Below are 70467 nucleotides of genomic sequence, written 5' to 3'. Positions count from 1 at the left end.
CATCAGAGAAGTACAGAAATGAGAAATCAGATCTCTCTCTCTCTCTCTCTCTCTCTAACTATCTTTTCTCTGTATCACTTCTTACGGGTTTCCTGAGCTTGAATTTCCTATTTCGTCTGTCATTTAGGAATCAAGAAATTTTGACGGCATTAATGAAAAGAAGAGCTTTTAGAGTTATTTTCTCAGAACCATCAACTTGTGCATGAACACTTCATTCAACTTTCCGGACGTGCACCCAGAGATAACCCACAATGATAGAAAGGGACTAGTACACATATTCAAAATAAATAAAAGGGTGTGAAAACCATGCATAATAGAAACAATGTAGCGAGCACTATACATTCCGTTTATCCAATCAACCAATACCCTGCAACCTAAGGGAGGCATCAATAGAAGTGAAGAAATGAGTATCAAAGCCATGCATTGATCTACCAAGCGTTTGATATGTCCCTTCAAGTTTTCACCTGGACGTCCTGTAACATTATCCCTTATGATTTATTGACAGCCTCCACTAAGTCGCCAGCAAGCACCAAAATTGCGGAACTCGTCTTCCCAACAAAACTTGAGACATTCAAGATTCCAGTGCATCTCAGCACAGGGACTGGTATTCTAAAGTGTCCTCTGAGGTTGTTGGGATATCATCTAGATATTCTTACAGACGGAAGTAAGATTTCGTAGTCTAATTGTAATAAGGTGAGAAAATGGAGAAAACTAAAAAAGAATGCCCTCTTGGTTGTTCTTCTATATTGTATAATCAAACTTCATTTTTATTATTGCATTCATATTTGTGTAGATTAGGAATTAAATCTTTACTTGGAGGTCTTGCCTAAAAAGGGTCAAGACAGACCACTTTGGCAGGTAATTTCGGGCAAAACCGTCCTCCTTTCAGGTCTTATGCCTGAACACGAGGTTTTCAATCAATTAACAGGGTAGTCCAGTCATAAGCATGACAGATTGATGTGTGACTCACCTCTATCAAAATGACTCCGACCATGGTTGGTAATTTGATTGCCAATGGTTGTATTCAAATTAAAGGGGGAAAATCCTGTTTTCTAGGGTTCGGATTGAATATAAGTGAGTAAATAGGTAATCTTTCCCGAACTTCATAAAAGATTCAATGTGACGCTCACTCAATAGAGGCCTAGAATTTCAAACTTGCCGCTGAACACTTAGTAAGCAGTAAGTATAATGTTCCGTAAGTCCTCCCACAAATAACAATTGAATTTATCCAGCTAAACCTACATTGCTATTATTTCGTGATGCCCCGATAAAATAACACAACATATCAGACAACGATAAAAACTAGAACTAGGCTACTTATACCTGGAAAAAAGAATAAGAGCCAATATAAAGATGTGAAGTTGAAAAAACTACATGGAAATACCTTATTTCTCTCATTTGCTGAAACAGTTCCGTTGAGTAGATGTTATAATCATCTGCAAAGTAAACAATTCCATCCAGATGGTGAGTTTCAATATGAGCTAGTGCAACATTTCTTTGAAGAATGCTCCTATCACTTGTGTTGGTTAGATTTGTTTTACAAACAAGATGCCTGTACATGACTCCACCACTCCTCAATATATCAGCTGTTTCTTCAGATTGGGAAGTCATCTCAACAACAATCCACAACAAAGGAGGCGGGACCAATTTTAGTGTGTATGCCAAGCGACTCAAGTAGTATGCTTGAAGTGGCCTATTGTATGTTGTAGTCACAATGATTAGAAGCTTCTGAGACTCCAAATATGGTTTCACATTGAGTAATCGGCTAGTAGATATATTATGTGCTATCCCGTCTATTAGCCCCCGTTCCTTCAAAGTTAAGTCCAAAGTAGCATTAAACTTCACAGCCCCATTGGTTGACGGTGTTGCATTTATCTTCACGTCATCATATGGCTGAAAATTTCCAACAGAAGATACAACCTCAAAGGAGAAGGCTTGATGCTTGGGCATGAAATTCAGGGATAAGTTCATTGAAGCAAGTGGGGTCAATCCAATAGAAACCCCAATCATGAAACATATAAAGAAATGGAAAAGCACCTTCCTCCAAAGTTGGCCCTTTGACTTAGACCTTTCAAAAGCCCTCAAAGATCTTGGTGAAAAAACACCAAGAAGAAATGCACGAGAATCCAATGAGCTGACAGTAGGACTTGACAATCCATTGGATGGTGGGCAGTTCTGAGGACTCGATGAAGATTTAGACAATGGAGAACCTACTGAACAGGCTTCTCCAAGTGCTACAGTTCCAGCTCGAGGCACTGGAGACAGGGTTCTTCTAATGGATGCCATCAAAATAAATCCAAGTCAACGCTTAGTTCATAACTCCAAATGGATCCTTTTTGTAGGAAACCAAAATACAATTAAAGAAGAAAAGTCTCTATTTCGATGTGTTTGCCGAGAATTTCAGGGAAACCATGTTTCGCCCACCACGGTAACAATTAAAGCTGACATGAACATTATAAAAGTCGAACTCAGGGGAAAGCATGTCAGATTAAAAATGCAGTTTATGTAACACTTCCTCCATGTATCATAAGTCAGTCTCCTCAGAAGATTGTTCAGACAGAAATCCGTTCCAATATACTGTGCCCTCTGGATTAAATCGACTTATCTTACCACAATCCCAGACCTGTTGTCATAATGCGGCCACCTGGGCAGACCCCATACATTGATTATCTACACGATTATAATGATTCCCTGATCTAAAATGAAGGAGGAAACAGTGAAGATGCTCGAAAAGAAGCATTCCAGGCATAACAGAAGCCCAACGTTAAGATAGCTATGTCCAAGACAGCATTTTCATCACCATAACATTCACTAAACAAACTACCACACTCACCAAAACCACAGCCAAGCAGAGCAGAATGAAACCAACTTCGAGTGCGATTCTTCGAACTTGGCAGGCAGGTAATACTAGTCTGAGAAAACGCTCTACAGGCTGTATCACAAGCACCAAGCTCTCGGAGGCAGCGGTGAAGTTCTACGGCGACTAGGCTTTGCCGGAGGGACCCATGGCCAGCTTGACGAGCCCAGAGAAAACGCGATGGACGATTTTGAGATCTAAGTTAAAAACTTAAAAACTCGAACCCAGAAAGAAAAAAATAAAAAGGAAACAGACGGTGAAAGCTGACGGGACATTTTTATTCTTTCACCATCACAGCTCGCAAAAGAACCTGATAGGAGAAATAAATTTCCTTTTTCAATCACGTGATGGACGACCCAACGGATTTTGTGATTGCGCGGGAAGAGCACGGTGGGGGTATCGCCCCCAAGAGAGAGAGCAAAATTTATCTCCGACCCCAGCGGGTTAAGTCGCACCATTCACGTAACTTCATTTATAGTTAAATTTATTTTTCATGAAGCTAATGTTATACTTCCTTTTCGTTATCTTGGAAAACTGGGTTGATCGGCCATGTGAATTTCTTTATCTGGAGAAAATAAACCTTTTTTTTTTTAATTTCTTAAGAAGTCCATTGGAAGAACCAAGTGTGGGCATAGTAGCTCCCGTTCAGTCACTATATATTATTAACTAAACAGCTCCGTGTACGAAAAATCTAAAATGCAACTGGTGGTGTAATTAACTATCAAGGTTTGGAGGAATTCTCACCATTTCAATATGCGTGAGGAATTTTTTAAATGACTATTTTCAGAAATATTTTTTGCTCATTTTTTAACTCAAACAAAGACTGTCTTTAATTTAACAACTAAAAATTATTCTAACTGGATTGATCAAATAATAAAGAAAAAAGTCAATAACTAGAATTATATTTTTCTACAATATGTGCATTTAGGAAAAAGGAGTCAAAATATAAGTTATTTTTCCTGGGATTTTGGTTAAGTCTGAAACAACACAAAACAAGTTGAGAGATGATAAATGATTGGTTGAGACAGGACTGGATTATTAATTGACTATGCTGGCGTTACTGTGATTAATTATCAGAACTCCGATTATTAATTGTTCTTGTTACTTCTGTAGCAAGATTTTTTTTTTTTTAATATTTAAAAATGATTCATAACTCATAGATTGAATTAAAGATTGCATTCTAAGTAGCAAGAACTGGAACGAAAGCTCACAGAGCCTTGGGTTCGATCGCACGTCAAGGAATGCAAGAAGATTGCGGAAAATACACGGGTGCAGTGATGATATTTATGCAGCTTGTGAATTTGATCACAATATGAGAAATGCCACGTCACCTAGTAAGAAATTTTACAAGAAACTTCTCACCGTTTATTTTCACACCTCTGATCCGTGGTGGATGATGAAGAAAACAATGTTTCGCTGTCAACTCTCAAGGACTCCTAATATAAAAAGGAGTTGCAGATTAGATCATAAGAAATCAATTCATTTTGTATTCAATTTTATAATTTTTTTAAAAAAATATTCTTATTAATTATAAAAGGTTATTAATGGATAGTTTTAATAAACAAGATTAAATAGTTTATAGAAGTCAATACATATTTGTTATAGTTAATCAACTTAACTAAATTTTTTTAATCTCTTTTAATTATTTATATAATATTAATTAATAATTCATCTATTTCAATTTTTTGTAAAAAAAAAAGAGCCTATTTTATAAATTTTGAACTATATAAGTTATAACAGGCCAGGTACATACGGGAGATATTGAGAAAAGAGAAACAACAAAGGCGGGTAAAAGTAAAACAGCCAGCTGAGCGATCCATTGTACTGCTTGGGACAGAACAAGAGAAATCGGAGGAGAGGACAAACAAGGTCGTACTGTACATGGAGCGCTGGCCGCTCTTCCTTGGCAACCTGTTGCATAACATTACAACAGACGACGGTTGAGTCCACAGCCTCATTTCTTCCTCCTCCTCCTTCTTCCTCCCCACACACACACTTTCAGAAGCAGCAAAGTACACACACTGGAGAAAGAAATCATGAAAACCCATCATCATCCTCAGCCCAAGCTCAAAACTCAACTATTCTCCTGCGGCTTCTTTCGCCACTGCGCTCAAAGTGTCCTCAGCCCCACCGGCACCTCTCTCCCGCTCCCTCACACTCCTTCAACCCCACCGGCTCCTCCGCCGCCGCCTCCACCACCACCACCCCACCTTCATTCAAAACCAGAATGTGAATCCTCCACCACATCCTCCTCCTCTTCTTCCGCAACCTCTCAGAGCTTCACCCAATGGAGGTTCTCTCTTCCCACCTCCACCCCTACTCCGCCTCACCCTCACACCCACCGAACCCGACCGTCTCCCCCGCCCAACCCCATCCTCTGCCCAAACCTCCAAGAACTCTTCCACATCTCCGAGCTCCAACTCAGCTCCGGTTCCGACTCCGATCGCCTCTCCGCCCTCCACCTTCTTGAGCGTTCCCTAGTCCCTAACCCGCCCCAAGATCAGCCTCCATGCCCCCCGGAGTTGATGCGTGGGGTCATCTCCAATTTGAGAAATTCCACCGGGGCAAAACCGGCGACGAAGATACTGTTCGCGCTTTGCTTGTCTGAAGGGAACCGGCGCATCGCGGTGGAGGCTGGGGCGGTGGGTGCCGTGATTGAGTCAGCCCTGGAGCTGGACGGGCCACCGGCGGAGAGGGCATTGGCTGCGCTGGAGCTGATGTGTACGGTGGCGGAGGGGCAAGAGGAGGCTAGAGCCCACGCGCTCTCGGTGCCCGTGATGGTCACAATGATGGGCAAGATGGGGGCACGTGGGAAGGAGTATGCCATTGGCGTTCTGGCTGTTATTTACAGCGGCGTGGTGGGAGATCAGCAGACGGCACCGCCGGAAGAGTTGGCGCGTGCGGTGGAGCTTGCACTACAAGGTGAATGCAGCGCGAGGGGGAGGAGGAAGGCTGCCCAGCTGTTGAAGACACTGCATGATTACGGACAGCCTGAACACACTGAAGAAGAAAGATAGACTCTTTATCTGCGGCTTTAATATGGTCACCGGCGACTTCTCCGGCCAATATGGAGGGCGTTTAGAAATTCATTGGCAATGCTTCATACTAAGGGACCCTCTTGCTAAAAATCATTTTTGACCGCAGCTTAGGGTATATTACAATCTATCGAGTGTGTTAGCCCCAACTTAATTACCTTGTTTGCCTTCACTTTCCCTTGTGAATGTGCTTTACTCTTCCTACTATTGTTGATATGCATATTTTAATTTGTTGTTCGCAACCACAAGTGTGTCTCAGTTGATAATATCAAGAATCTGCAGTTGCTATGCCATTTCTGCGTATGATCGACGACCCTTGTATGTATCAACCGTCAGCATTTGGGTTAATGAAACCATCCATCTATAATGTATAATAGTGTAAATTTTGAAGGGGGGAAAAAAAAAACATGCATATTTATCATTAAAAAATAATGCGACTTATTTCTTTTGCAATCCAAGCCGAGCTGATTACTAATAGAAACAATCTTTTATCTTTACCATTAAAAATGCAGGGATACATGAACCACAACTGTAAGAGAACATTATTAACGGGAAGAATTTGTCACTTGGCAAAGTCGTTTGCCTATATATATGGAGCAGCATAATCGATTTGAGGCTGTCTTCTTGAAGTTGAGAATTTGAAAATTGAAACTGGAAGCTTATCTATTAATTAGGTCTGTCCCTGTAATACGAAGACCGTCTTTAATTATTCTTTTCTTTTGAAAGAGATGGAAAAGTCAGATCAAGAAGCCATATTGTATGCACGTACGTCGCTAGGTATCATGAAATAAAAAAAGGAACCATTTTTAGGTTGAAGAAGGTGTAATTTTTCCCTGTCGAGTGGAGATATGTTATATAATAGCTACCAACTTGCAGTAGCACTGAGCAGAGATTTAGCAGATAACTGTGATAACGTGGTTCTATAGGAACGGAAATCTACCCCTTGAACGAAAAAGAAACTGGATGAAAACAAGAAAGGCAAAGGTAGTCCGAACAAGTTACTTTATATTCATTCTGAAATTGAGGGTGTCAGTTTCACGTGTGGATGAGGATGAGTTTCAGATATTTCTGAAATTTGTGAGTGTGCTTGTCAGGATTCTGAGAATGGCGTTGCAATTTGCAGGGTACAGGGCTCCATTATTTGCTGTGCTGCAACTTTCAGACAACAGCTGGTGAGAATATCTATGTAGGAATGAAGAAAAACTTCTATAATCAAGTAAAAACCTATTTTCATCATAAAGCCTTACACTGTAAATGAGTCTCTATCGTTTGAAGTCGAGTACGTAGTCAACCAATTCCCATATCATTACCCATTCCATATATATATATATATATATATTATACATCCTAATAATAATATGTTCCTTCTCAGCTAGCTAGCTTTGGATCTAATTAGTGACCAAGTCTTGTATATATCTTTTATGAAAAATTTGATGTTAAAGAGACCGAGGCAAATGAGTACATGACAACGGAAGGTGATTTCATTAATTAGAACTAGGGAGTTAATGAGGGGGTGAACACAGATATATTTGAATTCAAAAGAAAGCATGTACACAGGGGCTTCAGGATGGTGGGGAAGTGCCTATCTGTATTGGGGACCACTTGCACAATCAAAAAGGCAGCGATAGTTCTCAAAAGTTTACACGATCTGGTGAAGAGAATCCTGATCCTAGATATTACATTATTACCTTCACACTCACTCACAGTCACAAAAAGTTAAAAACCCTATTACGAACGACGCGTTGGTTGGTTCTTTCCTGCATATACATATGTATCGAGTTTCAAAATATACTTATTCAGGATTACTGTATGACGTATATATATTTATACAGTTCATGTTATTAATTATTCAAATAATTTCGTTATCATCAACTCAATGAGAAAACGCAACCGATTCCATGGTTTATGATAAGGATTATGGGCTTCATTTACGTTATCGCTGTCTCATTGATATATATTAAACAAAACAAATCAAGTAATATATATATATATATATATATATAACTAATTGATATAGCTTTTTGAGAGAAGACAGTGAAATAATGTGTTTGATATCGACCCTAGTTTTTCTTTTCTACTTTCGATCGATATCTCCTTTATAACATAAAACTCTTTATGTATTTCTAGCCGTTAAAAGTTTGAGAATTCGAAATGAATATTTTATATCCTATAGCCAGTAGCCTATACAAAACCAGCCATTTGGGCGATGTTTTGGAAGTTGCTAACCAAATTACTAGTACGTCACAATCGACGCAGAAAACTTTTTGAGATCGGAAGTTTTCATACCCAGCAGTTTTGATTATTCGTAATTATAATTACTTGCGAGGGGTATGTTGAGTGAGAACCAAGGCTTTTGATTAATTAAAAGAAAGAATATATAATGGCCTTGCATGTGTGGGAAGCCAGCTAGAAGGTGGAGGCAAAAATAACGATACAGAGGCATCGATTATGGTAGCTGGATACTGCTCGTATACCTCTTCGGGTATCCTTCCCATACTTTTTTTTTTTTTGAGCAAAAGGGTATCCTTCCCATACTGATACTGCGGGGTTCACATCAAACTGTGTATAGCTGTATGCCACAGGTTCAAGTTAGTGTCATCCTCACTGAGAGAGAGAGAGAGAGAGAGAGAGAGAGATGAAGAAGAAGAAGAAGAAGAAGAAGAAGAAGAAAGGTGGCCCTATGGCTGGGGAGCTTCAGAATCTGAAGGGGAATATGCCTTGATTTTGAGGTCTGGGCAGGGATGCCGTATATATTGTAATTAACTAATCATATATTCATGCATTAATTAGTAAATTGATTGGGACTAATTGATCCGATGAATAGAATTTGAGGGGTGGACTAGAGTTTCTGTCGCTACACCAATTATTCCTTGTTTCAAAGTAAGCGCTTCACATGCGCACTGTTGTTATACGTATACCAATGGGCCATTCACATGCATGATTTTGACGAGTCAACAGACAGTAAATATTGCTTCCCAAAATAATAGCAAATCTCAATTAATTACAAAATCTGACGTGAATGAAATGATTTGATCCTTGTCTCCTTGTGCAACTATATATAGTAGTAGCTAGGGCCTACTATTCTGTCGTTCTTATTTACTTATTTTTGTTGATTTGTTCACTTGCCTGTAAACGATCTTTTTATTACTACTCCTTCCGCTATTTACACAGATCATAATTTAGAAGGTTTTCATGGTCTTGCATTATGTTTTTCCTAACAAATGTCCTTGTATTGAAAATTGCTTTGATGACTATTTGCCTGGGGAGAAAAGTCCATTTCCAGAATTCGGTGAATTTGATTAGGGGTAATCTTAAAAAGTAATGATGACTTTTTATAGAAAGAATTGAGAACATAAACTGCTTTCAATTGCTTTTCCTAGCTTATATATGTGTGACTCTCGCTATTGCTTTCGAGTTTTCCTTTTACTATTTGAGTGTTTAATTTGCCTTTGAGAATCAAAAAACGAATCGCTTATGGTTAATCGACGTATGTGTGGTTGGATCCAAGCCAACAATAATTAATCAATGCAACATCGAAGTATATCAAGGTTCAGCCAGTCAGAGACGTTCAACATAATCTCTGCGGGCTGGACGGCAGTGTTCAAACATCTGTGTAGCAGCAAAAGCATCTTGAGATCAATAAACATAGTTTAACATGTTTGTTTGAGTGGTCAAAATACTACGTCCGATCCTGAAAATAAGATCCAAATAATTAATTTAGAGAGATTAAAAAGGTTAAATAAACCGTGTATTATTAGATTTCAGTTAATAAGTTAGATAAATTAGTTTGAAAAAAAAACGATAAGTATGCATAATTTGAAGTAATTTATTTAGCTTTCTTAATATTTTCAAATTAATCAGTTAGGTCTTATATTAAGAATTATAAATAGTACTAAAAACGAGATATATAATTTTGGAAAAATCTGAGTGGTAAAAAACATGTTTAGCTAAAAAAAGATATTTTATGCATCTCGTTACCCGAGATGGGGCATACAACATGGAACATGCATCCACTAAAAATTTTCAATTATAAAATCTTTCATAATACATGTTTCATTGTGATATTGACGTATAATTTCTTTTTCCCCCTTTAACTCTTGTGAATGTGTCACGTACACACATACAACAATTCGTAATTTTTTTTTTTTTTTGGTTGTGTGAACAATCATCACATCATATAATTTACACATTCGAAACTCACTTGGTCCCATGTCAGAGTATAAAGTATATACAAATCAAAGTTGTTGCATTTAAAGTACACGAGAGAACATGGTATCCATATTATATAATTATATTGAGTCTTAGCACACGTAGTCTAGTCATATATTCGTAATTCATGAAAAATGCAAATTTAATTTATATACTTTACGTGATTGTTTTCACATATATATATATATATATATATTCGGCTTCTAATAAACCCTAACAGCCTCATAGCAGTTGACACTTGACTGATGATTAAATAAAAAAACTAAGATCAAATTCCTAACACAGGCAATATAATAGCCAGCCAACCTCTATCTCTTACTACTATGACTACATATAATCATCCCAAATTTGATGTAAGCAATTATTACGAGCAACAAAAGTATCGTCAGGGCATTATATATATATATATATATATATATATATTGTACGCATTATACCTTTTAATTATTAGGTGCAATATATATATATCGCGCCTCCAGACGGATTAACGGAGACAATTACATGAGAATATATATAGGTGTGTGTGTGTAGCTCATCCGTTAGCTAGAGCATTATGCTAACCCGTCTTTAAAATCAAAATATATATACCTCGCATCCTAGTTATTCTCACACACAGTAATCTCTCTTTTTTCTGCACGAAAGTGAAGGAACATGTCGCCGACAATTTGTGCACAACTGTTCATGTATTCTTAAGATTCTGAGTTTATAGTAGTCTCCTTGTGGCTTTCATTGTTGATGGAAGATCAGGTCATGGACCTGACAGCGATGCAAATAATTAAGAAGCACTATTCTTATCAAGATATAGGTACGCACACCACCACATACGAATATAAAAGTTGTGCAGATTTCGTTTAATCTTGAAAGGGTAATATATGGCTCTGTCTAATAAAACACGGGGATAGAAACTTCATGTGAAGAAGAAAAAGAAAAGAAAAGAAGTTGGTAGTGGCTTTGGAATCCGAAAGAGAAAATGGAAAAGAAAAAAGAAAAAAAAATGAAAACAGAATAACCTCCTTTGCATCGATTGACTACGCATTATTCTACCCAATGGCCATAACCACGAGGTCCATCCATCACCCCTTATCTGCGTGCTTCTATTCTTGCATCTCACCTAATCTAATATAAGAGTTAGTTGACTAATTAAAGTAAATTAAAAAAATTAATTGAGTTAATTATTTTTAATAAATATATATTGTTTTTTCTAAAATACTCTTACTGATTAAGTGTCATTTGATGAAATATTTAACATGTGCAACTACTACAAGGACTACCTTAGAAAAAATAGATAAATATGAAAAATAAAGTGGATTTGGGTCTTATATTTAAAATCAAATTGAAAGTCAAATTAACTCTTATATTAAGGACCGAAAGTAGTAGCTTCCTCTCTATTAGGAGGAGGAAAATATTTGTTCTTTGTTTTTTAAAAAAAAATATCTCGAGAAGAATCCGTGTGTCGTCCCCGTAACCCCTCTTAGTCTGTGTGTATTCAATTTGAAGATTACTTTATAATTCTATGAAACAACGTTAGACTCTTGATGAGTTCAGCAAATGAGATAACCAACATATTCAATAATCTTCTGATATTTTAAAGTTTTGTTGGATGCATGGTATAATTAAACAAAAGTTATCCTATTCAGGCATGCCAAATGTACAGCAAAAGCAATTATATGCTGGAGTATCGGGTCGAAGGGCCTATATCCACTATAAATTTTTTACGCCACTAAATGAAATTGAAGGGAAAGGCAATTTCCCTCACAGGAGAACAAGTAAATATGAGCAATCGCAGTGGCTGATTGAAGATCCCGGAACATGTCTCTCAGCAAATGAATTGAAGTTTGGGTTCGTCTCGTGTGCGAGGAAACAACGCCGAAGACAAAATAAGATCATGGTGCTAGGCTAATATAAGTCTCTTAAGCATGCGAATTAGTGCACCAAATAACTTAATATTATTGAAGTTGTAACAAGAGTTTATAAGGGAGACTTCATACTTCTATAAACAACATAAAAGTTAAAAAGACATGCTGGATAGCCACCGCCTATCAGGTTCTACGAACTTCATTGTCTCTCGTGTTCTTTCTATTTACTTGGCTTCAAGTTTTTCAGCTGTCTGCAACTATGCAAAGCAAGCATGTCGAGCCTGTTTCTGGACGTACTTGCCTCTTCAAATTTTAAGTCTTCACCCTTGATCATATACACATTCCTGGCATCCGGCACAGTAAAATCAGCTGGGTTTCTGTTGATGCTGCATGTGTTCGACCCAGAACTGTTTCTCACGGGCACTGAGGTTCCACAAGCATCATGGATTTTGAATTGACGTTGCAGTGAAGTTTCCTTTTCAAGATATGGCCAGTTAAGCTGCTGAGTATTTCCTCTATTATGCATGGCTGAGTTGGAGCTCTTCATCTTATCTTTCATTCCAGACTTGGAGGGAATTCGACCATTGAAACTAGTAACAACTTTCTCACCCTGTCCAACTGATGAGGATGCACCAAGCGTTGGAAAGCCAAAACAGCCATGTTGTTTATCTGGTAGGTAACTTTTATTAAAATGATCAGATGGTGGCCGTTTCAGGGAACCAACAAGGGAAGCCTTAGATGTCGTACCCATCTCCAACTTGGCATGGGAGTCACCGGGATATAAAGGCCTATTAAGCATTTGAGAATTGACACTTGTATTGAAGGGTGTACGACACTGCTTGCTTGCATCCATAAGGTTAAGTAAATGCATGGCTGGTATCGTCTCGTTGGAATACATGTGCCGGGATTCCCTTAGATTTTGAGGGGGCTCAATCCCAACATGTTTGCAAGAAAATGGGTATTCTGCATTCATCCCGCTCAAGGGTCCGGGAGCCCTTTCCCTATTAAGCTTTTCATAGTCAACAGGATTCAAATTTATACAGTTGATGTCAATATCCCTCTTCACGTTCTGCTTCTGCATATCCTTGGTGCTTGTAGAGTGGGAAATAACACCGTTTTCAAAAATATCATATCTTAGGGACACAGGATTCGGAGTCAAGGATTCCCAAACACGAGAAGCTTTATCATCCTGTTGTAAAATAGTCTGATGCAGGCTACATCCTCCCCGGGACTGTGATGTAGGATTAGAGGACCCACACTCTGCAGTAATCCTATTTAACCTATGATTTCGAGCACTACCAAGTTGGCTGGAACTTAGGGGTGAAAAATGGAATACACCTGATGGCTTCATCTGGGGCTGGGAAGCTTCAATCCCATAGAGGGAAGCTTGAGAGAGACTATTCAAATTCAATGGGTTGCCTTTGGATGAAGAAAAGCCATGAACAGTGTTTCTTTCACGGGACCTCACATTCTTTCCTCTCATGACCATAACATTTTCCCCGCGTCCCCTTGCTATTTCCTTCTGGTCATCTTTCAATAATCTCTGCTCCCCTTTCCCATTGATAGTATTGCCAACTTTTGATCTTCTCTTGGTATTGGACCTTTTCAACCGTTTCTCAATTTTTGTATCAGGAAGACCTCTCAAGTACTGAAACCTGGCCATGAAATCTACAATGTCCATGGGTACATCATCGTCATTATCGTCGTCATAGTCATCGTCATCATCTTCTGACTCCTGCTCAGAACCCGTGTCTGGTGTTCGATCATTGTATCTGCTAAACATACCTACTTGTGCTAGAGCTTCAGCAGTTTCTTCCACGTTTCTCGCACCAGCAATTTCCTGTAAAAAGAAAATTATTATCATGGGCAGTGGTTCATTACTAACAAGTAAATGGAAGAACATCACATGAGGAAATATTGCCACTACCGAGACAATACTAAGCAACTATAATGTGGCTTAATTCTAAATATAGCTTGTTTGCCAATGAATTAGCCTAATATACAATTTAGCTTCATATGTGGCCATCTCATTAAAATCAAAATGGATCAAGCTCACAATGGCAAATTTTTAAGAAAATGCACAGGCACATACCAGAATAAAATACTAAGCTCTGGCTCATGCTCAGCTCACACAACAAAAAACAATTGCCATAAAAATTTAAGGCAGGGGTGCAGCACTGATGGAATGACATGGAAACTATCAAAGTCAATTTTCATTACAATTCCATGATACTCTTGACACAAAAATGACAAAGGAAAAAAATCATGAAATGATAATAGCAATTAGTAGTCATGGAAATGAATCCTTGTTCAAACTGAGACGTATACTTATGCTTTAAAGGGGCTTCTCTTAGCTACTTACTTCAAAACGAGCTCTTTTTCCAGAAACATCATCTGTTATGCACTCGAAAGGAATGATTGGCTTTCCAACATTGGTTTCCCATTCTTTCCTAACAAACTGATGTGTTCTAGAGGTGCCTTCTTGAGAAGACAATGAGAAAGGTAGCCGATTTTCATTCTGATGGATACATATTTTGCTGTAATCCTGTGTTGCCAAATAACTCTTCAGAGAAAGATGCAGTCCCTCTTCCACACATTTTTCTTTCATTAAACCTTCAGCAGAATGATTTGGAATAGTTGCAGCCATATTTGGCGTTACTTTGGCTGTTTGATGTGCAAACGAATTTTCCACTAGCATGCCACCATTTCGGCAACAAGGAGAAGGCAGATTTTGATCAACTTGCAGCATCTTCCCTTTTCCTTTGGAAAATTTGGACTCATTTTCTGTTCTTGGAGCATGCAAAGGAAAATTACTCACCCCTTTCTCTGTGAATGCGGGAGCAGGAGCCAATTTGGAAGTAGTTTTAGAAGCATACCCGTCATTTGCAAAATCCATTTTGTCCTGATTTTGTTTTTCCTTCCCTTTCTGAGACTCAGATATGAAGTGATTGCTGAAAATTTGGATCTTTTTGTTCTTCTTAATCCCTGTCATATGGCTTCTTTCAGTTTCTGGCTTACACCCATTGTTCTTCACAACATCTGGGGTACTTACTCCTGCACATACATCTTCAGAACCATTATTCAAAACAGGGTCAATGGCTTCTGTGTTTTCCTTTAAGCTTTCAGGTTCAATCTCAACCATCTGCTCCTCATCCACAATAAACTTCCGTTTCCTACTCTGAGCCATTTTTGTCAAATCTCCTTGATCATTTGTCTTACCCTGGTGACTTGAAGAACCTTCAGATGGGGATTCTTGTACAGTGATTTGCTCAGTCTTTGTCTCACCATTTCCACTCAATAAGTCAGTTAGCAGGCGCACCTTTCGCGGTTTCTTACGAGGCAAACCAGTTGACTTTCCAAGATGTTGATCCTGAAATTCGTTTTTGACCAAATTATCAATGCTTCCTTGTTTAACTTCATGGCAAGCAACTGAATCTGGTGGAGGCAGTCCTGCTGTGTGATCAACTATTTTGTCTGCCTCAGTAAGTAAGGTGCCTTTCTCCGAATCTTCACAAGCTTTTTCCGTCTCTTTTGGGCATTGATTATCAGCAACGATAGGCTTTCCTCCATTGCAAGTCTCAGCAGAACTCTTATCCTTGCACTTGAGATTGCCCGGATCAAGCTTAACATCAAAAACTTCTTTGCCTTCCCCACCTGTCTCAAAAACGTGTATGAGTTGATGTCTTTGAAATAGTAAATTTTTTAATACATATATAAATATATAAAGTTGTCGCTTCAGATTAAAAGGATCATAAGAATGCTACTGCTTGACTGACTTCGTACTCTTCAACTGAACCTACCTTTGTTATTTGTTTGTTGTTCCTGTCTCATTCCTCCACAAAGTATTGGTGATGAAACACTAGATATCTGATGGTTAAGGCCCTCCAAGGAAATCTCATTGTCTGGGGAAGCAAAAACATGAAATATCAAACAAAGTATACTGGAAAAAGCGATCAAGATACTATATAGAAATGAGGTTTAGTATACTTATTCTGCAGTCTTCAACGTCAGCTTTCTTTTCTTTCTCGTTGCTAATGGCTACATGATCGTTTCCATTACTCAGGTTAGTTGAATTATTAAGATCAATTTCCTTTCCCTCAAAAGTGACAGCAATTGGAGCTTGCTGAGTATCAGAATTGAGAGCTGCAGTACAACAGTTGAGGTCTTTTCCATCATCTTTATGACTGCCTTCAGAAGCAAGCTCTTGCTGAAAGCTTCGACAACTTAATTTTGGTGCATCACATGGTGGAAGCAATGGTGATTGTTCAGACTCATTATGGTTGTCTTGTATTGCAAATGGCCAACACGATTTCCAGTCTTTTTGGCGAATTTCAGATACATATCCACTGCGTTAACAACACATAAAGATGATATGGGAACGAAACATTTTCTGAAAGAGAACCAAAAGTTATCTTTAAAAAATAAACAGTACCGACAGTTCATATTCAATATACATCCCTAATTCACTAGAACGAAATTTGTGCACAGATTTGCTGTAGTACATCTAGAGCTCATAAATTTAGGCATCATTCCATTTGATTCTTTATGATAGTCATCGCCACACAATCAATTCACTTCAGTTTTCGTTGCAACATGGACGTTGTAAATCATTAATTAATACATATATTGATAAAAGAAATATATCAAGATCGTCCGTTTAACAAGGATGATGCAATCCAACTCCAGGCATTAGCAATAAGATATGTATGATTAAACTAAATGAAGGCAGACAAAGACTACCTTATTGCCATGCTCCTAATTCAAACATATTAGACAAAGCTATACATGCAATCTAAGAAATTATTAAACGACCGTGATCTGACAAAATTATAATAATAAGGGATTACCGCATTGAGAAATGTTCACATTTTCCTGGATCACTAGTCTTGTCAAAGTAATCAGTAAGGTCTATATAGAGTGAATCAATCTTGACGTATGATCTCATGAACTCGATCACAGTATAGAATCGCCGTTTAAAGATGATTCTTGACTATGCTTTGCCCGTCTCCAGCTAGAAGCACAAGTGTTCCCCTCTTCACAAACAATTTTAGACATTAGAAATTTAAATTTTCAAATAGAAAAGTAGAGTCCACGAAAAATGAAGCTATCTATCGATGAATAGCAATGATCTATATGATCAAAGACCAAAAGCCAAGAGTATAGTTAAGCGGGATTCTCAGTAAACTTGAGTTTATGAAAAGCTGATAAGAAATGAAAAACGTAAGACAGGCTAATTAGACATTCTCAAGTAAAATAAAGCCAACTAAATCCCCATACCAAGTGATTGGGCACATAAAATGATAAACATCAGCGCCATGAGAGTACATAAACCCTAGCTTTCTCATCAATAGTACCAGTCATTCAGAAGCTCAAAGTTAGTAATCTATCGTTTAAATTATAATACTATAGACCAGGTCGCCAACCCACCCATTTAGGTTCACCCAAGGATAGATCCGGGTAACTAATAAGTCCAACCATATGCTAGGGTTTTCTAAATTCAACGGCAAAAATAATCTGCTTTCAACGCAAATATCATATCATTAGAATCAATAACAAAAAAGCCACCTTAGAAGTTGAATTTTAGATCACAAAACGATGCACACGGACCCCCAATCAAAACCTTAGGGTTCAGTGGCCTGCATAATTCACCTCTTGCCAACTTAGAAATCAGTTGATACCACGAGGACAACAATCCAGATGGCAGTCAAATTGTTAAAAAAGTTGGAAGGGCAGCAATAAAGCAAAACTCAGATAAAAGAAAGAACAAAAACAAAAGTAAAAGCCGAACTGGACCAACCATAAACAGTACACTGATCCCCAAACCAACATCCAAGAATAGTCCCGATCAACGCGAAACCAATCACCAACTACAAAGTCAGAGAGCAAGAAGGAAAAATTCGAAGAAGAAGGACTCACTTGAAGACCCAGCCCCACGATCCAATCCCGGGCAGTATCGATTCTCAACGCCTCTTGCAAGAAACGAAGCCGAAAGACGGAAATTTTGATGGACGCAGCATCAAGCTAGATCAGCAGTCGAATTTATCAGCTCGCCCAGTACAATTTTGGGTGCGACAGACACGAAAACCCTAGAGAGAGAAGGAGAGGGATTTTCGATAGTTTCGGGGGGAAGAGAACGAGGGGGAGAGAGAGTGAGATCTTTAATCCTGAAGGGAAGGCTATGTATTTGTTTGATGTATTAAAAAAACGCCGTATCGTGTCATAATCCATACACATAGAAATTGTTAATCTAGAGAGAGAATGTCAGAACAGCAAAAGTATGGCCCAATTAGGATCCGCCAAGTGTCAGGAATGTGCGGTTCTTATCACCAGCCATTTATAAATGCGATGGTGGACGCGAAAGAAACCCTAGATGGGAAGGGTTGGGGGAAAAGGCAGATACAGTCCCTCGCTCGTTGTTTTCACGCTCTCTGCCCTTTTAGCTTCTTCATTTAATAATGGGTTCCTGTCCTGTCAACCCAAAAGCCTAAAGGTGCTCATGCTCTTTGCACATTGAACGGTCCTCATTGGTGCGTGTTGTACACGGAATGACCCCGAGAGTGGGTGTGCCTCCTGAGCAATTTGAAACCCTAGGTCCCCTTATGGAAGGTAAAACGGAGGTGGAAGGAGGTACGTAACCCTAACATCTGCAACACATCCATTGGAAGAAGATAAGGTTGGCACTCTAATGTAAGAGTTTTGAAAAACTCCGCATTTTAGTATTTTTGGTATGTGATTACGTTGTGTATTTTGAGTTCATACCAAATGTACCTTTTTATTACGCATACATTGTGTGTGCACGTATAGTTTCCAGAATTGGGGATTTTTAAATTGGTAATAATTATATTGTATATTACTGTCTTGACCTGTAGAGAGATGTAACAGTTGAACCTGATCGTTACAGATGGAGCAGGAAATTCAGTGAATTTTCTGGGGGCAGGTGACATAATTATCTTCCTTCTTCACTATATCATGGTACAAAGGATTGAATTTAAAGTTTTCTATGAAGTATTCAAATGGGTGATCATTAATTCCATCATTGTACCCATGTTTTAAGCTAACGATCTAATTTAATCCACTTTAATGAGAACCAAACTTGAATATTTATCTCAATTTTCATGCCCATATTTTAATTATTTGGATATAGAAATTTGTGTATTTGTGGACCTATGCAAAATTAGTCAAAGATAGTTTTGATGATGGAAGGAGTTGTACGAATTAGTTTTGTTCTAGCATTGATATTCATTGAATGGTTTGGCATGTTTATGACAACTATAAAAATTAGAAGTACATTGTTTTATTAACAAACGAGTCAAAATTCAATGCTCTTGTTTTAGTTTTCCCTTCTGGATTTAGCCAATTATATTATTTAAATATAATAATATCAAATATGTATCTTCCACTCCAAGGACCGAACATTTCCGATACCAGAAAATGCTACCCATACGTCTAATCACTCCTCTTGATGCTTGTTTTGGGAATTATAGGGAGAAGAATATTTGCTAATGCAGGAAAAGAACCGAGTCATCAAATCACCATAATAAATTAAACACTTCCTTTTCAGTGATCAAGATAAAATAGTACGATGTGCAACAATTAACTTCCTCCGAAAGTTTCTTTACTATATACGAGGATGAGCAACATTTTGCTTCGAAAGCAGACAAAGGAATAAATCATTGTGGAGCAAGTTTCTTTATGGTGACATTGACACTTATACGGTCTATTTTATTACATATAAAAAATTTTATACAGGCACTTATAGAGAGAGAGAGAGATCTAGAGGGAGGGAGGGAGGGGGAGATATAGAGATAGAGATAACAACGATAATAATATTCAATTTCTTCTGCATAAAGTCTAAAACAGCCCAGAACAGAAATGCTTCACAAATTTGTGTGGACTTTCACCCAAAAATCATACGCGATAATTTCGCTGATTTGCTTTATGGGTACTTGATTTTCTTTACGGAGATTATCATTTGATATTTGTCCATTTCCTATAGATCGAAAGATAATTAGCGTTGATAATTTCTCCCCTATATATTTGCTTTTTTCTGTAGCAGTACAGCTTTTGAGATTTGGGTTGAATTTGTGACGAAAATGGCGCATATAAATCTATAGCAGTGGCACTAAGAGAGGGCCCTATGTATTCCATCATTATGCGTATGAATCCCTGTGTACTAAAAAGACTGCAGTAAAATTACAGTACTTGTCCGAACAACCTGCTCTCCAATAAAATGACCCATAATTAACCCCAAACGTTTCATTTTTTTAATGATTATTTATCGTGCAATTAATCGAAAGGCTTCGCTTCGACGAAACTTTAATGATTATTTGCGTACATACGTGTCAAATGATTCTGTTTCAAGTCCCCTTCGATAGATAGCTATCCACCATATAATAATTATAAGATCGGTCTATCACTTTTGTCGACATTTCACTAAACGAAAAGATTTAATAAATTTATATATACTTGTCCGAAACCTAGGTGAAAAGTAGGCCAATAATTAAATTCATGTGATGAATATTATAATTGTTGGCCTCTTGGAACCGTAACAGATACAATGAACATTTGATCTTTGAAATATAATTTGTATGTATTTGAACAGTTGCGTATGTCTAGCTCAAAATTCACCTCTGGGTTCCCTTTTAATATCGATTAGCGAATTAAGATATTACGCTCTGAGAAAGAAAGTATCATTCACTTTTTCGTGCAGCGTCTATGTTATGTACGTATGTTTACCAAGTTAAGCAATTGTGGAACAATCTTTCACTTTAATCTCTGTTGATTCGCTTAACAATTTTTCTGGAAACGAGTGAATCAAAGGCGAGAAAGTGTGAAGCAGTGATATAGAAGCAAGAGTTGTGTTGTTTACTCTTTTAGCACTTGATTTAAGATCTAGCTAGATTTCCCATGAATATATGGTCCTTTATAAAATTAGGGCTTCTTAATTTGTTCAAAACTGTGAAGTAATTTTTTATTTGTTTTTGGAGACGAAGAGGGTAAATTGTTTGGTTTACCGGACAGAGAGACAGGCTTTGTCCCCCACCCACATTTCTTTAAACCTTCCACTCAATGTCTTCTTTTTCTTCTTTTGGTTAGTACGAACTTTCTTTAAATTTACTAGTTCGGTTATATCTTTTTTTTATTTTTTAAATTATAGTCGGTCTCTGACTAACTTAATTAAGATATAAGCCATTATTTAATTACAAGGTTGCCAACCACTCCACTATTTGGCTGATAATAAAGTTGCGGAAGGCAAAACTTTCAAGTTTCAACTTAGTTACGAGCTCCGATCGGGCACACACATTCATATTATATTATTTTTATTTCTATCATTTTATATACTGTTCGTCGGATTTATAAATTGATTGTTGTGAGAGTTATAAATTCATATGGTTTAAATACTTATATTTTGTACCTGACATGTATGATGATAGTAAATTCAACCAATGAATGATACTTCTTGTTGCTTTTGTTGTCTTAACGTGTATGAGTTAATTAGATTATTTATTTTTATGTTTTTTTATTTTTATTATTTTTCTCAAGCTATTCTTACAGCAAGATTTTTGTATTAATGCATAAACTATATTGATAACACTCCAAAATGATTAAAATGAGGCCGGATATTGTAGTAAAATCAGCACACATTTATTACAAATAAGTTTGTGACTTATTTAATTAGCTCTTGTATATCATGTTTGAATATGGTAATCCAAAAGTAGACAAGGCGACCTGCAACTAGTAATTTTTTAGGGATGTCTGCAATTGGTCCCGTTCCATGGATCGATTATAGCGAAGAATGAGTAGGTATTGTCAATTATGGAACCTCGGTCATGTAAAGAATGACAAGGTATTTCCCAGCAACGATGTAAAGAACGTCGATCATGTCTCTGGTCAAATTTGAACGATGTTTCCCATGCGCGATCGAGAAGAGTAAGGATATATTATTTAGGATGATGAGGTTGATTAGATACGCATCAATATAATATAATCAAGTTGGTTATAACACATAACTGTGATCCTTAATTATGCAGTTTGTTTTTTGAGAAATCATGGAAATATCCTCTGATATATATATTTATATATTCCTCCGGTTCTAAATAATAAGACTCATTTTGTAGCGCGTAATATAAGACTCATTTTGTAGTGTGTAATATAAGACCCATTTTGTAGTGTAAATTAGATTACAAAATGGGTCTTATATTTAGGATCGGATGGAGTATATTCTTTCGTGAATGAATCATGAAGTAGAAAGACGCAGAAATTAAGATTCACTTAATTCATTAGTATCTGTAATCTGGGGGCGTTTGTAAGTTTAATTTCTGATGCTGTCCTGTTCTTCTCATTGTCTCATCTATGGGTGATTATTAATTTGTATGAGATTAATCACAATGATAACATCATATGAACTACTTAAGCATACAAAAATAATTAGCTGATGACATCATATAATTAAAGGACAAATAGAGACTAAAACACCTTTTTTTTTGTGGCGGCTGGATTTAATTCGCAACCTGTGTTGTTGTCCTCGCCGTCTCTTTCTATGGACGACACTGATCGTAGAAAGTGGACTTAATTATTATCATAGTTGGCAATACACCTGTTGACAACAGACAAGTCAATAGGTGTCAATTTTTCCCAGCTGTGTTTCAATTTAAGCTGTACGTCATTATTATATATAATTATATGAAATTTATTTATCTTCTTACATGGCATTAGTTTACAATTTTTGTAAATATGTTACGTACTAGGTTTAGTTAGCAAGAACTTCAACTCAATTGAACTTTTTGTTATTGGAGAGAGAAAAAGGTTCAAACCCAAGACCAGCTTCTCGTGTGGTTAAACCTCAACTCCATCTACAGTAAAAAGCGTAGCGCGGGGAAGACCAAAAGTGATTGATGAGCCAGAGGTTTGTGGAAGTGGAACAATGAGTTTCGTTGAACTCATTTAATTCATCATTTGAATCTATATAGAGTATTTTTTTATCGCAAAAATTAATAGTGTCTATATATATACAATACACAAATTAGCTCCTTGCAAATACACCGATATACCAGATTTACGCACTTACCTAAAAGAGTGCTAAAAATAGAATCTTACAATGGTGTGTATGAACAGGATAAGGTTTATAGCTCTTTTTTTTTTTTTTTTCTCTCCAAATCTTTGTAACTCAAACATGAGAGAAAATTATGTTATTGACAAACCAAAAACAATGTTAACGGACGAGCTGAGTTTCAGTTGAGCCCGGATCTAAAACTGAAAACTTTCTTTCCTTTTGGTCTGACCCCTCAGGATTCCCCACATCGGATTGCGACAATTTCTTGTAGCACGACCACGTGGACCCTTGCACGTGCTGCAACAGTTGCCCATAGACGTAAATCCTGCTCTTCTTCACCCGCCAATAACTCCCATAGAAGTTATCCATATCGCCCTCTGAATCCATCTTTGCTTGCCTAGGTACGTGAGAGCAGAATCGGATCCCCTTTATTGGATATTCAAGTTTCTAACTTTGCGAGTCAATAATTTTGAAACCCCAATATATCTTCGCCTCATTCTTTCTTAGTTATATGATCGAATTATTACAGGTCGTTAAATTGAATAATGTAAAGTAAATTGGCCAAGTTTGGTGGCGGCGGAACTTGGATTTGTTTTGGGTAAAGCATATTCAGAAGGTAAAAATTGTTAATCTTGAGGAAAACCCCATTATTCGCATGCTTTTTCTTTGATCCCTTTTTGTAGTAGCCAAACATGCCTCATTGACCCTAAAAATCACTTCTTTAGTTCCATGAATAACTCCGATGTTTTATGATGCTTTTCTTTCCAGAATGTCTCATTTACTAATAGCGAAATAAAGTGCATAAACACCCATATATTCAAGGATTTTATACTATTAAACTCTCCGGATCAGACTTATTAAATATTATCAAATGAAGTCGGACTTAATCAAATATTATCAAATGAAGTGAGATGCTATATTTTTGCGAGATCAGGAAACAGCATTAAGAAAAGTAATACTTCTCCGATCCTAAATATAATATCCATTTTGTAATAATCATAACGCACGGAACCAGATGATTGGACTGTTTCGCAGCCTAACGTGTAAAGCAGAGTTATTATGGATAGATATAGTCATATATATAGACATACAAATGATATCCGTACTGCCCAATATGCATGTGATCTAAGTTTGCCAGCGCTAGCTTGAGGCAGTCAAATATTATAACTTCACGCACGTACATGCGAGCTTTTGTCAAGCAAGGAAGTGAAGGTTATGGAGATGGGGCAGGATCACTCTGCAATTTGGATCAATGTGTATAACGACATTAGAAAAGAGTTATATATTTTCAGTGTCAACTTTATATATTATTTTAATCCATTTGAGAATCATGTATAGAAGTGAGCTTCTTGCCCATTTTCAATGTATCTCTGCTTACCAGGAGTTTGCCTCTTGCAGCTCTTTCTGCCAAATAATTTGATGGTTTGAAAAAGCCACCATACATCTTTTCCCACTTGGTTAGACTTTCATGAATGTACTTAGGTCCTATCATGTCGCCCCAGAAAATTATTCCTCCCCTGCGAACACAAAATAGACATAGGCTCGCTCACAACCTTATATAAATACATCAATATGGATATCGACTATTATCATTATATATAGTTGTTTCTCACAGGTGAGATGGAAACTTCATTCCTAGAACAGAAGCAACATCAAGGTCTGAAGCTTTAGCAACAACCCCTTCGTCTATGACACGGCATGCCTCATTCACCACAGGAAAGAAAACCATTTCCACAATTTCTTGGTCACTCAGCGTCATCACACACTGTCAATATCAATCATAGCCCACAAAACATGATGCGATCACTTTGTTATGTAAAATATCATCTCCTTTTGGGAAATGGAAACTGAATGGTGAAACACATGAAACAAAGAAAGATAAAAATGAAAGTTCACTTTATGTTAGAGGTTGAAGAACCTGTCCTTGGGGGATGATGTTCATCTTTCTTCTGGATTCCTCAACTATTGGCAGCACAGATAGGTCAGGAATCGGCGGGTTGCCCCTCTTCTCGTATAGATAATAACCTTTTCCATTGCTTTTGCCTTTGAAAGCATATGATACAACACAATAATTTCATTTCATCATTTAACTCCAAAGCTATCACTTATCAGAAAGACTTGATACGGTGATCAAACGGCGTTCTATCTATTATTAACTGCTTATATAAGTGATTATTTATGCATGTCATTATTATCAGGTTGACTGACAATATTAATACTTGAATTTGGGTGCTACAAGAAATCCATGACATGATATATTGTATGAGCACCTGTTCGGCCACTGCTGACTATAAGATCAAGTAGAGGAGATATGTATGTACGATCTGAGAAGGCTTTGTCAATCTCTTTGTTAGCAGCTAGGGCTATTCCATATCCAGTTATGTCATGAAACCTGCAAAAAAATAAATCAAAAAGAAGAGAGGGAAAGAGTCGATTCAAAGACAAATTCCTTCAAGTGGCTCTCTGAGTTGATTCAGTTATAATAATTGGAATGAGAATCACACATAGAAATTAAACATAACTGGAAAGGCCCCATTGGCATGCCAAATGTGGTGATTACTTTGTCAATCCTGAAGATATCAATCCCCAAATCTGCCAAGAAATAGGCGGCTTGCGTATATGGGAAGAAAGTGCGATTAACAGCAAAAGCAGGGCAGTTCTTGACAACCAAAGGTACTTTCTTCAGCTCCTTCCCAACTGTTATAAGATCAACAACCACTTGTGCGCTAGTTTTCTCGGTCGGTATGATTTCCAAGAGAGGCATGATATGAGCAGGACTAGGTTGTAAAGAGATAAAATGTCAGATTTATGGCCCTTTTACTTTCGCGCGCGCGTGTGTGTGTGAGAAAATGCTTCTGACCTGAAGAAGTGTGCTCCTACTATTCGATCCTGCGATTTGGTCTTATTTCCAATTATATTTAAATCAATGGAAGATGTGGTTGACGCCAAGATACAGTGATCAGGACAGTTCTTCTCGACTTCTTCAAATACTGATTGCTTTAGGGACACTTCCTCATAAACAGCCTACAAATAATCAATTTGCCATAGTCATGAAGCTAAACTACCTTAATAACCGCCGTATTTCCACTCCATCTTGACAGATGTATTAGCTGTTCTGTAAGTTAACGATGGCTTGCAAATCGCAACGCAACAATTTGATTTATGAGGAACCAGGTCAGATGAGAGAGGGGGATGATATACCTCAATAGTCATATCCAATTCTTTGAAATCCGAGTAATCCGACACGCCTTTAAGCATCGAAAGGGACTTCACTACCTCATCGTGTCCAAGCTTCCCTTTCCTTAATAGTCCTTCCAGATTTGCTAGCACACAACAATCCCCATTACTAATATAAAGTGACAAATGTAATAGTCGTTTTGTCTTTATGCAATCATTAGCACGGAATTTTGACATGCTTATAGCTGCAAGCAGAAAATATGTCTGTTGCAACTCGACTGATGGATTAATGAATGAAACACTAACCTTGTATTTTTGTTATAGCTTTTTGTAGATACTCGGTATTGATTTCTTTGAGTATAACATTGATGTTCGCTAAGATAAGAGCAGTGGCAATACAAGAACCCATCAATCCACCACCAATCACCCCAACCCTCTTCATTTTGCGTGGCGTCAGTCCCACGTCCGTAATGCCAGCTACCTGCATCGCGTTTATGCAAAATTAATAACTACTGTTATATATATAGATAGAACTTCATTTTTCAAATTAAAGATTATATCTTATCATATCAATTATATATTTTGAGAATACGAAAATAAAAGAATGAAGGTAGTAAATATAGGAGACTTTAGTTCGGAATTGGAACTTTTCAGCGTGGAATTCAATCACAAAAACAAGCTCAACCTCTGAGGTCGCCCGTTGAGCAAAATGTAAGTGAACAGATGCTTTCGCAGTATTTGAGAGCACCAGTTCTTCGAATAACTTCTGCTCCTGCAAAGTTCATGAACGCTCACGAGTCATATATTTATATTTTTAAACTACTACCTCCGATATATAAATCTAGTTTGTAGCGCAACACTGGAGGTAGTATTTTTCATTTGCCTTGTTAGCACACATCAATAATAAACCCGAAAGCTGAAAGCTCTGAAATTTGAATCCCATAACGGGAAAAAAACACTTGAAATGGAAATTGGGTGATACGTGTAAGTTATGTATACCTTTGAGAGACCACAATAACCTCCAGAAACAATACCATATCTGACGACGTCAAGGCAAGCCTTGTGATGGGGCATGGCAGTTTCTGTGTTGAAGAGGGCATGTAGATCAGACATTGAAGCAAGTCTATCAGTTTTGGAGAGTGAATTGGTGCGGCTTTTACGTCCCTCGACTATGTCCAAAGCCCACGCAAGCGAAACTCGTAGTAACTCTTGCGCTGACACAACTTCATCAATCAGCCCTATTTCCTTCCCCTCTTCCGACATTATACTCTCCGAGGACTGCATGCACAGCACAACATATACACATCTATGTCTCTACATGCGCACACACGCACGCACGGATATATATGGGTACGTGTATCAGATTTTAAGTGTGGAGAGTTCTTTGGTTCACAAGATCCCATCGTTGCCAGAAAGATTAGACACGAGAGGACCTATTTGTGAAAGCTATGTATCATATTTTTGAACTCCTCATTCGTAATCACATGCCAATATCTTTTTTTTTTTTTACAATAAGACTATAGTATGCGTTTAATATTTTAACTTTATATATACCATTTCTCAATTTAGTCTCTTAACTTTAAAAATTGTATTTTTAGTTTTTTAACCCTAAAATTGTTAAAAGGAATAATAACATTCAAATCTTAGATATTTATAGAACACTATCAGATATTAAAATATATTGAGTTTAATTTTTAAAACAATTATTATTGTTATAAAAAAACATATCATTTAAACCTAATGATTTTAGGATTAAATAACCAGAAATAAACTTTTTAAAATTAATAGATTAAATCGAAACATTATATATATAAAGTTAAAAGACCAAATATATATTTTAGCCTTTCAATAATATATATACGTCTCTCTCCTTTCTCGATTAAGCATTTCTTCAGGTCAATATAATGGAATTTGGCAGACTGAGTTTACGGGACGGTGTTTGTAAAAGGCTTCCTCCAAAGGAGCTACTTTAAGCTCGCTAGAAGGAAAGAGTTCCTTTAAAGCCACATCTATATTAATTTTAAGAAATTTAAAGACCCAATTTAGCTAGTCCTATTACTGTGAGGTGCTGGGCTCACTCTAAAGGGTTAATTAAGCCTGTGCCATAAATGAAGTTATTGACCAAATTAAATCTCTAGCCTCCAAATAAAGGGCATGTGGATTACCATCAACATGTTGACGGCTTTGGAAACTCCAACAAGCCTTGGAAGACGCTGTGTGCCTGAGCAAAATAAAATAAAATAAAATAAAGTGAGCTAATTAATTAATTAATTATGAATATCTGGCACATATACGTACAGTGGTCAGAAAGCTACAAGGATAAGGGTTTTATATAGGCAGGAGGTGCTACAGATACTACCTCCACATCCTGGAATGACCCCAAAAGTCAGCTCAGGCAAGCCAAGTTTTGCTTCCGGCGTAGCAAGACGTGCACTGCATGCCTGCTCATCACTTCCTTAATTAATTAGGATCTCAAAATATATTTAATATATATACACACATTAAAATTTATAATAGATTATACTACCTCCGGTTCTTAATATAAGAGCTAGTTTGACTAATTTGAGTAGATTAAGAAAATTAATTAAATTAGTTATTTGAAATAAATAGGTGTTGTTCTTCTTAAAATACTTTTGCTAATCATATGTAACACCTAGAACAATCGAAACCTTTAAAATGTGCAACTAGTATATGGATTACTTTAGAAAAATATATATATAAGAGATAAAGTAAATTGAGGTCTTATATTTAAAATCAAATTAAAACTACTAGCTTTTATATTAAGGACATGAAGTAGTACTATTTATAATATACGATCATGTAAGTAGTTTTTAAACAATATGCATAATTTTCTGTGTAGGTAACTACAACCATTACTTATGAGGAAAATAATTAAGATTCATTGAGACACAGTGTGCGTTTGGTTGTGCATATATGTGCTTAATTGCGGCTGAGCGTGTGTGTGGGTTCACACGCTCTTTTTGAATTTATGTCATATATGATTGGGAAAAAAAAATAAAAATGGTCCACTTTATTTGGTTATTGATTTATAACATAGAGAAATGGATCGAGAATGGTTTGGTTGAGAGGGGAAACGAAAACAGCTTACCATGGCCAACTCAAGACCACCTCCAAGGGCATATCCTTGTACGGCAGCGACTGAAGGCTTTTTGCCATCTGAAGTTACCATTCAAGGAAAATTTATGCATATATATTAAGGCCACTTTTAACGTACGTAATTAATTAATAAATAACATTTAGACCTTCAATAACATTAATCACGAGATCACGAGACATGTTTGTCACAACCGAGACGTCACCTGCAAGGCCACTTTAAAATTACAAGTGGGAAAAAAACATTATGCAATCATGCTGCGCAATATTGTTGTCAGATATATATTATAAATAGTTTTTACTTCTAATTTTTAATTACGTATATCCTTAAAATTCTGTATGCAATTTTGGGACTTGAAACAAATTCGTATAGAATATTACCAGTTTCCTGCATAGTCCGCATCACATTTATGTCCAAACCTCCAGAGAATTTCCCACCGTCACCTTTTAAGAAGAAATAATATATATGGATTGGAAGACCATCAGTTCAAATATGGTAAGATTATTGAACTGTTCATATGATTCAAAATTTTTACTTACGAACGATGCATGACAAAGGAACGCGGAAAGAAAAGGGTTTGCCTGCCTTTTCGAACTTAGATGCTAAAAGTGAAAGCATATTTCAGTGTTCCATTTTTCTGCCTCTATATATCATGTATCAGACTTATGTGTGTGGGATAACTGAACCTAATTAAACTAGCAATTAACTTGAGAAATCAGGAGAAGCAAGCGATGAAAATAATTAGTAATAGAAAAGTGAAGACATAGTTTTACCCATCAAGATAATGGCCTTCACATCATCTCTTTCCATTGCTTCCATGTATTTGTTCTTCAGTTCTGCAAGACCTGCAAGTCATCACAGAGACAGTAATTACCCATTAATTATTACACAGTATATCTCGATATATAGTCGTTTGGCTCGCTTCAATTCGTTTTCATTTAAACAGAGGAGGATTCATATATCATTTTGCTAATTGATCTTCTTAAACATATCTATATAGAACGCTGTTTTGTTTCACAAAGTTGATGAGTAAAGGAGAAGTAAAACTATATAGACAGTGCATTCTGGAACAACCTTATTACAACGTTTTTGAAAACGTAGGACTAGGTACCTGCATGACAACAAGAAGGAGAAAACTTATATGACGATTATAGACATACCTTGAAGAGTTAATGCATTAACGGGTGGATTACACATAGAAATAACAGCAACACCCTCACTCTCAACTTGCATCTTCACCATCATCATGATGCTCCTCGCCAGTCCTGTAGCTTTATGATTCAGAAATCAGAATGAAATGAGACTTAACTTGTTTGATTACTAGGGATTATGGAAGCTAGTTATCGCAACGTGTGTGTGTGTGTGTGTGTAAGCGATTTGGATCCGATACGACATAAAATTTATACACAAGTGGCCTTGTCCCTATTGTCGTTTGGAATTCCGTACAATGTTGGCCTTGCCCATGCATCTTTCTTTTACTCTTCATAGCAGATCATTATTAGCGTCCATTCATCAAATAATAAAACGATATAACAATAATTCATGTTGAGATGTTATAGCCCAAATATGACCAAACACTTTCTTTGAGACTTTTTAAACGTACGAGTTTAAACCCTTGTGAGAATCATGACCAAAAAAAAAAAAAAAGACCCCCTCCCCAAAGTACTGTTCATGCCTGTTTTCTGATAATTTGTTGAAGTCGGTAATCAGAACTCACTGATTGCCCTACAAACGTACAAGCTTCAGTCATGAATCTAATTAATGTTTTGTGTTTCTTTATTTATGTGACGAGATGTTAATAAGAGCAAAAGGAAAGAAAGAATCCCCTCTCCCCTGATCTCTTGGTTGTGAAACTTCTCTTGTGAAATGGTTGTGAAACTTCCGTTTCCTCACAAACTTTGCATAGCTTGGGCCATGGCTATTTTCTCCACCTGCATTGATCCTGACAGCCAAACTACTGCATTTATAACAACATAATTGTACCTCAACAAAAAGTCATTACATAATTTTCACTTCGTCGTCACCCTTTACTACTTATAACTTGGTCGGTTGTAGCTAGGGTCTGAATTACTGGGAAAGGGGTCTGAATTACTAGTATCATTCTTGGATGGACACATCACACACCTACTCTAATTAGAATCTAGTTGAATGGAGTCGTTGGGAATTATGTATAAGAGGGATACTTCAAGTTTTAAATTAAGATATGAAATGCATCCTGCAACATATATATATATATATATATATATATATATATCGTTATGCGTGTGGATCCTTTGCCCATCCATGCATAAACTGGTCAGTACTATGAAGAGGGGGAACTAATCGTCGTTGTTGTTAAAAGAAATAGGAAAAAAAAAACTCAGGGTATTAATGAAGTAGCTACATATATATTACCCAATATCCTTAATATAAGAACTATACAATTAATTTAAAGAAATTAAAAAAATTAATTAAGTTGTTTAGTTATAACAAATGTGTTACTTCCTTAAATTACCTTCTTTATGGGTATATTTTAGTAAAACATTATAAATTTGAGAAACAAAATAAATTAAGATATTATATTTAGAATCAAATTCAATCTCCAACTAATCTTTATACTCCTCTGGTTCTTAATATAACACCCATTTAACTAATTTGATTAGATTAAAAAGTTAGGTAAGTTAGTTAATTATAAGAAATGTGACACATTTTTCGTAAAATACATATAATCATCTTTCTTAATACCTCCTCTCTCTCTTTTACTTGATTATGGTTGAAGGAATATCATATGGGTAATTTAGAGAAAATTGATAAATATGAGAAATAGGTTTATATTTAGGATCAAAACCAACTCAATAATTGAGTCTTATATTAAGGACTGGATGAGTATATATGAAGCCCTTGAGAAAACACGTGTGGGCATTCTTGCGGGAAGCTCTGATTTGAAATAAGTAAACAGTGATAGTTTTATCTTCGATCTTAATTACAAAAGCTCGGGTCGGAGCTGGTACTATACATATTAATATTCGCTTGGCGGACGTCACGTGGGGGTGAAAGCTCGACAATTAACTAACCCAGTTACGTGTGAGAAGAGGGCTGCTAGAGTAAGCAAGCCCATTTCATTATCTAATAATGCATCCGCGGGGTCCATAATATTAATGATCATTCAATGGTTCGTTGGCCGCCCTACACACACACTCACTCGGCGAGAGATGGTATTTATTGCGATCACAAGGATAACTACATCAACTAACATATAATAATTACTCCTTCCATTTTTTATTATAAGAGACAAATAATCAAATTATGTTGATAAAAAAACAATTAAAATTAGTTAAGAACAATTAATGTATAAAAAATATAATTTTTTTTCAAAAATGCCCTCATTAATAAGGAGAGAGAGCATGAGAAAGAACAATTAAATTATTGAAAGAAAGAGAAGTGGGAGGGAGAAAGAGTGTGAGTTGGAGACAATAAATATGGGTAAAATAGAAAATCAATACAAAAAGTAGAGACAACTTTTAAGTGTCTCTTATATATAGGAACATGTCATAAGCATCAAATGTCTCTTATAATAATGAACAGAGGGAGTACCACTCTATTCTAGCTCTATTAGTATAAAGCGCTTTTAACGGACAATGATAATTAACTCATTAAATGTGTTTAAAATTAATAATTTTTTTCATTTTTGATGAGGTTTGGAATTTAGATCAAAACAGAAATATATTTCACTTAAATTAAAATTAAAGGTTTTGAATAAAATTTTCCTTCAGCGTTTTGAGCGAAGCATCATAAAAAATTATTTATTTACCCCAACAATATTCATGCATACTTATTTGCGCATATATATTGTATTTAAAATATCTTGTAAATAGTTTATATGGGGTAATAGCACACTTCTAATACTCAAATTCTACGCAAATTTTTAATATGACCTTTTAATTTTATATAATACTACCTCCGGTCCTTAATATAAAACCTTGTTTGACTTTTATTTTAGTCCTAAATATAAGACCTTAATCCACTTTCTCTCTCATATTTATACTTTTTTTTTTTTAAATGTTCCTTCTAATAATAGTAGTTCTAGCCAACATACTTGATTAGCAAGGATATTCTAGGAAAGAAAATATCTACTAAAAATAACTAACTTAACTTATTTATCTAATCTCTTCAAATTAGTTAACTGGCTCTTATATTTAGGACGAGAGGTAGTATTTTTTTTTAGTTATTAGTTTTGCAGTGCTAAAACCTTTAATTTCATTAATAAAACATCACTGACACAACAATTTTAAATACTAACAAAGAATTTTTAAGTGGTGATAAATAATTCTTTTTTTTTTTAAATTAACCTTAATATATCATTGCTTAAATTACCTAACCCGAACACTATTATTAATAGAAGATATTGACATTAAATGCATATAAAATATTTATATTGTTTAAATTAATCAAACGCATTAAGAATAAATCATATCTTATATTTTTTAAAAATATATTCAGTGCGTGTTTTGCACTTCCTCCTGATTATACCGCTTTGCTTGTAAGTCGGGCTCTTTTTGAAACTTGAAATTGCAGAAGTCATGTTTATACTTTATACAAGCTAACTTTTAGAAATTCAAATGTTAAGGTAAATATTTTCAACCGATACAGGATCTTAATCATTTTTTCTTTTTATATCCCCAACTAGCGCAGGCTTGGGGCACAGAATGCTTCCCATGCACACTGACAAATTCAGCTTGCTTCAACTCTTCAGGATTTATAGAATTACCTTTCTCACATATCATCGTATGCTTCAATTTAAACATTTTTTTTTATAATTCTAATTCAATGTAATGCAGTGATTCATAATTATGGAAATAGTCTCTCTTATGATAATAATCACTCTTTAAAATCTCAGTATTCCCGCATCTAAATGACTTCATTACTATTCTCTTACAAAAATCTATCTATAGTCGTTATTATTTGAGTCTATTTTGTTATGTACCACCTCAAATTCATTTCAATATTCCCTGTCATCTTCAACAACAAAACCAGAATATCGGTCCTGTTTGGTACGAAGTATTAAAAATATAGGATAAGGATTAGGATTAAAAAAATATTAAAAAGTTTTAGTACAAGTATTTTCTTGTTATATGGAATTAAACAATCTCATATACGTAGGATTGGAGAATGCTACCTCCTCCCGTGGTATTCCCCAAACCCATAAATATAGATTTGTTCGATCTCATATAAAAAGTAATAACTTAAACTAAACACTCTTTTAACTTTTTTAATCCCAATTCCCATCCTTGCTCTTCATTTTCAATACTTCATATCAAATGAGATGATGGTATTTGACCCGCCAAAAAAGACCAGACTATATTATTTTATTAGAAAATTCTCTTTCCTCCCTCCAGTAATTTCTAATCTCAAAATAATAGCTGGCCGAAATGAAAAAATCTCAACATAATATAAGAAGTGACAACATGCATAATGAAATTTCCTTAAAATTCTTCAGGAACTGGTCATGTGTGGAACGTATATGGAACATTAGAATAATTAAAAAAATTATTTGGAAGAAAGAAAGAGAAATAATCCGGCTTCCCTGTGCAGCAGGTGATCGTGAAACCTCGCATTCAGTTAACTAACCCGCAATAACATTGTCAATTCCGTACATAGTTAAATATCGCACTTGCATTTAGAATTGATTGTTGTAAACTGGAAAGATAGATCAACTACTCTCATTACGATAATCCAAACTCAATTAAAGAAATCCATTTTGTATTGGACCAATTTCATTTCTAGGAACATCTTATCAAAAATCAACAGAGTTAACTAAAAAGTTAGTTCCTCACAATATAGAAAATTAATATTCAATTTTTTTTAAAAAAATACTTATATTTAGTACTCGACAATATCTTGATTAAAAAAACTATTTGTGAGGATAAAAAAAATAAAAAACTATTCGAAAGGATAGCTATGAGAACAGAAAATAACCAGTTCCAGCTATCGCTATAAGAATCTTCTTGATAAATGACAGCACATGTCAATAAGAAAATACTAGAAACAATTAGAGCAGCAGAAGTTATAGCTTCGGAAGTGCAACCACCGTATCAAATAATAGACGACCAAAGTAAAATGCTTCAATCTAACTACTTTATCAATGCCTCTGCCATCTTCAAACAGCAAGTCATGCTGATTAATTTCTCGACGTCTCAGTTGCTGATTATGGCACACGCTCTTCACCCACATAAGCTCCCATGAAGGCAAAGGAAAAAATGTCTCAAAAACTAATCAGAACCGCAGGGTGCTGTAGCTAATTTTTCTTCTTTATTTTTTGTGTTTTCTCAAGAATGAATGTACATGATCAAAATGCCAGGCAAGCGATATAATAGGAGGCACTAACCAAAAAATATATATATAACACGAAGGTAAAGAATAAAGAAAGAAATTAAGAAAAAGAAGAAAAAAGGGGGGGAGTAGGAGAATGGGCAGACACAAACAAGTATCAGGTGAAAAATGCAAAAGCAATCCAAAGTTTTTACATGCTACCCGCTCGACCTGGCGTGGGCTTTGGCTTCACCTTTGCCATGTCAACAAGGTCCCCAAATAACTTATCCTCAGGCTTGGAAGGCTTGCCAGATGACGGATAAGATGACGTAGAAACCTGGTAGGACGAATTTCTCATACCACCATCGTCTCTAACAGATAGGCCATACATTTGCTGGTCAAGATATGGAACCTGTTGCTGGCCATAGCCATATCCTGTGTATTGGTTGCCATACATCTGTGGAGGATACATGGAAGCCAGGGGACTAGCTTGCAGATTTGGAACCATACCCATAAAGGGAACCACACCTCCCTGGATTTGCTGCGGATAAAAGCCAAACTGATTGCTCTGGCCACCGTGGGGGTTAATTGCTGGCATGTGGCCATTAGCATTTGGCGGCATATACATGCCAGCAACCTGGTCATTCCCCATCGCCTGAGGACTCTGAGGATGTGCAGAACTCTGTACATGGGTCATGATCACTTGAGTAACTTGCAGTGGCTGTGGATATTGGGAGCCAGCTAAAGAACTACCATTATCTGTTGGCTGAGCTTCCCATGGGGGTGGCGGCAATGATCCACTGCTTTGCGAACCTATTGACCACAAAGGAAAAATGTCAGTGATGCAAGTAGTAATGTCAAAAATTGGACAGCACAGATCCTATACTTTAGTATTCTCCACAATATATGCAATCAACGCAGCTTGGAAAATACACAGCAGAATAGGGAATGCCATCAAGCAATGATCAGGATTCATCATTGCATTGGCTAAAAACAAGTACGTAATAGCAAAGGATTGTGCCAAACAAGAATATATTTTAGTGCACAAAAATGAAGCATCAGGTTGACCATAAACTGGTGAAGGTGGCCGTTGCTGCTGCGCAACCTGACCATTCCATGGAGGACTGGCGCTTTGGGAATATGGTGACTGCTGGTAGTGAGAGGACCCCACATTTGCCACACTTCCATTAGGGTAAAATCCACCATGAGGAGATAAGGTTTGTTGCTGTTGAACTTGGGGAGCTAACGGACTAACAGGGCCGCTAACATTAGTTGACTGTACTGGGTGGGTATTAACAGGAGTTGGTACGTTATTGCTACTAGAAAACATGTCAAAAAGCACAAGGGCGTTCTGCTGTGACAAAGGACTGGTTGGCTGCTGATCTCCAACAGGCACAAGGGCAAGTGAAGTGTCTGCTTTCGGTGAGTTATAATCATCACCACTGAGCAAGTCGATACTGGGAGCAGCCTTTGCAGGGAGAACTGACCCATTTGATGAAGGGGGTGCAGGAAGCAATAACTGGTTCAATGTTTGTGACCCTGCTTCAGCACTAGAAGCAGACCTGCAAATGTGAAACATACAAACAAACTGTCAAATAAACAGAAGGCAACTAATAGCTCAGATTCTTGTCAAGTCAACTTGGAATGCATTTGAAATTAATCTTATTTCAGACCAAGGAAAAAAAACAAAGAAAGAAGAAACTAGTCTTATTTCACATTTGCATGGAGAAGGTTCAGGCTATTCATATCCCTAAATCAATATCAATATTAAGTCCATAGCCAAAAACTAAACCTACAACCTGATTCATCAAAGATGAGATCCAATCAACTGAATACAATTGTATAATGTCAACGCAGAACTGGTAGTTTATGCTAGTTGCATTAAACTCCCTAATGTCATATCTTACATAAACAGCTGTGACTTCTCTGGTAAAACTAAAAATCGGACTATCCAAATGAAATGGCAACTGACCAAAAAAAAAAAAACAACGGAAAAAAAGACTGGCAAAGAACCCCTGGTCACCCAAAATTATTGTAACAACTAGTACTAGTATTCAATTCACTATTGTCCCCAAGAATCTCTTCCTAGCAGCAAAAGGCAAATATATCCAGTAGAAAATTTTCTTTGAAAAATAATAAAAATATTTCTAGGACCCCCTTGACTCACTATACAAAGTTATTTGGGATGGTACAATAAACTGCTGCCTGAAATATCAAAATATAATGGATTACACGTATTCTTCTACGGTAAAAAAAATAATAAAAATGATACACATGCAGAGGAATGCAGTGATATGAAATGGAAATTAGTGCAGCATAATCATGGATAATGGATTACTTCACATCAGTTTGTTTGCTAGTATTTCCCGTGTCAACCAAAGGCCCGTCTAAATCAACTAGTGCTCCAGCAGGAGCAGCCTTTGATTTCTCTGGTTGATTTTGATTCGATTTCTGTGGTTGATTTTCAAAAGAAATTCCAGAAGCAATGGCTTCATGCTTGGCCAATAAACGCTGCAAATCATCATTCAGAGCTAGTCCTTGGCACAGCAGTGATTCGTCACTGAAATGAAAGAATAAATCATCATAATAGCTCTATTGATCTTTGAATAGAGATAAATACATATAACCATTTAAACATGTACAGTATATTACAAGAAAATGATTATGACCGTCATTATATCATAGTATCCCAAAAATATATATCTGGCCTTACAAAGTTGAGTTGACCAGTTGAACCACCCTCTGTTTATATGTTCGACATTGTTCCACCAAATCAACAATAACCTCCTGCCTAAGCCCCTGAAATAGAAACAATAATCATGAATAAAAAAGTCTCTTGAATCCTATTTTAAATGTTCATGGAGAAACACAGTCAGAGCATGTTTACCACTGGGTTCAAGAGGGCCAAATAAACTATAAAACATCTCATTCTGTTTACCAGCTAGACCTATGGTGGTTTTGAAAGGGGAAAAAAACAGAGTTTGGAAATTATAAGAAAATACCAATCTGGTTAGGCCAGATAAAAATCATATTTCGAATTTTTTATATTTTAATAAAGGATTTTCTCCTTTCTTTCTGCTTATCTTGGATCCTATCAGTCAACTTCTCAGACATTTTGTGCCATAACAGTGTTCATATATTAGCATATAACTAATAACAATAAGAATCTATATCTATGCCATCCCATTTTTTGTAAAAAAAAAAATTCAAATCCCTGTAACTAGACTAGCTGTGCCTGTCACACACATAAATAGGATTTTCAGTATTTATACCTATATGACTATGAGGGAAATGACACATCTAAATAAAGTCAGATATCTTTTGTAGATAATTAGGCAAATTTGAACAGTTCAAATCATTTAGGGAAGAAAAAGAAACCGCACAAATCCATAACAAAAACTGTAATCAAGCAATCTCTTCACTATTTTTTTTTTTTTTGGCCAACAATCTCTTCACTAGTATTTAAATGCACAAATAATAAAACCAACAGCACAGCGACAAAAACCTTGATCCCTGCTTAAAAAAATTATTGTCATCTATGTATTTCATCAATTTTCAGGCTCATATCAAGCAACTTACTTCTTTGTTACCCGGGTCTAAAGCATTCAGCATTTCTGCAAGTACATCCATAATACCACGTGCATTCTGAATTTCTGTCAAACTGCCAGTATAAACTTCTATTAAAAATGATAACAATAATCATAAGTGGTAACCAGTACGGAGCATTTTGATCTTCTTCCAGATAACAGTTATTAATGATAAAAATACCGAAGAAATACATAAAGTACCATGGACACTGTACAAGAAAGTATAAATAAAACCACATATATCCAAACCTATAGAAATTAATGCTCAATTTTTTAGATAATAGAAGCTCTAGAAATAAAAGGGATGCATCAAAGCTTAAATTCTCATTCATACCATATATGGAAGCCTCAAAATAAAACAGCCAATCGCCTTTTTTTTTTTTTTAAATTGTTTACTTTTCTATCCTTAAAACTTTGCTTTTGCCAGACCCAGAGACAGCTCAACTTTATTAAATTCCAGTAAAGGAATAAAAAGAATGAAACAACCATCACAAGCTTGAAGTAGTGTATAAAATGGCTAGGCCATCTCTGCTTCCCTAGAAAAGCTGCTATGGAGGATAAGTGTGAGAATGCTACTTAACTACAATAAATGCATGTACAGTAACAACTATTCCAACCCTCTTAGGTCATAGGCCATCAGGTTAAAATCTAAACATCGCATGAAAGTTAGAGATAATATGTATATAAATTAATGGATCATATCAAAGGAGCCAGACATGGTACCTTAGGGTTGGAAACTCAGGTTCTGCAGAAGACTCAGCTGTGTCCTGCCGAAAATCAGAATTGCGAAGATTTTGAGGGTATGATGCCAATGGCTGTGTTTGTGCGGGTGTAAATACAGGCACTGATTGCTCAGATCTTTGAGGGAATACTGCCCCTGCGCGCTGAAAGGACAAATGTAATCATTTTTCCAAGGTCAATTTGAACATCAATTGTAATCAGTGGCATTTTGAACACACTTGTAAACATTCAGATGAGAAAATTCTGTAGCGGAAAAAAAAATTATAATGAACTTTTTTCTTCCCTTCTAAGTAGATTTATAGTCAACATACCAGTAGTTCTTGGTATGCAGCATAATACTGAGGATATCTCGCCCTTGGTCCACCAAATGCCTCTTGCCAAGTATCTACGAGAATGAGTATCTTGTCTCTGACATGAATATCAGGCTTCAATTGACACCATATAACAGCATTAACATATTGTACTAATGATAAACCTGCTATAACTCAGAGCAGAACAGTAATGTCTTAAGACACATACCCTTTTTTTGGCTATTCTCACCATCTCATGAAGAACATCTCTCTCCGCAACATGCATGTGAACTATGTCCCCACAATTTTTTATGATCGTCTCCAGTAGCTAGAATATAGAAGACCAATACAAAACGAAATGAGCTTTTCTGATTGTTATAATTGTACATCCAGACAAGAGAGAATCCTTCCTATATGAAAAAACATCATTTAGACTGCTAAGCTACCCTCAAAGAACCATTGTTACAGAAGGCCTAGGTAAAATTTCATGTCAAAAGAATTTGCAACACGTATTTGGAAAACGATACGAAGATAACAAGATCTGCTGACTTTTACATCCTTCATCAGAGCAATGCTCAGGGATTTGCTACTTACAGTCATATGAAAAATGTTATTTAGTCAAAAAGTGAAATCTAATACAGAAATTGATGAAAAGATGCGTAATTTAAAAACACCTTGACCAATATTAAAATCTGAATGATATACGAACTGAGCTGATGCTTACTGTTAGTGCAAGAAGTTGAACTTTTGAATTCTTACTTCCAATCTTCTTCTTTATACCTTTAACGACATCCTTTGCTTGCCTGATAAATCATAGCCAAACTGAGTTCTCAAATTCTGGAAATATAAACCAGGAGAAAACTCAAAATCAAATATAACATTCTACTTAGATATCTATATCCCTAAAACAAAGCAACTGGCTGGGCTTCTGGACCGTTTGACAGTCAGTTTGCAGGGCTAACGACTACTGAGTGTTATTTCATTTATAAAACAATATAACTTGCAGAAATTGCCCACAGTCAAATTCAAGGCAACAGACATCATGATCACATATACATTTACATGTGTCATCTATCAAAGGTCCAAAATTTTTAAAACCTTGATAGAAAATGATATGAAGGCTTAACATGCAGAAGAGAGTCACTCTTCAATCAATTTAACCAGTACTGAATTCAAACTACACATTCAAAACATAGGCGCAAAATTGCATTTAAAAGGAAAGTAGTAGATTATTTCTTTGTACAAGTAGCCCTTCATTCCATACAAGGAAACTAGCAACTTATAGAGAGTACCGGGAAGAAGCATGATAGACAGCACGCATGTGCATGATCATGTTATCATGGACAAACTGCAGAACGCAGCGAAACCATAAAGGCATCAACCATCAGCGCATAGCTTAACTGATCAAGTTCATGAAATTTATGAAGTAATGAAAACTTATTATTAAACCCATCATAGAAGTATGTAACAACAGATGCAATCAATTCCAAAGAAAGGGAAGGGAAGTCTTTTGGTAACGCATGACACTTCTGGTTCAAATCCCAGATTTGATAAATTTTGTTGACCAATCACCATCATGGCAGCGCAGAAGTTAATTAGCAACAATAAAAAATAAGCAGAGAAGATAGCCCCACGCATTGGAACTAAATTCCGCTCTGAAGCTTAGCTCACGCGTCAATCCGAAATACCAGTACCAAAAAGAGATTTTGATCACAATTTTCTATTCGGTAATACAGCAAGTTTTCAGTCAAAATACCAAAGTCGTATTACAGAGGATGAGAAGACAACGGCTACCCATAAGCTCATGTATTTGGATTGAATAAGAAAGCGAAGGGAGTGAGGATTCGGTGTTGCGCTTACGTAGGGTCACGATTAAGCATGTCACAGATCTCGAGGTTCATAGCCCAATCAGGGCCGATGAGCCTGTCACTCGTGGCTCGTTCAACCATGGAATTCACCATCTCCCTTCACCAAAGATGCTCCCGATCAAGAGACGGATGCGCTACCGATGACCATAAACAACGATCGAAGACTATTCCGGCCGTATCACGGAATAAACCGGCCTGACACTTTCTCTCTCTAAAACAATATGCGTCCCTATCCCGTGATATTTGCTCGTTAGTTTCTTAATTTCAGTTGAGGAAATTTCTCAGCGGAACATAGGCAGAATTGGAAGTGAAGAAATTACCCTTCCTACCCAAACATGCCACGTGTCCGGCTTCTCGGCGTGCTTCTCCCTGATGCCGTTTCTTTTGCCGACCACTTTGATCTGACGGTGCTGACCAAGTTGAATCCTTGGGTTTACTGAAGCCACGTTTGCAGGCCTCAACTATAAGTGGCAACCTGGGCCTGATGATTTCCTACATCTAGTCAACTGATTTTTGCCAATTGCCACTTAAGAATTCAAAATCTCATGAGAGAAAGTGATGCATAATTTAGTATTTTTATAAATATAGTTAAATAATTAAAACTCTCTTGTATCACATTAAAAAAAAAAGTTATTAAGTTTGTCATTACTAATATATTTCTTGTTATTAGCTCTTTAATATTTGTCATGACTAATTTACAACTTATTAATAAATAACTTATAATTACCAATATATTTCTAATTATATGCTATTTAATACTTGTTATTACCGATTCATAATTTATTAAGAAAATTTGTAATGTAACGATATTTTTGTCATTTAACTACATTTATAAAATATTTGAGCACCACTTTCTTTCTTATTTTTTTGAAATGTTAGGTGCCGAATTAAAATATTGTAATTATAACCTTTTTTCTCTTTTTCCTAAAAAAAAATAAAAATTTGTAAGAGATAATTGTTGTATATTGAGGTTTGCAAAGGTCCTGAAAACAACATAAACACTACTATATATTAGCAAATTATTTTGACTTCTCTGATTCTCTTAGAGTTTACACAGACTGTATTTGATTTTTTTAAATATTTCCAGTAATTATATTTCGCTAATTCATGACATGAGTTATGTTAAAAATCTACTGCGGTTATCTGGTTTCTTCGGGAATTTATTTTCCACTTATAATGAGATATATAAAATAATAAACAGGATATTTTAAATGGTTAAGAGGCAATTTTAACCCCCATTTTATTTTTCAGGTATAATTTTATCCTCGACCTTTTTAGCGATGCAATTTTACCTTGATTTTTTTTTTTGAAACTGCACCAACAAGCAAAAGTAAAATTGCTTTTTAAAAAAAAATCAAGAAAAAAATAGCACCTAAAAAATAAGAATTATGAGTAGAATTGCACCACTAAGATTAAGGCGAAATTGTATCGTAAAATAAAATTGAGGTTAAAATTGCACCTTAACTCTGTTTTATACGAAGTATCGTGTATCGTGTGTTGCCTGGTTTAAAAATTAATAATAAAATATTATCATCCTTATTAACTAATTTATATTTTCATTGACTTGGTGTTTTAAAGTTGTGTGATGGAAATTTCAGCTTATATTTTGTAAAGAGCTAGTTGGCTAATTTTGAGTAATTAAGAAAATAAATTAAGTTAGTTATTTGTAACGAATAAGTATTTGTTTTTCCCAAAATAATCTTTACAATCAAGTTTTTATTAGAACTATCATTGTTAGAAGGACTTTTTAAAAATGGTAAATATGAGAGACAGATTGATTAGGTCTTATATTTAGGATCAAAATAAATCAAATAAGGTGTTATATTAAGGAGCGGAGTAGTAGTTTGGATGTGAATATATCTTTTCACTTGCCACGACTTATTTCGTAACCTGAGTAATTATTAGAAATTACATAGCGTGTATCATGATTCGAGTTGAAATTTCGACTTTGAGAAAAAAATCTGTTGTAACTTTGAGACACCCATGCAATTAATATTATAATATTACTAACTATACTCCTCCGTTTTAATATAGGACCCATTCCTGTGTTTATTTGGTCCTAAATATAAGACCCTTTTTTTATTTATCAATTTTCTCTAAATTACCCCTATAGATAGGTCCTCAACCAATAATCAAGGTAGAAGAAGGAGAGGGGATATTAAAAAAGATGATTATGATGTTTTTAGGAAAATATGTCACTTTTTATTATAATTAAACGGTATCTTGACCTAACTTCCTTGAATCTAAAAAATTAGTTAAATGGGTCTTATTTAAGGCCGGAGATATATCATAAAAAGCCTCATATAGACTCCTACTGCAGAATGACGCGGACAATATGAACCCGTGCGCAGTCATCATGAATTGTGGGGGATGCCAGCGTGAAGTCAAATGTTGTTTCATCTTCATGTGTTTTATCATCAAAATCTCAGTCATGGCTCAGGTGACAAGAGAACATCAGGGAGGGAGAGACGATAAGGTGTATTTATTTGTTTGTTTATTATATGGGGTTAAGAAGGCCGCTTTTAATTAATTGACATTGCAAAGCCAACGCAATTTGTCCAAAGAACAAGACCAACGCAATTGGATGCTGCCGTTCTGGAACCCAAAAAGGTAAGGAGAAAACAAATACTGACTCCTCCCGTCCAAGAGTTGGATAATCTGTTTGTAAAAATTTAAAAATAAATTAAATTAATTATTTTTAATAAATAATTGGTCTTAAAATACTTTTGTTTATTCATACCCATTGAAAATAGATTTTGATGAAAACACTCTGACATATACAAAGACTACTTTATTTAGAATAAATAAATAAATATAAAAATAAATTAAATTAATTTTTTATATTTATGATTAGATTAAATCTCTAAATAACTTTTTGAAACACCAAGTAACATAGCATGACATAACCAAAAAGCACTAGGATTCACCAGTATGGTATCGTCGTTTTGCTGTACACGCATGCCGCATGCCCATAGGTTGGTTTATAAGCTGGCTGCTTGGCTCATGTCGTTGTCAATGGCAAGGAGTTCAAATTTTTGTAATTTATAAATTCAGTTCTCATGTTACATAAAATTTATAAAAGCTTCCATTACTTTTTGCCGCGAAGAATATCATTTGCCCCAGTCTTTCTCGCTTTAATTTTTTATTTTATTTTAATGATTACAATGGACCTTGTGAGTGAATATAGGCATGTGTTACCACGACCTAGTTTGTAGGTTGTGCAAGTTTATTTTAATAAGGTGTTTTCTTTCGAAAACAAACTTGTCACCGACGATTATTACGTGTTAATATGATTCGCTGATTTATGTGGACAATAATCTTGTTTTGTGAGTGATTTCTTTTGACCATAGATGGATAGCCGGGTGAGTATCATGCATTATGTGTGAATTCATACAAGAGTTGAACTAATGGAAATATGGAATAGACATACTTAAGTCTATTAATAGTAGTTAATTGAATGATTAGATTTGATATTAAATATAAGATTTTTGTCTGCTCTGTTTTGTAAGTTCATAATATTTTTCTCTAAATATTCTTATTCATAGTAAGGGGTTTCTGCTAAGGGATAGTTCCATATATATGATCAAAAGAATAGTTTAGAAAAGTCAATGCGTATTTATCATAATTAATTAAATTGACTATTTTTTTAATTTTCTTTGATTAATCATTTAACTCCGGCTAGTATACACATCGACATGCTTAAAAAACATATTAAAGTCAACTTGTCTAGATTAGGTCATTAGATGAAATTTTAAGACGTTGTCCCCCAAGCTATGCTTGGAATATTTACATGCTTCACAATTAGAAATTATAATAATCAACATTCACTCTGTTTTTATTTATAAATTTTTATTAACTGATCCCTAATGCAAAAGCAAAACCATTTGCAAAGAGTAATAAAGCACGTTTACCTAAAATTGCGCCCATATCTTTATAATGGCCTTTTCATTACCTGTCTCACTAATGGGTCATACCAGCTAAGCAGTAGTTTTAGGAAGTTGTACAACTTTTTAACATGTTTATTTAATGTTAAAAAATTAGTAGTCTTATAAAAATGATGAGTAGAATTACTCATTAAGCAGTCTCTAAAATAAAATGGCCAAAAGTTTAACCTGGACATTATCAAAGAATCCGCACATTACTAACTAGGACATTAGAGAGTGATATAGCTTTTAGCAGGGATTCTCATTTTGCAAGCTAGTCGTCAATGAGCAATAACTTGTTTTGACTTTTGATGAAGTCGAAGCACATGAAGTGACTGTTTAGCATCAATTATTTTGGGCTTATAAGCAGTTTATAAACACTACAAGGATTGGAAAATTTAAAGTGTTTGGTTGGGCCTAAATAAAAAAAGAGCTTTTGTATTTTAAGCTGGAAAAACGTACGTTGCGCTCAAGCTTCATTTTCTGGCTTATTGATCACTTTAAGAGCTTATTTTACACATGGCATGACAGAGGAGTAAAAGACGTGGATAGAATTAAATTCAAAGTGACATGCTCCATTTGACGGAGGAGTAAAATAATTCTATCAAAAGCTCTATTTTTTGTTTAAACCCGCCTTTATAAAAGTGACTAGTTCTCTACTGTCACTTTCTTATATGAAGCTCTATTTTTTCATTTCTATGATGTTTTCAAATTTAATTCACTCAATCAATTTCATTTTTTCATATTAAATTAATTTAAATTTATTGTATTATGTCAATTCATTTTTTATCATGTTTCACTTTATATTTTAAATATTTTTTATGATTTTTTTAAAGTTTTTAATTTTCACTCACTCTATAAATTTCACTTCTCCATTATGTTATCTCAATTTATTTTTTTTCATCTTTCACTTTATATTTAAAATATTTTTTTCATGATTTTACTAAAATTTTAAAATTTAATTCACTTATTAATTTTGATTTATTCATATTAAATTATTTTAATTTCATTATATTATGTGAAATCATTTTTGTTATCATTTTTTATTATTTATTATAACTCATACCCATTTTAGTTATTTTACAACCAAACTTACTTTTACTCAACTATAATCCAAACAATTTTTTACCAATCTCACTTTTACAAACTAGTTTTTCTGAACTCCAATCAAAACACAATTCAACTTATCCAATTTAATTTTTACCTAATTTCACTTATCCATAAACTACTTTTTCACTAATCCAAATGGAGCCGAAAACGTGACAAAATGGCAGCGACAAATATATGCTGTGTACGGCGATGAAAATATCTAAACAGCACGAATAGGGGCTAGTGTACTATTGTCAAACAAGACATGGGCAGAACATTGTTCTGGAAGAAAATAAAACCGAACGATAGGAACATTTAATAGAGTATTATGTCATTACAAGCACAATCAAACCATGATCATTCACGTTTAGGAAAGTTTTAATGTTATTGAGTTTTACGGTTATTATCGAATTCTATTTTCTCTACATTTTTCTTCGTCACTTCGTCACGGAGAAGCATTTGCGCAAGCTTGGGAACCAAAAAACTGTTTCGTACATAATGGATCAGAGCGAAACTAAAATGTTATTCGATTTTATATTATTTGATCTTATTCTCCCAAGCCAGGGAAAAAAAAACTGGTGATATTTGCTTGTTTTTATTTTTGATTAAATATTTGCTTGTTTTACTCTTTTGCAGTATTGCTTCTTACTGGCATACCAAATTTCGAAAGCAACAGGCCAGCGTCGTATTGATGTTGTGCTATACCTATTCTCTTCACTCTCCTGGTTGCCGACTTCCCGCTGGGCTAAAATAAAACTGCTTTCTGGATTTTGCACTTCCTCGATGTGATTCCATGATTAAACCCCTACCCGCAATTGTAATTGTAATTGTCAATTAGAGTTCCTGTAAGCGTTAAAGAATCAAGTTCCAGACTTCCCTCCGAAATCCGAATCCTTCTTTTGAATTGATCTTCCAACCCGTCGATAACTGGAGTTCCATTTGGCACTTGCACATTTTAGGGTTTGGAAAAGGCTTCATGGATGAATTTTAGAAACCTGGAGTTCAACTCTAAACTTTGTGGCTATATTTCCTGTAACATGTCAACCCAACGCGATTCGCTGACAACCAATTATCATCGAGTTGATTTTTGAGTCCGAATTTCACTGAGCAGGGACTCTCTGCATCTCAATCCGATGGCGATCATCGGCGACGCGCTCCGCCAGGCTTTTATGCCTAAGCGCGAGTACGAGAGCCTCAGAGAAGAAGAAAAAGCATGGGGCAAGCTTCAGAGACCTTTAATGACGGCTTTTATTGTTGTCATTTGGCTTGCAATCATAGCATGCACGATTATCAGTTTGAATATTATGTTTCCAAGCAATGAAGGGAGGAGACCGTTCTGCTCTGATCGGAGGCTTCAGCCGATACCGATGGGTATGAAGGGTGGATCGGATTCCGATCTGTTTCCGGGCGCCGCCTTTTATTTGACGGATCAAGAGATTGCGGATTATTTCTGGATGGTTGTGTTCATTCCTTCCATGATCATCTTCTTGGTATCGGTTGTGTATCTCATTGCTGGTAAGGAATTATTTTAAAATTTGCTTTATTTTACTTCTGTCTGATTTATGTGAAAAGGGAGCAACATAAGAATTGATACGCCGCGTTTTTTATGGAGACCATCTTTCGTCAGTCACGAATTGCTTCCGAATTTAATAGTAAGGCATCTATAATTATAGTGGAGAGGATAGCATGTTTAGCAGCATGTTTGGGAGTATTTAGGAACTCACAATGGAGAACTTCTTATAAATAAATAATTTATGGAGCGGCTGCTGGATATTTCTTGTGAACAAGGAGGAAACAGTTGGCAACATCGTTGGAAGAATTACACAATAGGGCAGGGATTGGTTTTTTAGTGGAAGGACCTATCACTTGCCATCAATCTGAAATCTTTTTAGGGTAATAAAGGAATAGTCTCTTTTCTTCCGTGCTAAACTTTTTAGGAACAAAAAGCTGAAAAAATTAATTTGAAATATGTTTGATATCAGTGATAGAAAATAGCTATGAAAATTTGCAAGGCTTTTTAATCTGCTCTGGAGGATTATCAGAGTTTGATTGACCAGTGAATTTTCAAAAAGCTTTCTACATCTTACTATTTTGCACTGATTGATGGATTTCTAATATGAGAATCAGGATGGAGGGGTTTCTATTCCATGTGTGTATATTAATCTCTCAAGCAGAACTGTTGGATTCTTAGCCTACAACAACTGTACCGGTGGTTCATCGAAGTTGAGTCAGTCTACCAGGGTTATCTCCTTTTAAACTCTAAACAGAGCCAAACCACCTACATAGCTGTTCATATCTGTGATTCCAAGAGCTATGCTAGCGGCATCACCTTAAGAATTAGTCGGAGTAATGCTTACTGGTAGTTTCAAGAGAAGACTCTGAACTTCTTGTTGGAAATTAAGAATATTCTGGAATGCATTAGGAGCTATTTTAAAAGTTCTGCTAAATAATGCGGGTCTGTAGTGGTCACGCTCAGTCGCTCACAATTTTGCTGAGGTTTATTTTATTTCTGGAGCTTAGGTTTTTGCTTTTCTTCTAGTCACTTTTGTTATGATTTGAAATTACATATAAACGCTCAATTTGCAGAGTGACTCCTTTCCGTACAATTATGCCTGCATTTGTGATGTTGATTTTCCCCCCCTTTTTTTGATGTCCTGTTTTTGGTTGCAGCTTTCAGGAGAATGCTCTTTATTATCTGTTATTATTATTACTCAAAATTTGTTTTTAGATGTACGTTATAACCTTTTCAATAAAACACCTGTTCTTTGGTAATGTAATAATATTCAGTGGAGCTTTGTTTGTAAACTTTTGGCTGTTCAACTTCAAGGTGTAGTTTCATGGTTTCATTCTATCCTATTGAGCAAGATTTTTTTTGGGTCTTTTTTTGGGGTTGAAATAACTTTTGATCTACTACTTCCGACCCGGGGTCTTTTCATAATAATGGTGAACATCTTTTTATGTTTTTTTTTTCCTTTTAAATTTTGGTACCATATGGCAAAACATCTTTTTAGTTATGCCAGATGATTTGATTTTTCACATGATAATTATCTTGCAGGCATTGCCGTCGCTTATTCTGCTCCAGCTAGGCATGGATGCTTGAAGGTGGTTGAAAATAACTACTGTGCTTCAAGAAGAGGTATGCTCTTTTCTTCATCAGCTTATGATAAGAAGCCTACAGTTAAAGATCATGCCATGAGTGTGGTTCTCTTTGCAATATTGTGGCATCACTAATTATCTTTTGCTTAACGTTAGAGTACTGATTATTGTGGGATAATGGCGATGTGGACTGGGGGGGGGGTAAGAAAAATATCAGAACTAAATATTAAGTTATCTTAGATACGTTCTTTAAATAATAAGATTTAGCTTATTTTTCTTTTTTGTTGAGTGGTCCTCACGTTTAGGAGAAGTGGGTCGTGGTACTGGCGGACTCTGTCAGTAATTTTATTTATGTACTTTTCAGATAGTTATTCTCCTTTAAGTTATGGGTTAATGGGGGTCTTTTTAGTAGTTATTTTTCTGTCCATAAATATTGGGCTTCACAGCGTGAAGAAATCATTTGGAAATAAAATTAGTATTTGTTTTTTTGAGTGAAGATTCTCCTTAGGCTTTATTAGCTGTATGAGTTTTAAGATTCTTGTTCATATTGTGATGAAGATTTCCAATTCATTAGATTCTGATTTCGTGTTTTAATAAAAACTTTTCCTTCTTAGTTCTCTCTGTCTATCTATCTTGGATCCTATCAACATATGCATTGACCTGTGCTTTGTTTGGACAACCTACAGGAGGTGTTCGCTGCCTATCTATCTTGAATCTCATATTTGCTATCGTTTTTGGTCTTCTTGCATTGTTTCTTGGATCAAGCCTGCTGACATTTGTGAGCAACTGCTCTGTACCCCTGTTTTGGTGTTATGAAGTTTCGTCATGGGGATTGGTTATTCTATACGGTGGTACTGCCTTCTTCCTAAGGAGAAAGGCAGCCGTGATTCTTGATGAGGGAGACTTCAGTGGTAGAAATCTCGGGCTAGAAATGCTGGAAGCGAATCCCGCGGAGGTCACACCAGATGTTGAAAGGCGTGTTCATGAAGGTTTTAAAGCGTGGATGGGATCATCCCTTCTATCCTCTGATGACGAAGACGAACCTGACAATTACAACGAGGCACCTCGTGCTCATACCAATTTGAATGGGGGGCGACTCTGACAAATTCAGTGGTAGCAAGGAACTGTGCTTCGTGAGGGGTACCTAATGTAACTCGAACTGACACAAACAGTTGCTAATTAAGAGTAAAGATGGAATTTTTTGTTGTTAGAGCTGTAGATTAATATGTTGTTAGGGAATCAGAGTAATTTCCGAGCGGTTAACTTGTGAATGATCTGACTCTTGCTTCGGGTTTATGTTATGTAGTCAAGGGAGTGTATTTAACCAACTTTTTCCCTGATCTTTTCCATCCATGTTTACTTTTGCGCATGCCAGACAATCAAGTTGTGGCTTTTTATCCCATCCAACATTCTGAATGTCGTGTGGTTGATTCTTGGATTTTAAGAGGGATAATGCACCAGAATAACGTTGAAACTCTCTAGGCGAGGATGGCATGGACAATGGACAGCTATTTCTTTTTCCAAATTTATACGCTTAAGGGCTCTTACTGCAAGATCATGTTTTTCATGACGTTCCAACAATTCTTTAATTATGTTTAAAAAAATAATATTCTTTTTTAATCTCAACATTCCTGATTATCTTTTTAATATTTTGAAAATAAATTTTATTCCCTCATATTAACATATGAAATTATATATTTCATATGTTCATACATTGTATCTATTCTACATATTCATATATTTCAATGTAGATAATACTACCTCCGGTTCTTAATATAAGACTCCGTTTGACTTTTATGTTGGTCCTAAATATAAGACCCCAATCCATTTTGTCTCTTACATTTACTCAATTTTTTTTCAAGATAGTCCTTCTAATAATTATAGTTTTAGCCAATATACTTGATTAGTAAGGATATTTTAGGAAAGACAAAACTTATTTATTACAAATAACTAACTTAACTTCTTTTCTTAATTTTTTTAAATTAGTCAACTGGTTCTTATAAGTAGGACTGGAGGTAGTATAAAGTTTATAAGGATTTACCTAAAAGGGCTCTGTTTTTTTTTTGGGAGAAAATTAGAGATAAATCCTTCATTACAATTTTAATTAGCAAATGGTCCTTAAGATGATTGATTGTATAAAGAAGATTAGTTGTACACAAAAGAAGCTAAGTTGCATAAAAAGAATATGGTTTTCACAAAACATTATTTAGATATAAGGGATTAGTTTGCATATAAAGAAAATGACTTGTATATAAGAGAATTTCATTTGCATAAAGAGAAATTGAGTTGCACATCATACAAAAGAAGATTATTGCATAAAAAAAGATAAATTACACACAAAAGAAGTTAAGTTACACACAATAGAAGTTAAGTTGTACAAAATCTTCAGATCCCATTTGTCAATTAATTTTTTAATGGGGGATTTATTCTCAATTTTTTTTCCTTTCAAATTGTGTGTTTGTGCAGCATTGTGCATATACTACATAGGATGGAAGTGGTTCAGTGTGAGCTAAAGTAGGTAATAGTCCTAAGTATAGGATCAGTAATAAAAAGAATCCCCTACTCTGGAGAGGATCATCCAATTTTATACGGACTCGAATTCAAAACTTTCGGCCATAGTACGATCGAATTTTACGTTCAAACTACAGTAATCTGAGGAACTTCTTTATGCGCAAATAAAGCCGCAGGGCTATTCACATTGACATAACCCGGCACTCTGGATGGATTATGCATCTAAATAGGCCTCGTCAATTGTTAAGCCCAAAAAGAGATCCCGACCCGAGTTTAGCTTAATCGGATCGTCAATCGGATTACGGTGAACCCTAAACAGATTATCACAGCAGCGCAGACGGCTCCCTCGTCGTCACTACTCACCGGCGCTCTGGAGGCTGCAGTCCTTACATTTTAGCAACCATGACTGCCAATGAGTACGAAGATTCACGTGCCGGCTACGACGACCACCGCCAGCTGCCACCTTCACAATCTCAGGACATTGGATATGATCCGAACTTCGTACCCGACTCTGTGAAGTCATTCGTTGTTCACCTCTACCGTCACATCCGAGAGAAGAATGTGTACGAGATTCACCAGATGTACGAGAACTCCTTCCAGACCCTCTCGGAGCGTCTCTTCAAGGACACTCCCTGGCCCTCTGTCGACGCCGTCTCTATCTACGTCGACAATGACCATGTCTTCTGCCTCCTATACCGTGAGATGTGGTTTCGTCACCTCTACGCTAGGCTCACTCCAACTCTCAAGCAGAGGATAGATTCCTGGGACAATTATTGTAGCCTTTTTCAGGTTGTGTTGCATGGTGTTGTCAATATGCAGCTACCCAACCAATGGTTGTGGGACATGGTGGATGAGTTTGTGTACCAGTTTCAGAGCTTCTGTCAGTACAGAGCAAAGATGAAGAATAAAACCGAACATGAAATTGCGATCTTGAAGCAGTATGATCAGGTAGTTTTTCAAGTGGCTGAGTGTAGTTTTTCTATGGTGATTTCTTGGCTTGTTATTTGTGGGCAAGAGGAAAGTATCAGATAGGCAGATGACGAAAGCTCTTTTTTCTGGTTTTGATGAAAGTAACTATCCATTTGGTTTAAACTCAAAGAATAATCAATTCGGGTTATTTAAGATGCATGCTCTGTGTGTCTAGCTGTAGGGTTTGTTTCTTTTCACGTTATAAGCTGAATGTTATAATTCCATTTCAAAGGCTTGGAACGTGTATGGCCTTCTCAACTTCTTGCAAGCCCTTGTTGAGAAGTCTTCGATCACTCAAATTCTTGAGCGTGAGAAGGAAGGCCTAGAACAGTTTACGGCTACTGATGGGTATAGCTACGACGGAGGAAGTAATGTCTTGAAGGTTTTGGGGTATTTCAGCATGATTGCTCTACTGCGAGTTCATTGTCTTTTGGGAGATTATCAAACTGGTCTAAAGTGCCTCCTTCCTGTTGATATTAGTCAACAAGGAGTTTACACCAGTGTTATTGGAAGCCACATTGCCACCATCTATCATTATGGTTTTGCCAATCTTATGTTGCGGAGGTGAGATGCTCAATAGCCTTTTCAAACTTTGGTGTAGCTTAATATTTTCAGTATTTTTGATAGTAGAGCTCGGTGTCACATAATTCAGAAATCAGAATATATTGCTGTTTTCTTGTTCTTGTATTATAGTACTTTTTCAACTGTTTATATAGCCTAATGTGTAATCTTTTCTACAGATATGTGGAAGCAATTTATGAATTTAACAAAATTCTCTTGTACATCTACAAGACAAAGCAATATCATCAGAAATCTCCACAGTATGAGCAAATACTAAAGAAGAATGAGCAAATGTATGCCTTGCTGGCAATCTGCCTTTCACTCTGCCCGCAAAACCAGTTGGTTGATGAAACAGTGAGCTCTCAGTTACGGGAAAAGTACGGTGAAAAAATGATTAGAATGCAAAGATATGATGATGAGGCATTTGCTATCTATGATGAGCTCTTCTCATATGCTTGTCCCAAGTTCATTACCCCTTCAGCACCTAGTTTTGAGGAGCCTCTAGTAAATTACAACCAGGTACCACTTTTGTTCCATCTTGCCACTACAAAAGTATAGCATTTAAGTGTTCAGCACCAAGATATATCAAGTATGGAATTTGAAGTCATTGTTCTCCTTTGCCCTCCACGGTAGAATGGGTGAACCATGCACTTCCCTGTCTCTATCTTGAAGGGAAAATAAACCTGGGATAGTTATAAATGTCTATTTTCCACCTTGCCAAAAAGGGAAAAAATGAGAAAATAATAAATAGAAGGGAATTATTGAAAAATTCTTGGTGGTGCAGCTGTTTGACCATAATTAAGGGAATTTGACAAAGTTCTGTGCCTATTTCTCTTGCATTTATGTTGCTGGGGGGTATTTGGTTTTATTTTTCAAGATCTTCATTCTTTTATTGAAACATCTGTCCATATTGATCTCCATCATCTTATATAATATATATTTATGGAATGATTTGGTAGACGTTTATCTACCCTTTTTATTTTGGCTAAACGCTGGCTGGCTAGTTGAGACTCTTCTGGCATAATTGCTTAACTTCAAACATAATGGTTTGGACATTTACTCTGCTTCCTCATTTCATCTATGTTTTTTGTGGTAAATTGTTGGATGGTATGGCAGGATGCCTATAGACTTCAGTTGAAATTGTTCCTTTATGAAGTGAAGCAGCAACAATTGTTATCAGGTGTCCGGACTTTTTTGAAAGTGTATTCATCAATCTCTCTAGCGAAATTAGCAAGTTACATGGAAGTGGATGAAGCCACTTTAAGGTTAGAACGCCTCCCTTTTTATGAACATTCCCCCAACATGTTTTGTTTTTTGTAGATAATTTTGTGAATGAGATATTTGATCTGAGTTTATTGTGGTGTTTGACAGGTCAATTTTGTTGACGTACAAGCATAAGACGCATGCCGTTGATAGTGACAAGAAAATTGTATCTAATGCTGATATAGATTTCTACATTGATGACGTAAGCTTATTGAATTTTTCTTCTGTCATGTTTACTTTGTCTTTTAAGGGGGCTTTATATTTCAAATAATGCATATTCCAGCTAGCTAATTGCTTTTATGTTCTTGTTAAATTAATCGTCAAGCCCCCTAAACTGCTCATAACTGAGTGTCAGTTTTGATATCTTTTCTAATTTTCTTGTTTTAACTAGCTTGATGCTTTTTATCGATTTATGCATGATAATGAACTTGAATAAAGATGTTGGCGGAAGTTTATATTAGCCTTGCTACTATGTGAAAGTTAGACTTTCGAATTGAGCATGTTGCCATTTTCTTCTTGAATGGTTTTGCAAACTTGGAGTGACTGACGGTCATTTGCTGCAGGACTATATTCATGTTGTAGAGCCCAAGTTACCCAAGCGATATAGTGATTATTTCTTGCGGCAGATTGTCAAGGTATGCTGCTTATTCCTGCACAGCAATCTGTATACTCTGTTTATTCGAATCTCTCTTGATCATTTTGTTTGTTCCTGTTCGCAGCTTGAGGGGGTTATCAATGAGATGGACGATATAAAACTTGACTAAGTTGCGTTTTGTTCTATTCCAATGACTTGTTTTCCTGATTGATTCGTTCTCCTTTCTATTTGCTTTATAGATGGTTAGTCTGGAGTTGTTCGTCTTTTTGACGTAGAGGATTTAGTTAGCTTTTCCCTGTAACGCTGTTTTCCCCGCCTGATTTTATTTAGGAAGTAACATAAAATTCTTATTGTTTCTAGAAGGGATGAACTGATGAAGTATATAATCCTTCAAATGCACTGCCAGTGTTTATGCTCATGATTCATAACACCACCTAAGTGCATGATTTATTTACAGAAAGAACGTTGTTTTTCAATTTGATCATAAATAATCTTTTTAATTTAGCCCCCCAGATTTTGTTCTAATCAGAATGATTCCTTCAGGTAAAATCGCAGCCATTTTATAGACTTGTTGATTAATTTAATGAGAACTTACATGGCTGGTTGACTTATGATTTGGAGCTTTTGGAGAGTCATTTTAATCTAAAGCTGCATTGCTTGGGCACATAAGATTCTTTTTTCTGTTTTTGTGGGATCGGTTCACTCGATATTGTGAGATTTGCTTAAATTACTCTTCTTTATCAAATATCGATATCAATGTAAATATAAAATATATAATGAACTATATTATTCATTAATGATGAATAATGTAATGTCATTTATGTTTTTAGATTTGGTGAAAACTTGGAAGCTTACGGGCTAATGGCTGTGTGGGTTGCGGTTTATACCTGATGCCTGATAGTCAAATCCCCCGTACGGGATTAGAAAAGTTCTCGAGCAATTGTGCTCACTCCTCAGGTGTTTAATATGTTCAGGGCCGAATGGATAGGTGAGTTATTTTTCAACGGACTAAATAATTCATTTTAGAGTTAAGGTATATTTAGCACTCAAAATGTTTTTTTTCAGGTATATTCAGTGTTTTAAAGTATTTTTTAGCATACTCAGCATCATAAAATATTTTTTAAAATCTTAAAATATTTTTAGATGCATGCAGTACTAAGTTGGATATATTTAAAAAAATGTTTCAAAAATACTAGATTTATTATAAAATATTTTAAAATACTAGATATATTTGAAAAATATTTAGAGGGTTGGATGTGTTTTAGCCCTTCATTTTATCATAATTATAAATCTTTTTATCATTATCAATGGCTATAATTCATTAGGCACCCCCAAAAAAAAAAAAATCTGAACGGAGAAACCGGATTTCGACCTGACAGTGTTAACAGCTGAGCAATCTGATATGCTTGACACTTTTAAGTGATCCCAGCATCTTTTCAATTAAAGTCGTCTCTCTCTCTCTCTCTCTCTCTCTCTATATATATATATATATATATATATAATGGGGTAGAGGTTGTGTCTGTAAATTTTTGTAACCTACATTGGTGTTCAATACTTCTGAAGTTTTCATAGTATCGTTATGTTCCTATATATAAGTTATTTATAGAATAATTAATGATTTTTTTTAATTTCATTCCTTTTTTTTAAATAAGTGTGAAAAACATTATTAATTTAATGTATTTTTTGATTTGTAGGTTTAAAATATAAGTGACTTGTGAATAAAGATAGAGTAGCATGTAATATCTTTAAATTAAAGAATAATGTCCAATTTTACCCAGAAAGTTTCTGCTTATACCTATGGGTATTTGAAAAGAAGTACTTTTCCGATCCTTAATATAGAATTTATTTAACTAATTTAATTAGATTAAGAAAGTTAGGTAAGTTAGTTAATTATAAGAAATATGATATATTTTTTTTAAAATATTATAATCATCTTTCTTAATATCTTTTTTTTTTATTTGGTTATGGTTGGGAGAGATTCATAAGAATAATTTTAAAAAGTTAATAAATATAAAAAATAAATTTTATATTTAAAGTTAGAATTAAATTAATAATAATTAGGTTCTATTTCAACCACAAGATAATATAAAATATAGCAATGTCATCTCATATTAACACCTCAAAAAGTTGACTATAACATGACTGCCAGATGATTTGGCATGGGGGCAGGACAGTGTCTAGATGTGGCAATTGCTCTTGGCTAGGGAAGCTACATGTGGCGCCTATCTGACAGTTTAATTATAAAAAAAAAATCCCCTCATCTCCTTCGATCCCCCGCCCCAAAGGCAACGCACAGCCATGAAGAGGACCCCATTCCCGGATCCCGGGCCCTCCTGTCGATGTGGCTCTTTCCCTCATCCGTCCAAGCTCCTTGCCTTTGCTCCTGCGCGACCCCTCTACTGCAAAACACTGCGTGACAACGTGAGTTGTTCTCCCAATCCAGGTCGTGTTCCTTTACTCCTTCACTATCATCTCTGTTGAGCTGAAGAACGACGCCTCCCCTTGGTCTCTTGATTGTTAAAAAGCAAGACAGGGTGCGTGGGTGACGTTTGCCCGGTCCAGATCAAGGCCTCCCTCTCCTCCTTCACTGCCCTCCCTATCCTACTCTGAAACCCACCTCCACAATAGCGCCGACAAGCCGCTATAGTCGCCATGTGAGTGAGGTGTTCTCCCAGTCTAAATCACAACGAGGCCACACCACCTTGCTTAACGGTCGTTATCTGACCAAGGAATCTGTTTATGCCGCTATAGCTGCTAAACTTGACCCATCTTTCGGCATCACTGTCAGTTCAAAAAGGGTGCTTCTTTAATCTAACGATTTTGGTTGAGGAAAATATCGTCTTTGTAGTTTGACATGGATATTATTGGAATCTTTTGTGTTAAATTTTTTCCCTTTTCTGCGATTGTTTTGAATGCGTTTTTTTTCCCTCCCCTTTTTAGTTTTTATTGCTTCTGTTTGTCATGCCCAAGAAATATTGGATCTGATGTGAAAACTTGGTATTTGTTTCCATATCGATCAAATATGATGGTGGTGGAGGGGTCGCCGGAGAAAAAGAGGGCTTTGGAGTGGAACTGTGGAAGAGGAAAGGCAGAGAAGGCCACATCTGTAGAAGGAGAAGACGGAGTTGATTTTTTTTTTGGGGGGGGGGGAGAGAAAGTGACCTGAATGATGAGAGGTAGTTGGATGATGAGGTGGCTATGCTGAGTGTGCTATGTGAGTCAAACTAACAGTCATACTTAATTTTTTTTTAAATGGTTGGAATGACATTACGACGTTTTTAATACTTTCAAAGTGATGTTAACCTCAAAAAAAAAAAATTTTTTTGAATATTTAGTGTCCCTTCGCCAATATATAAAATTGGACATTATTCCTTAAACTAAATTGAAAGGTCCTAAGGAATTGTGGACCTAATGAACTTGAAAAGATTTTTTTTAAAAAAATTACACATTTGGAGAGGAGAATTAAACTTGCCTGCGTTTATGCAATGGCCGCTGTCAAGTTTTTTCTTGGACTGCGCGAAGCTTTTGACTGGCTTTTCGCTCACCGGATAGGCCTAAACGGATTCTTAAAGGAAAAGTCTACTGAGTACTGAGCATGTTTGAAAGGTGGTTAGATGAGGCTCGCCTTGTCGCAATCATCGAACTTAACAGTCAACTTGGAAACCAACCAAAATGAGAATATTCCTCATGCCCCCCGACGTTCGATGCTCCATGTGGAAACCATTCAGCGTATTTAAATTCGTGAGATTAACAGCTAAATCTCTTCATACCAAACACAAGTAGATTCCCAAATCATGCATTATAGCGAAACCAAAAGCGTTTCGCACATTTTCAATGCTTTTAGGAATGAGAAATTCGAGCTTTTGCTTCTGATAAAGTGATCGTCGTTGCCCCGCGACAGATCGTTTCTCAGCCCAGATATGTTAAATTGCGACAGACTTTTCTGGGTGAAATTGAGCAGGGTAGTATGCTCAATTGTAACGCTCTTCGGGGTTGGAATTATTCTCTATTGTCTTTGGTTTCAGAAAACATGGCAAGAAAAAACAGCTGGATTGCCTTTCTCAACCACACCACTGTAAGTTTCGTTTTTGTATTTCAGTCGTTTATCGAACACTGTTCCAAACCCCAACCTGGATGTTCCTGGTTTCACTGGCGTTTTTATGTGTTTTGGACATAATTAGGCGGCTGCTCCGAGTACTGATTTTACTTGGTTCTATCACTCTTATGATACTTGATTTATTTGCTGTCAAATGAGTCATTTTTACCAGTGAACAGCTGAAGTTCTGTTAAATCATAGAATGAAAGATTTCTCTCCAAATAGACCATTCATTTCCATGCTATTTTGGTGGGGTGATTCTTCTTAGCTGTGACAAATTGACGCTTCTGCTTCTGCTTCTGGTGAACAGGTTTATACATATATGTCTGGTCATAGGAATTGCTCTCTGCTTAGGCACGGCGAGTGGTTATGTCGTCGCTAACTGTTTCAGCGATTGCATGCTTTCGATAGTATCCTCTTCTTTGAACATTTTTCTGTTATTTTTCACAGAAATTTTACAGTTATAAATTTGGTTTGATCCTTCACAAATTTCAGTATATTGCGGTGGTCTGTCTTCTTCTTGTACTGGAGATTGTTGTGGTTATCGTCATATTCATCTCCACGGACTGGGTACCGGTAGGCTTTCACAAATTTGTCATGTTAACCTTCCATAGCATAATCATGGGCTTGAGGCTTCCGAGCGAAACCCAGCATACATACAAGATTCAGGCTTCAGAATATAACTAGTTAATTTTCATTTTTTGGGTCACTACTTGCTAATGATTTCCTATCAGAGAGGCTTGATTGAATTTCACGTTCTTCTATGGAACTTTTATTGTTATTAATAATAACTGAGCAAAGAAGATAAAGGCATATGAAGGCATAGCTTGGGAAGAGTCTCACAGTATTCTAAGAATGGATAACATGTTAGCCTGATGCTCTCCCCATTGTTGTTAGATGGACATAACTATAACCGGTCTCATTTAACTAATGGATATGTGCGTTCTTGCATATACCTGTTTTGTGGCAGAAAGTAAACGAGTGGATTAGCGGGAAATACTCAGAGTTTAGGACTTTTATCCTCTTCCACTTGTGCATGAGTCGCATTATTCTTCTGGTATCATTAATACCTCAGGTAATAATTTCTCGAACTCTAGCAGTTAATGTTGTTTTCTAGGATGCTAGGCTAGTTCATTCAAATGGTGATACAGACATTTAGCACTCCAAACCAAAAAAATAAAATAATAGAGATTGTCGAAGCTTTTGTTAGAAACTAAATCTGATTGTTGCCCGGGATTATGCAGATAGCTGCAATTGCATTGGCTATTAGTTTGCTGGCTCTGGGTACTCAAGCCGCGAGGTCTGGCCATGGCAGCCCTTCTGTAACACCTGATTTCCTTGACTCCTTTCTGGATTTGCGCAGCTCACCAGTACACGAGGACTCAACACATTAACTTTACCTCTCACATTGATGTCCAGGTCTGGGGCAGAAAAGAACCAGAAAGAGAAAAGAAAGTGAAGGAAACCATCAAACCAGAATAACTTTGTGATTGTGTCCTGAGTTGTTAAACTACATGCCAGACCAAATTGATCACAGTTGTGCCTGTATACTCTTGACATTGAGCATAAACCGAATGCGTCCTAAATTATCTGTACAAGAATATGTTGAGAAAGATGTCCACGTGGTCTCATTGCTGTTGGTGAGACAAATGCAAATTTTGGTGCCAAATGTGATTGGAGTGCTTCCCATTGGCTTAGAGGCTCACGTGTTGCTCATGTTTGGTAACAATTTTTTGATTCTGCTGCTACTGCATTGGTTTCCCAACGTTGAAAATCTGAACAATACGTAAAGAGAGATCATGGCTTAAAATTTATGATTTGAAAGGCGTGAGTTCCCATATTATATTTTATCATCAATATATCATATAAATTCTGTATCTAGCCACATTATTTATAATCCATAAATGAAACTCCTCATTTCTATACTGTGCATACACTGCAGTAATTCATATATTATTGACTTGTAAAGATAACAAAATAACCAAATTCCTCGTGTAACTTCGTCTCAACAGTGTCATGAAAGACCGTCGAGGATCTAAAAAATTATCAGTTTCAAGTAACTATTCATGACTTAAAATGCATTTATAAAAGTGTTAGCAAATTATTCTTCACGAAGTCCTTGTATCAATGTTAGATATGAATTCACCTAGTTATAAGATATGCACGTGCCATATAAATTAGACTAGCATTTATTGGGAAAGAATTATAGAGAAAATGGACTAATTGCCCATCATTAATAATAATTTGTTTGCTAAAGGTGACCCTCAAAATTGAGTGAAGGCATGCAAGCGCATAATCTTGAACCATAAAACGTTAATGTAATTTATATTTATACTCTAAATTATAGAAATTCCATAAAGTTTTGTATTGCAAGAGTTGTCATAAGTCATGACATAAATCTACTCACGTACAAATATTAACAGTATACCAAAAAATACACAGATATTATCTCCGATCTTTAATATAAGAGTTAGTAATAAGAGCTAGTTAACGAATTTGAATAGATTAAAAAAACAGTTAAGTTAGATATTTATAATAAATATGTGTTTGTTTTCTTAAAATATCCTTATTAATCAAGTGTATTAACTAGAATTACCATTATTATAAGGACTACTTTAAAAAAAATGAGAGACAGGGTGAATTGAGATGTTATATTTAACTAGCATTTACTCTCCTGCACAATGCACGGGATGTATACATTATAGTGACTTAGATTAAAGCATCAAATATCAATCAACAACAATCTTATAATAATTTGAGAGAATTACCAAGAAGCCAAGAAAAAAAAAACTACAAAAAGGTTTTAAAACAAATAAGAAATTGTTATGCACTGTTCTAAAATTTGTTATTATAAGATATTCTATTATTATTAAAACTTCTTAATAATTATGTTAATTAAAACTTTATAGCAATTCTTCCTTACAATTTTCCAATTTTTACCAGCAAGAAATGATTCAATTCAATGGAACATAAAAGAAAAGAAAAGATTATAAAAAGTAGTACATATAAGAATCACACAGACTAAACAAAAGAACAAACTCATGTATGCAAATTTCGAAAGACCTTTTTATACACAGTATTAGTTGTTCTAAATACAGGGACTTGTGTTTTAAATGCAGTATTTTCGATTAGCTTGATGTGTACCAATTTTGAAACACATCTCTATAAATAAAATTGTAGTTTTTCTTACATATGTTCATTCTCATTATCATGGAAAAAAATCTTCAATCCTTCAACACTTTTCATCCTTAAAATAGAAATATATAATTAGTCATTTGCAAAAACATATTTTAATAGATATAAACTCGCATGAAGTAATAATTACTCTTCACTTTTGTTATTTGTTAATAATCATTGCAAATAAGAGTGATCTTCTACAAAAAGAAAAACAAAACTCCTAATAACTGGTACACTTTCTTTCGAAAGGTTTTCTAAGATGACGTCTTATTAAAATATAAGATTATTGATAAATAGAATTAAAACATACTCTTCCAGTCCTTATTATAAGACCCATTTAACTAATTTGATTAGATTAAGAAAGTTAGGTAAGTTAGTTAATTATAAGAAATGTGACATTTTTTTCTAAAATACCATAATCATCTTTCTTAATACTTCCTCTTTCTCTTTTACTTGATTATAGTTGAGGGAGTATCTATAAGGGTAATTTAGAAAAAATTGATAAATATGAAAAATAAGTCTTATATTTAGGATCAAAATCAATTCAATAATTGGGTTCTATATTAAGGACCGAAAGAATATTTATTTTTTAAATAGACGTTCCACCAAATGATAACTCCGGTTAAGATGATATAGAATTGCCGCGTTCATTATTCTTTGCTACTAACTTCACAATTTTCTCTTCATTGGAATAATAATTTGGGAAAATTGCACTCAGGTCTCACAGAACACAATTAATATCAAAAAGGTCTCTCGAAATCGTGAAATGATTCTGAAGTCCCCAAGGACCTGTGTGTAATTAATTCTAATTGTGAAATTACCTACTTACCCCTGTTAATTTTATTGCAGCAATTCGTTTACAATCTTAACAGTGGCTGTTAACAACCCGAGAAGACGTGATTGACAATCTCGGCAGTGCTCATGACAACTCACTCTGTGGAATGCCAGGGGCGTTGTTGAGGTTGTTAACCACCTCTTCTCGGGTTGTTAACAGCCACTGTTGAGGTTGTAAATAGATTCTAATTTTATTGCAGCAATTCGTTTACAATCTCAACAGTGGCTGTTAACAACCCGAAAAGATGTGATTGACAACCTCGGCAATATTCATGACAACTCACTCTGTGGAATGCCAGGGGCATTGTTGAGGTTGTTAACCACCTCTTCTCGGATTGTTAACAGTCACTGTTGAGGTTGTAAATAGGTTCAAATTAACAGGGGTAAATAGATAATTTCACAATTAGAATTAATTACACACAAGTCCCTGGGACTTTAAAATCATTTTGTGATTTTGATGGACCTTTTTGATATTAATTGTGCTCTGTGGGACCTGAGTGTAATTTTCCCTAATAATTTTGTGCACGTACACGTTTTACTAACTGTGTTCAGAGAGTAAAAGGGTTAGATTAATATTTGATATATTTTTAAACAATGTCAAGCAGCATATTCATGAAATTCTGAGTTGGTTGCTGCGCATAAAGTGCGTCTTATGCATATTTCGGACAGTAAAAGCAACATGCAGAAATTAAGAACGGGATATGTGGAAGCTTGATAACCGACTGAAATTTGTGACCTCCTTATCACTTGTGACCAGTAATAGACAAAAATCATTTTACTGTTCACCCGGGGAACTCCGGATAAACATTTCATCTCAAAAGAAGGCATGATTACAGATTAGCTGAACCTTGAAGAAACTGAATCCGAAAAAGTATGTGTGAATAACATGCAATTATGGAATTGGTCTGTTGTAACAGTTGAATTCCCAACCAATAATAAGGATGTTCTGCAAAAAATCTACAATCTGATAGATATCTCTATTCTTAAAAAGTTAGGAACTGGAAAATGTTAGTTTTAGAAATCAGTATAACAAATAATCCAACAATTTTAGCAAGAAAAAATGGACTGGAAATACGGCCAATCTGCAAACCATATCACTGCACAAGTTTACAATACTTCAAGATGCTGGAAAACAGGATACATGTTGACATGTTCAGCTACCATCCTAGGTGATAAGAGTTGTGTGCTGGTTCTTTTCGCTTACGAATGACAGGTTACATTTTTTTAAAAGCTGCTCCTGCCTCCGCTTTTATGCAAATCATATCACTTAACATGTTGAGTGAAATTTCTTTCTGTGAACCAACTGTATGATAACAAGTGCACCAACAGTGTGAAAAGCTGCAGAATACATGCATGGTAGCTAATATTTTCTTAAAGGGGGGTTATGTGCTGGTTCTTTTCGCTTGTGAATGACAGGTTACATTTTTTAAAAAAGCTGCTCCTGCCTCGGCCTTTATGCAAATCATATCACTTCACATGTTGAGTGAAATTTCTTTCTGTGAACCAACTGTATGATAACAAGTGCACCAACAGTGTGAAAGCTGCAGAATACATGCATAGTAGCTAATATTTTCTTAAAGTGGGGTTAGGAAGCTGAAAATTACCAACTACTGCACACGTAACCAAGAATAAATTACCAAAAAATATAATCTTGATTTCATAATATACAAATATAAATCTGAATGAAACAAAAAATAATCACCAACTAACAGGATCCAAAAGGTAACCACATGTACGGTCATTTAAACAAAACTTTGAGCACATCATGCAGGTGGTAAAAGGTGATCTGCATATACAAGCATGAAAGTGCAACCACTATTATCAAGGTTAAACTATTATGAAGGAGCAAAAATCAAAGTTGAAACTTCGACGGAATCTTTCAGTTCCCATATTCAAAATCAAACCATTGCTGAAAGTACACTTTGGTAGCAACAACAACCACAGTCAGCATTCTTTCACCTAATCCAATGACCATAGCTGATCACCCTATTGCTCTTGCAGAGCGAAGAGTGACTTTCACATCCAGAACAAAGAAAAAATTTCACAGTATTAGAAAGAACAACAAAAAAAACATACGCATCCAGAGCAATATGCGCCTTTAAGTTAAAAAAGAAATAACATGTAAAGAGAAGGTACCCGCTCATACTCCTACTCAAATTCTTCTCTCAGGCTTTGGACGACAAACTCTATCATTTCACCTGTAAATGAAAAACCAACGATTGTGGAAGAAAAATTAAAAAAAAAGATAAATAAGAATATTAAATCATAGCCAATAGGACTCCCCGAATGAGTTGACTGCACACTATCCTGCTTCGAAGAAGAGGACCCGCTGAACCTATCGATGAATAAAGAGTAAATATATTAGTGAGAAGAACTCTTGAGAAAATAAATTAGCATTTCACGACAATATAAACAGAACACTTACAAAATATGAACTGATAATGGATTAGCATTTGTCCTCAAGAATCAAATGTTGTGTCTGACAGCTCTGCAAGAGATTGATTGGCCACAAATTTAAGAAACCATTCCATTAAATACAGCCAAACATTTGATACTCCATGCCTTTGGAAGAGAAAGAAAGAGAAAGAGCAGAGAACAAAGAATGATGAGGATACTGTTCGCCGACGACCTCTCCTGTGACTTGTTGTTTGTATTTGATCTATTCATATGGATGACTTGAATGTTCCCGAAGTCAGAAAAAAAAAAAAGAAGAGAGAGAATAATGAAGTATAAAATAGATTAAGTGATGGAAAATAATTAGAGGAAGAAGAATAGAGTAGAAAAAGGACGAATGAAATTGGAGAAAAAAGCATGAGAAAAACGAAGAGGAACACGGAGAAATCTTACCTTTAAACCACCAGTAGTGATATTGGAGGTGAGATTGATCAGAAAAAATGGAAAACTCATGACCAACAGCCAGCTCAATAGAGATGCAGAAACAGAAAAACAGAAAAAAAAAAAAAGAGGGATGCTTGGGGCAAGAAAAAAGAAAAATGGTAGACAAGAAAGGAAGGACAGAAGGGATGGTGAAAAAATAAGGGCGGAGGGAATTCCAAATTTGAAATTTGAATCTTCCATTACCATTCTCCCTGATTTCCAGCCGAGGATGTAAAGAGCATGCAGAAAGCCCAACATGCAATCCCTCATTTTGTGATGGGAGCCGTCCTGTTCATATGAACAGTACTTGTGAGAGGAGCCGGTTAGAAAATGAGATCAGCTCAGCTCCTTTTATGCTACAGGTATTAAAGTTATGTAGATCTTAACTCCATGAGAGGAGCCGTGCAGCATTTCCAAATGGCTCTGCTGCTACTGTTCATATGAATAGTAATATATAGCATGCATGTTTCAGTTATATAGATATCCAAAAAAATGTTAAACTATTTTTTATATTTTACATCAAGTACAGGAGGAAGTACGTGGCATCTGCTTTTCCTGCCTTTTTTCCCGAATAAACGGGGGAAGCAGTGGAGTTAACTGAGAGAGACCGCCAAGACAGCCGGTCACGACGTAGTTTCGCAGCATAGCGGAGTTGAAGATTCCATATTCATCAGTCAGCCCCTCTCAACCACTCCGTCCAATCGTCGACTGGCCGTTCTTGCCAAGCACCTACTTCCACTTTCAATGGCTTCTCCTCCCGCCGATTCTGTCTTCGCTCATGTTGCCGCTGCTCCTGAAGATCCTATCCTCGGGGTACTCTTTCTCCGTTTCCTTTTCTCATCATTTGGTTTTTGATCCTCTCTTTTCGATCTTCGCCTCTTTTACATGATCTTGTGCTTATACTTATTATGTTACCGAAGCCTTAGGTTCGTTCTATACAAGTACCTCGTATAATATACTTTTCGCGGCCTTTGTCTGACGAGCAAGCTCAGCCTCGCCGCATAATCGCTTCACATGGATTAATCATTTTACATGTTGTGCCGTACAAAGCGATCGTAGTTATCTTCTTCACCCTTTTTTTCTTTTTTGGGAGAATTAGAATAAAGGAGCTGCGGAGAAAAATATTTAGTAAAGAGGATCATAAAACTTAGAATTATTTTAAAAGACTATATGTTAAAATATAACTTTAGAAAGATTAAATTGTCTTTAACTAATCCTCCTTCTATGTTCTCTCTTATTACATCTCAATTATTTGATAGTTCACGAGTTTTCTTTTGTTTTAGCCTGCACCCCATTCCACACGGAATTAAAAAACCTTTGAAACTCACCCATGATAATAAAGGCTTTTATGCATTTTGCGACAAATTTTTATCATCTACTAGTGATTGCTTTTTGATATCTTCAACGCAAGTTTGTTTGTTTTACCCCATTAATATTGTTTTGACCTGTTAAGAAATAAGTAATAAGAATTAGTTTCTCCTTTTGTTTCTACAATTGCAAGTCATGTGTATATTTGTAATTAATTTTACAATCTGACCTTAGGATATTTGCATGTTTTGTAGACATTGATTAATGTATATAAGTTTTAGAAATCAATAGGAAGTGAATAATTTAAAAGCAAAGTCTGTGACGATAGATTTCGGATTACGAGTAACAAATGGGTCTGAATGTTACCTTTTGAAATGATTCTGAATGTCCTATTAATTTTCTTCAAATGCATAAACTATCAAATGAAAACAAAAGCAGAAGAATTGTTAAGAGAATCAGAGAAATAATAAAGAAGGGGACATGTCACATGGGTAATTTGGTATTTAAAATATATATTTTGACATTTAGTCCTCTAAAATAATTCTAATTTTTATGATCTTTTTACTAAATATTTTTCTCTATGGGTACTTTGTTCTAATTCTCCCTTCTTTTTTTTCCGTTTTTCCCGTTAGTTCTTCTGTTTTATCGGACGATGAAAACCTGAATATCTATCACTTGATCATAACTAATTTTTTTAACTTGTAGACTGTTTTCGATTAGTTATTGGAGTATTAATCATCCGAATGCCAAATCAGCAAGGCATCTGATGGTATAGTTCATGCTTTGATAATACAATAATGCACACACCCGCCTCTTTACGCGTTCAACGAATCCAGATCCTATGAAATTGAGAGTATATGAAGTGGGTAAAGTTGAATGCAAAGTACTGGTACATTGGCAATTTTTAGTCTGAATCAAGCAAGTCTTCTTGTGCATCTAGTTCAGGCAGCTTTATTCTGACTGCTTCGAAACTTTCTTCTAACATTTTATCGACCTCACTACTTTGATCGCGATGTTTTTTTTTTACGTAGGTAACTGTTGCTTACAACAAAGACCCAAGCCCATTAAAGCTGAATTTGGGTGTTGGCGCTTACCGTACAGAGGTGAGCCCGTGAGTGTTACTCAGTCACGGTTGTGGTTGTCGATTATATGCAACAGAATGACCAAATGTCTGAAAATGTAACCTAGAATCTTATACTTGGCACATGTTCTTGTTTTTGCAACAAATACAGGAAGGAAAACCTCTTCTTTTGAATGTTGTCAGAAAAGCGGAACAACAAATCTTGAATGACGGGTAAGTAGGTGGCTAACTTTCTTTGTCTTCAGTTTGAAATGAAAGTTATGATAAATTCCCACTCACCATTATTTTCAGGTCTTACAACAAGGAATACCTTCCGACTGCCGAGTTCAATAAATTGAGTGCTAAGCTTATTTTTGGTGCTGACAGGTCAGAAATCTAATACCTTTTGTATGAAGTGATTGTTAGATTCGATAGATTTGTTGCTTAGTAAATGCCTTAGTGGGTCCTTGCTTGCTTTTGTGTCATAGCCCTGCTATTCAAGAGAACAGGGTAACTACTGTTCAAGGCTTGTCCGGTACTGGATCATTAAGAGTTGGAGGTGAATTTTTAGCCAGACATTATCATCAAGTAAGATGCATAACCATTGACTTCACTCTGTATTTTACTATTTTTTCCTTTGAATTATTATTATATGATGGCAGTTAACCAATTTTTGGCTTCCCTTGGCTTTGCAGCGGACTATATACTTGCCTCAGCCTACTTGGGGTAACCACCCTAAAGTTTTTACCCTGGCAGGGTTATCTGTCAAAAATTATCGCTACTATGCTCCAGCGACACGAGGGCTTGATTTTCAAGGTCATAATTGATATCTTTACCTTCAACTTCGTATCCATGTTTGTATGCTTCATAATTAGTAAATACTAGGTTTTTACTTCCTTGAGAGTGTATACCATGATGCTCATTTCTGATAATAACAGGACTCTTAGAAGACCTTGGTTCTGCTCCTTCGGGATCTATTGTCTTGTTACATGCATGTGCACATAACCCAACTGGTGTTGATCCAACCCCGGC

General features: G+C 35.8%; 8 protein-coding genes across 15 annotated transcripts in view; 4 read left to right on the top strand and 4 right to left on the bottom strand.

Moving 5' to 3' along the window:
* LOC114737473 (probable beta-1,4-xylosyltransferase IRX9H) overlaps window positions 1–3213 on the bottom strand; it is a 5421-nt gene extending 2208 nt beyond the window's left edge. The window contains exon 1 of the mRNA XM_028925401.1: window positions 1385–3213. Within this exon, the coding sequence (XP_028781234.1) occupies window positions 1385–2286 (902 nt within the window). The 5' untranslated portion in view covers window positions 2287–3213. The remainder of the gene's footprint in view (window positions 1–1384) is intronic.
* A 1627-nt stretch (window positions 3214–4840) lies between these two features.
* Window positions 4841–6103, top strand: LOC114737462 (histone-lysine N-methyltransferase SETD1A). The gene has a single exon (XM_028925383.1). It carries the CDS (start codon window positions 4894–4896, stop codon window positions 5872–5874), a length of 981 nt encoding a protein of 326 aa, XP_028781216.1. The 5' UTR covers window positions 4841–4893; the 3' UTR covers window positions 5875–6103.
* A 5904-nt stretch (window positions 6104–12007) lies between these two features.
* On the bottom strand, window positions 12008–18071 carry LOC114737516 (protein EMBRYONIC FLOWER 1). The gene is made up of 6 exons (XM_028925456.1): window positions 17874–18071; window positions 16805–16990; window positions 15945–16303; window positions 15758–15859; window positions 14320–15611; window positions 12008–13797 (listed from the first exon to the last, which is right to left on the bottom strand). The coding sequence occupies exons 2-6, from the start codon at window positions 16900–16902 to the stop codon at window positions 12178–12180; spliced, it is 3471 nt and encodes a 1156-aa protein (XP_028781289.1). The 5' UTR covers window positions 16903–16990; window positions 17874–18071; the 3' UTR covers window positions 12008–12177.
* Window positions 18072–24223: 6152 nt separating this feature from the next.
* LOC114737506 (peroxisomal fatty acid beta-oxidation multifunctional protein-like) lies at window positions 24224–30559 on the bottom strand. Its single transcript, XM_028925441.1, has 18 exons — window positions 30463–30559; window positions 30076–30147; window positions 29683–29745; window positions 29451–29507; window positions 29297–29364; window positions 28547–28628; window positions 28353–28408; window positions 27187–27465; window positions 26873–26959; window positions 26494–26668; window positions 26212–26333; window positions 25871–26034; window positions 25533–25787; window positions 25281–25402; window positions 24929–25053; window positions 24624–24775; window positions 24389–24527; window positions 24224–24247 (listed from the first exon to the last, which is right to left on the bottom strand). Exons 1-18 carry the CDS (start codon window positions 30548–30550, stop codon window positions 24224–24226), a joined length of 2130 nt encoding a protein of 709 aa, XP_028781274.1. The 5' UTR covers window positions 30551–30559.
* A 4980-nt stretch (window positions 30560–35539) lies between these two features.
* LOC114737464 (TOM1-like protein 9) lies at window positions 35540–42334 on the bottom strand. 3 transcript variants are annotated; one of them, XM_028925388.1, is made up of 10 exons: window positions 42069–42334; window positions 40933–41011; window positions 40438–40536; window positions 40230–40343; window positions 39901–40061; window positions 39170–39251; window positions 38304–38389; window positions 37929–38150; window positions 36701–37152; window positions 35540–36403 (listed from the first exon to the last, which is right to left on the bottom strand). In XM_028925388.1, exons 1-10 carry the CDS (start codon window positions 42167–42169, stop codon window positions 35802–35804), a joined length of 1998 nt encoding a protein of 665 aa, XP_028781221.1. In that variant the 5' UTR covers window positions 42170–42334; the 3' UTR covers window positions 35540–35801. The 3 variants fall into 3 exon arrangements, with proteins under 3 accessions (XP_028781221.1, XP_028781220.1, XP_028781222.1); XM_028925387.1 differs by having other exon boundaries at window positions 36659–37152; window positions 42069–42332; XM_028925389.1 differs by having other exon boundaries at window positions 36659–37152; window positions 40933–41045; window positions 42069–42202.
* A 5887-nt stretch (window positions 42335–48221) lies between these two features.
* Window positions 48222–51586, top strand: LOC114737466 (uncharacterized). Its single transcript, XM_028925392.1, has 3 exons — window positions 48222–48603; window positions 50144–50224; window positions 50871–51586. Exons 1-3 carry the CDS (start codon window positions 48222–48224, stop codon window positions 51284–51286), a joined length of 879 nt encoding a protein of 292 aa, XP_028781225.1. The 3' UTR covers window positions 51287–51586.
* Window positions 51587–53141: 1555 nt separating this feature from the next.
* LOC114737465 (eukaryotic translation initiation factor 3 subunit L) lies at window positions 53142–62003 on the top strand. Of its 6 annotated transcripts, XR_003739436.1 has the most exons (13): window positions 53142–53643; window positions 53897–54228; window positions 54405–54744; window positions 55342–55490; window positions 55597–55690; window positions 56052–56123; window positions 56208–56252; window positions 56627–56794; window positions 56914–57071; window positions 60490–60589; window positions 60675–60755; window positions 61150–61254; window positions 61424–62003. XR_003739436.1 is itself a non-coding variant. In XM_028925391.1 (8 exons), exons 1-7 carry the CDS (start codon window positions 53275–53277, stop codon window positions 56250–56252), a joined length of 1401 nt encoding a protein of 466 aa, XP_028781224.1. In that variant the 5' UTR covers window positions 53142–53274; the 3' UTR covers window positions 56253–56297; window positions 56326–56590. The 6 variants fall into 6 exon arrangements, 2 of the variants coding, with proteins under 2 accessions (XP_028781224.1, XP_028781223.1); XR_003739435.1 differs by lacking the exon at window positions 56627–56794; XR_003739434.1 differs by lacking the exon at window positions 56627–56794 and having other exon boundaries at window positions 56208–56354; window positions 60675–61254.
* A 5808-nt stretch (window positions 62004–67811) lies between these two features.
* Window positions 67812–70467, top strand: part of LOC114737534 (aspartate aminotransferase 1-like) — a 5389-nt gene continuing 2733 nt past the window's right edge. The window contains exons 1-7 of the mRNA XM_028925483.1: window positions 67812–67880; window positions 69407–69478; window positions 69608–69669; window positions 69748–69822; window positions 69924–70023; window positions 70131–70251; window positions 70374–70467. The exon at window positions 70374–70467 is cut by the window's right edge and continues 70 nt beyond it. Of these exons, the coding sequence (XP_028781316.1) occupies window positions 67812–67880; window positions 69407–69478; window positions 69608–69669; window positions 69748–69822; window positions 69924–70023; window positions 70131–70251; window positions 70374–70467 (593 nt within the window). The remainder of the gene's footprint in view (window positions 67881–69406; window positions 69479–69607; window positions 69670–69747; window positions 69823–69923; window positions 70024–70130; window positions 70252–70373) is intronic.

This window comes from Neltuma alba, unplaced genomic scaffold, assembly GCF_004799145.2.
Source record: "Neltuma alba isolate B1F8T4 unplaced genomic scaffold, ASM479914v2 tig00013459_pilon, whole genome shotgun sequence".
In the NCBI taxonomy this organism is placed as follows: domain Eukaryota; kingdom Viridiplantae; phylum Streptophyta; class Magnoliopsida; order Fabales; family Fabaceae; genus Neltuma; species Neltuma alba.
This window is presented reverse-complemented; position numbering and strand designations above follow the sequence as displayed.

Excerpts from the sequence above, each read along its gene's own strand:
- LOC114737506 (XM_028925441.1), bottom strand. The coding sequence starts at position 30,550 with ATGATGATGGTGAAGATGCAAGTTGAGAGTGAGGGTGTTGCTGTTATT. Across the intron at positions 27,466-28,352 it reads AAGCCGTCAACATGTTGATG|TCCTCGGAGAGTATAATGTC; the intron begins GTAATCCACATG and ends CTGTGCATGCAG. Across the intron at positions 24,776-24,928 it reads ACATCATCCCCCAAGGACAG|TGTGTGATGACGCTGAGTGA; the intron begins GTTCTTCAACCT and ends TGATATTGACAG.
- LOC114737462 (XM_028925383.1), top strand. The coding sequence starts at position 4,894 with ATGAAAACCCATCATCATCCTCAGCCCAAGCTCAAAACTCAACTATTC.
- LOC114737464 (XM_028925387.1), bottom strand. The coding sequence starts at position 42,169 with ATGGTGAATTCCATGGTTGAACGAGCCACGAGTGACAGGCTCATCGGC. Across the intron at positions 40,537-40,932 it reads TTCAACTTCTTGCACTAACA|CTACTGGAGACGATCATAAA; the intron begins GTAAGCATCAGC and ends TCTATATTCTAG. Across the intron at positions 39,252-39,900 it reads CCTGAGTTTCCAACCCTAAG|TTTGACAGAAATTCAGAATG; the intron begins GTACCATGTCTG and ends TTATACTGGCAG.
- LOC114737465 (XM_028925391.1), top strand. The coding sequence starts at position 53,275 with ATGTACGAGAACTCCTTCCAGACCCTCTCGGAGCGTCTCTTCAAGGAC. Across the intron at positions 53,644-53,896 it reads TCTTGAAGCAGTATGATCAG|GCTTGGAACGTGTATGGCCT; the intron begins GTAGTTTTTCAA and ends TCCATTTCAAAG. Across the intron at positions 55,691-56,051 it reads TAGATTTCTACATTGATGAC|GACTATATTCATGTTGTAGA; the intron begins GTAAGCTTATTG and ends CATTTGCTGCAG.
- LOC114737466 (XM_028925392.1), top strand. The coding sequence starts at position 48,222 with ATGGCGATCATCGGCGACGCGCTCCGCCAGGCTTTTATGCCTAAGCGC. Across the intron at positions 48,604-50,143 it reads GGTTGTGTATCTCATTGCTG|GCATTGCCGTCGCTTATTCT; the intron begins GTAAGGAATTAT and ends ATTATCTTGCAG. Across the intron at positions 50,225-50,870 it reads CTACTGTGCTTCAAGAAGAG|GAGGTGTTCGCTGCCTATCT; the intron begins GTATGCTCTTTT and ends GACAACCTACAG.
- LOC114737516 (XM_028925456.1), bottom strand. The coding sequence starts at position 16,902 with ATGAGATCATACGTCAAGATTGATTCACTCTATATAGACCTTACTGAT. Across the intron at positions 15,860-15,944 it reads CGTTGAAGACTGCAGAATAA|ACAATGAGATTTCCTTGGAG; the intron begins GTATACTAAACC and ends TTGCTTCCCCAG. Across the intron at positions 13,798-14,319 it reads GAAAAAGAGCTCGTTTTGAA|GAAATTGCTGGTGCGAGAAA; the intron begins GTAAGTAGCTAA and ends TTCTTTTTACAG.